Source organism: Bactrocera tryoni, unplaced genomic scaffold (assembly GCF_016617805.1).
Source record: "Bactrocera tryoni isolate S06 unplaced genomic scaffold, CSIRO_BtryS06_freeze2 scaffold_7, whole genome shotgun sequence".
NCBI classification, from domain to species: Eukaryota; Metazoa; Arthropoda; class Insecta; order Diptera; family Tephritidae; genus Bactrocera; species Bactrocera tryoni.
In genome coordinates, this window is record NW_024396366.1 from 11,747,295 (window position 1) to 11,819,383 (window position 72,089).

Genomic DNA, 72,089 nt, shown 5'->3' on the forward strand with positions numbered 1-72,089 from the left:
AATGTGTTCACAAAAGAATGGTGAGGGGAAAATGATAAAACCTTGAGGGAAATTTCTTTATGCTGCGGATAAAATGAGCTTTCTAAGTTCCTCCAGAAATCGGTAATATCCTTTTTATCATTGAATGACATTTCACTTCTAAGAATTATTAATTCTGACTGGATTTTTAATTCATATTTGTTTACATCACATTTAAACGGGTTTACAAATATATCGATAAAAGGTTGAATTTTTCGGAAGTCCTCAAATCTGTCCTCAAAGTTAAAAAACAGAGTCTCTAATAACTGAATGTGCGCACGTTTTACACTTAAGACATCAGTACTGTTCATGAGGGAGTAGCCTTGTGGAAAACTTGAATAATCTCCGTCTTTGATCTCAGAAAGCAATAAAAATAAAATAGTTTGAAAATGAGTGACCTCTTTGAATAAAAGGGGCAAGGTTTTTTCTTTTCCTTGTAATTGCAAATTAAGTTCATTCAAACGGTTACACAAATCATAAAGAAAAGCCAAATTAAAAATAAATTGGCTATCTTCTAATGCCTGTATTAATTCATTTGCCCCAGCTAAACTCTCCAATTTTAAAAACTTTAGCACTTCATTCCTTAAGGCAAATAATCTCTTCAGGCAATCACCCCGGCTTAACCACCGTACATCGGTGAACATCTTTGGGTCACTGTATTCACTATTTGAAGTTTTTATGAACTCCTTAAATTTCCGGTGCGTAAGTGAATGATGACCTCCTCTTATTTTGTTAATTATTTTCTCTGCAGTTTTCATATATGGAAGCGCGCTCAGGAATTTGGAGGCAAGAGACAGCTGGTGTACTATGCAATGAAAAGAATAAACCTTAATATTATGCTTTTCCAACTGCCCAACGAAGCCTTCCAGTTTACCAATCATTACGTTGGCCCCATCCGTACAAACCCCAGCAAATTTCCTTAAGTCCACTTCAGAAAGTAATTTTTGGTGAATGGTTTCGAAAATTAACTTACCTGTTACATTTCCGTGGAAGCTTTCTAACGAGAGCATTGATTCAAAAACTTCAAAGTTTGAATCTACGCATCGAACACAAATGACCATTTCACATATGTCATTTATATCAGTGCTTTCATCCAAGCATATGGAGAACAAGTAAGGAAGGGCTAAATTCGGGTGTCACCGAATATTTTATACTCTCGCATGGTAAAGTGATAATCGAGATTTCATTATCCGTCATTTAAATATTTTTCAAATACCGTATTTTTGTAAAGTTTTATTCCGCTATCATCATTGGTTCCTAATGTTTATACTCGTATTATACAGAGAAGGCATCAGATGGAATTCAAAATAGCTTTATATTGGAAGAAGGCGTGGTTGTGAACCGATTTCACCCATATTTCGTACATGTCATCAGGGTGTTAAGAAAACGTTATATACCGAATTTCATTGAAATCGGTCTAGTAGTTCCTGAGATATGGTTCTTGGTCCATAAGTGGGCGGCGCCACGCCCATTTTCAATTTTTAAAAAAAGCCTGGGTGCAGCCTTCTTCTACCACTTCTTCCGTAAAATTTAGTGTTCCTGACGTTTTTTGTTAGTCGGTTAACGCACTTTTAGTGATTTTGAACATAACCTTTGTATGGGAGGTGGGCGTGGTTATAATCCGATTTCTTCCATTTTTGAACTGTATATGGAAATGCCTGAAAAAAACGGCTCTGTAGAGTTTGGTTGACATAGCTATAGTAGTTTCCGAGATATGTACAAAAAACTTAGTAGGGGGCGGGGCCACGCCCACTTTTCCAAAAAAATTACTTCCAAATATGTCCCTCCCTAATGCAATCCTTTGTGCCAAATTTCACTTTAATATCTTTATTTATGGCTTAGTTATGACACTTTATAGGTTTTCGGTTTCCGCCATTTTGTGGGCGTGGCAGTGGGTCGATTTGGCCCATCTTCGAACTTAACCTTCTTATGGAGCCAAGGAATACGTGTACCAAGTTTCATCATGATACGGACGGACGGACAGACGGACGGACGGACAGACAGACATCCGGATTTCGACTCTACTCGTCGCCCTGATCACTTTGGTATATATAACCCTATATCTGACTCTTTTAGTTTTAGGACTTACAAACAACCGTTATGTGAACAAAACTATAATACTCTCGTTAGCAACATTGTTGCGAGAGTATAAAAATTGGCAGTCATCAATTCTTTTTTTAATAGCTTTTTCAACAAACGTCCCTTTTCCGTCCACATTTCGTGTTATAGTTCTACGTGATAGAAGAACTTTTTCAAAAAAAGCTGCTAATGGGCTGCTGAGTATTTGTAAAACTTTTACAACCACTTCTTTCATAAAAGTACCGTCTGAAAAAGGACTTCCATGCATAGCAATGCTTGAACTAATTATGCTCGAGATATCTTTTTTTAGTGTGGTTTCCGTACCTGAATAATTTTTTTGACCATCGTTTTCAACTTGGAAAACCCAATCCTTATACTTCTGCAAAAGGGTATTTTTTTCAAAAAACATATTATCTCTCTCAATACCCTCATATTTCTCAAAGTATTTATGGAAGGCATTATAGTGCCTCCTAAAATTATATGCCCGGGTCCCCTTTACACACATATTACACAATAGACATTGCATATTACCAAAGGCATCGGAAATCATAAAGCAATATTTGTCATTCATTTTGAACAAACACATATACATAGGTACGCGCATAAATAATATCATAAAACAATCAAGCGGCGCACGATATTGCTTCGCTATTGTTTGTTAATCAACTGACTACAAATGTTCTTTGTCCCATGGTAGCCACTTTACGCTCGCGGTTACCAATGCATCCATACATTTCATTTGCCCATCTCTGCTCTAAAAGTACTGTACAAAGGATAAAGAGTGATAGTAAGCTAAAGACATATAGAGTTCAGTGCCAGATCGTTCCGATGAAAAGCAATTGGTTGCTCAAAAACGAGCTCGAAATTTGTATGAAGGATACCTAACAAAATTTGCTGTTGCGTGATGGACGACGAAACCTACGTTAAGGCAGATTTCAAACAGTTACCGGGGCATGAATATTATACCTGTATGAAGAAGGGGCAAGTACAGAGAAAATTTAAGGAAAAGAAAATTACCAAATTTCCCAAGCAGTATATGGTTTGGCAAGCGATATGTACTTGCGGTTTGAGAAGCAATTTTTTGGTAACACAGGGCACAATCAATTCAAAAATTTATATTAGCGAGTGCCTTCAAAAACGTCTTTTGCCATTTATTCGCGAACATGAGGGTACTGTAATGTTCTGGCCTGATTTAGCAACCTCTCACTATTCTACCGCTACCATGGAGTGGTATGAAAGCAATAATGTCAATATTGTTCCAAGAAAAGCGAATCCACCTAATTGCATAGAGCTTCGACCTATTGAGAGATATTGGGCTCTAATGAAATCGAATCTCCGGAATAGTAAAGGTACTGCAAAAAATTTACAAGATTTTAGAAATAAGTGGCGAAGGTCGTATGGTACTATCGATGGAAACACTGTACAAAACATAATGAAGGAAAAAGTAAGAAATTTTTACAGAAAATAAAAATTTGTTAAATGTTATTTATAATTTGTAATCTATATAGTACTCATTATTAAGAAATAAAACAAGACTTAGAAAAAATTCTTTGGTTTTCTTGCTATTAATGAAAAACGAAGGGCCAATTTTTTTCGGGATAGTCCTTACATACTTATTGTCTTAATATTTGGTTGAAATTGTTACTAAATAAGAAATGGCTTTACGACATGTTGTCATGGCGGAAAAGTTAAACTTCAAGAATTACGTGTACCTGAGTTTTTGAAAGCTGTGTTAGAAAATGATTTGAGCTCTTGGCGGGGACACTATTTGGAGAATATTCTGCAGCTAAATAGTTCGTTTGCTTTTGCATCATTCGAAGCGAAAATTGCGGAGCCTACAGGATACAGAATACATGGATCAATATATCATAGGGTAGGTCCATTGCATGCAGATCATCCTTCAGAATCCTCCTACGCCCAGCTGTTTATTCTTGACACGGATCAAGCAACTGATATAAGGGCACAACATAATTCAAACTGCGATAGGTATTTGCTGAGAGAAGTCCACGAAATGCTTTCAAATATTAACCCCTTGGCAAATGAGGAGAAGCATATGGCGCAGGTTGAACGCGAAGAGGAACAGAGGGCCAGAGAAGAAAATCGCAATGCTCGCCGAATTAGCATGCTACTTTTGCTTAGATCGATTATTACGTGATATTCACCAAAATGAAATACCTTTTGGTGGAATGGTTATTTTATTAGGTGGTGATTTCAGGCAAGTTCTTCCTGTGATGCCCAATAGCTCACGCGCCGCTATAGTTGGTAATTGTTTGAAACGGTGCTCACTTTGGAAATTTTTTAGGTGTCTCAAACTCTCAACGAATATGCGTTCTAAAGAATCCTTATACAACAGTTTTCTTGGTGTTGTTGGAGAAGGTCGAGAGCTCTCTCCAGAGTCGAAAATCAATATACCAGAAGAGATAATTTTTCTAGATGAAAATTTAGTGGATTGGGTATTTCAGCCTCAGTCTGGTGTTATTAGTCAAAACCATTTGAACGATCGGGCAATTTTGTGTCCAAAAAATGATCACTGTATGACAATAAATAGCGAAATAGTAACTATGTTGCCCGGTGAAGAAAGGGTATTTTATAGCGTGGATACTGTCGTTTCTGAAGATCCTCAAGAGCATGTCGGATTCCCTACAGAATTTCTAAACTCCCTTAATTTCAGTGGAGTAGCGCCTCATGAGTTAAGGCTTAAGGTTGGAACAGTTGTGATGTTAATCCGCAATCTTAATACATATGAAGGGTTGGTCAATGGGACTCGCTTGATAGTAAAGCACTACACTGTAATTGTTTGGAGGTCGAAATTTTAACCGGTGAATCACAAGGGAATCAAATTTTATAGCCCCGTATAAATTTAAAGCCCAGCGAATCAACACTTCCTTTTATTTTAAAGCGTCGCCAATTTCCAATAATTGTAGCATTCGCAATAACAATAAACAAATCTCAAGGGCAGACTCTAGCAAGAGTTGGTGTTTTCCTCAAGGAGGATTGTTTTACGCATGGCCAGCTGTATGTCGCATTGAGTCGAGTACGATCTTCTCAAGATATCAAAGTTAAGACTTACGACCAAAATAAAACCACTACGAATGTAGTTTTCCATGAAGTACTTGAATAAATTGAGTTTTTATAAAAATTTTTTTTTTTACTTTTTTCATTTTAAATAACGGAGTCCCCCGATTATCGGGGGTTATTACTAGTAGCTGTTAAATTATGATTACGATTAGTAATCGGTTAGATTATTTTCTAAAAAGAATCGTAATGATTATTTAATTGTGCGTTTGAAATATTGGGATTACGTAATGATTACGATTATAAAGAATCAAAAAATAATAAGGATTATTATAAATTAATGAAAATAATCAAAAATAATCAAAATAAATAATTGATTCTTTTCAGCGATTCTTTTTGATTATTTTTGATTACTTTCAATCCAAAATACCAAACAACTTTTCTCTTTAAATTTTAAGAAATTCTTTTATTAAAATTTTTTAAATTGTTTTTTGTATACTCTGAGCCTCAGATTCTGAGATATATGCATTTAAATGTATATATGTATATATATTATATTATTATAAATATTATATTATAAATGATGATTTTTTGCTATTACTAATAGCAATTCAGCCATTCAATTTAATCAGCCCCATCGCGAAATTTCCCAGTTCTGATCATCAGAATAAGCTTCAATGAGCGTAGCTGATATTTACACCTGTATGAAAAACAACAATGCTGAAGGGAGTAGTGTTAGAATTCAAGAACGGTTGTTAACTTGTTGGTACGCTTACGTTAACAAGTCAAACAAGAGCTTATAAAGTGCAATCATATAACCTATACTTCATACTTCACGTGTCAGTCAGTTGTTATTAAATTGTGTTTTGTGTGCAAAAACGCTCCATTTGAAGATAACATGTCACAAACTGATCAATTGGTTTTGGAGAAAGCGACTTCTCAAATGATGATGAAATTTTGGACAAGAATTACGTGCCAAGTCCCCGCACGAGGAGAAGGGTCTTCAAAAAAAATTCTGGAAGCTCTATAAAAAACCAGTCTTTTGAGGTGTCTGGAAAAACTATTTTCAACGCGAGATTTTATACGGATATTGTAAAAGTTAGTTTTTATGTGCATGTGGTTCAAATTAGTTAGGGTTGTTTTAGTATGGTTTGTTTTAAAATTTAAATTGTTGTGTCTGGTGTTGTTGTAAGTGTTTAATGAATTGAACTTTGAAAATTATATTCATATACATATGAATTCACAGATTTCTGATCAGAATAAGATGTCGACAACTGCAAAATGTGTCGGATGTGATCGGAAAATAAGAGCTACTGGTGACGTGACCTCCAATTTTGTGAAGCATTTACGGGTCAAACATAGCGAATTGTATGCGGAATACAAAAGTTTGAAGTAGGGCAGCCCTTTTGACAATTGTGCGCAAGCTGCCTTCGATAGAAAGCTTTTGCATGCTATTGTTGATGGAGCACTGCCTGTCTCAATTTTAGAAAGAAGGTCTTTCATAGACCTCTTGCAGACCAGTGGCATGAAGATAATGAGCAGGCAAGCAGCTGTAAAAAAATTGAAGGAGCATTATGGTGAAGTGGTACACAAAATCAAGTCGGAAATGGCCTCCGTAAAACACTTCTGTACAACCGGGGATATTTGGTCTGGGAACCACCGGAGCTTTTTGGGGTATACTTGCCATTGGCTCACAGAGAACCTGGAACGCAAGTCGGCTGCTCTTGCTTGCAGGAGAATATTCGGCGTGCACTCAGCTGAAAAAATTGCGCAAATCATTGCCGAAATTAATGCCGGCTTTGGTCTGAGCCCGTAGAATGTTATTATGACGGTGACAGACAATGGATCCAATTTTGTTAAGGCTTTCAAGGAGTACGGGTGTACGGAAACTGAAACTTCTCATGAAGATGAAAGCGAAAACGATTTGCCAGTTTTCCAAAACGAGCTGCTGCTGCCAAAGCATCTTCGATGATGCAGCCACACGCTGAATTTACCTGCTTCCGCCGATTACGTGAAGATTTTGAGAAGTGAGCAGGCTTTGTATATCTAACATTCGATGGTAACTGAAAATTGTTAACGATTTTGTTGAACTATAATGTACTAAAGAGAATATCTTCCAGACATTCGAAAAATGCAACACCTTGTGGAGGAAGTGCAAATGGCCGAAGTCGTCGGAAATTATTGTGGAATGCTTGGGATCGACATTGCTTGGGCCCGTTGTAACTCGGTGGAATTCACTCTTCGACGCAGTAACGAAGTTACTTAGGGCCAAGGACAAGTTGAATCCTTTGTGCGAAAGACTCAGCTTGTCACAGTTTTCTCCGAGCGGTTTGCAGTATCTGGAGATGTACCAGTTGTTGATGGGGCCTATTACTCGTGCCTTGGACTACCTTCAAGGAGAAAATAACGTGAATTACGGTAAAATGTATTAGTATTTTTTTATCGGTTTCACATTAAGTAAGTGTATATTCTATGCAGGCTGCTTAATTCCGACTCTGATGACCCTCAGCAATAGATTAAATAAGCTGCAAAACAAGCCAGAAATGCAGCAAGTTTCCTCTGTGGTTGCTAAGTTGGAGCAGCGTTTGAGAGATCGGTTTGACGCATTTTTTACTTTAAAACCGGAGGCCAATATAGCACTAGCGGCAACTGTACTAACTCCAGATATTAAAATGAGCTGGGTCAAGGTGTTGTAAAGGATAAAACTGGAGGTGACAGCAGCGGACATAAGTACCTGGGTTTTAAACACAATTTGCGATTTCTATGCAAAAGATAATCGTGCTTTCAATGCACAAATATTGAAAAGTAATGAATTATTTGCAAATAATAGGCATTTTGATTTTGACCTCAACGGTAGGATTGCTTGAATATTCTTAGATTATTTTTATTAAATTCATTTATCTTTATACAGACACAGATAACGAAGAAGGAACAAATGCTACTCCTGAGCCAAGTGCTAGTGATCGTCCGGCTTTTTTGACCCATCACTTTTTCTGTTACTTAAATGACAATTCAAGAACAGACGACACTTGAGTAAAACATTGCTGTCTAAAAGAAGCTTTTGTTGCCTTTAGTACTCCCCTGACATCCTCAGCACCAGTAGAGAGGCTATTTTCCTTTGCGGGGATAGTGAACAGTCCAAGGCGCCAGTCAATGTCGGACTTATCATTTGAGAAATTGGTGTTATTGAAAGCAAATTCTAAATGGAGTTAATGTATATTTTTCTTGTTATTTTGTTGTAAATGAATTTTGTTATTTTTTTGGTGTTACATTTAGTTATTATGTCTTGATTCAAGACTCTTGAATATCTTTATTTGTTGTACAAAATTGAATAAAAAAATTTATTAAAAATTAAAAAAAGCAAAAAGACCAAAGTTGTGTGGGGTTTTGGATTGAAAAGAATGAAAAATAATCAAAAAGAATCGCTGAAAAGAATCAATTATTTATTTTGATTATTTTTGATTCTTTTCATTAATCCAGAGTAATCCTGATTATTTTTTGATTACTTGTAATCTTAATCATTACGTAATCTACTTGGGACCAAGATAATCGTAATGTAATCAATTATTTCTCAAATACAAAGTAATCAGATTACTAATAATTACGATTAGTAATCAAAACTTAACAGGTATGAACTGAAGTTAGTAAGATTTTTAGACCTTAATCGAAACCTTAATGTCTTCATACAACAATTCCAGATCCGATTTGCGGGGATATAAAATGTTCCGTTAAACCCGAACTTAGCAGCTCTAGAATGGAAATCATGTTTTGTATTGAGAAAGTTGTAAAAGTTATTAGAAAACACGTGTATAAATTTAACAGCTCTAATTTTTTCTATTGCGACCTTATTAGTTTTTATTTACTGTCACAGACACTAACGTTCACATGTTCGTTATATGGGGGCTTAAAAATTCAGATTTCGATTTTTAAATGGGAACGATAACGTATGTACTAATTGTAAGAAGATATGTACGTTTCATTACCCCGATTAACTACTGCATTCGGGTACAACCGAACATTTTATATTTTTGCAACCGTGAACTAGAGTATCGGAATACAAGCAATTACATATAAAGTTGAACTTCCCTAACCCGATTCGCCATGATCCAAAAAAAATTTCGAGTAGGAGAGACTTCGAGAGAGGAAAAGATATGTGATTTTACCTAAAAGTAGGCGGTACAACGCCCACTGTCCAATTCTCATTCCGGCTCCTTTAGAGCCCTCTAATACCATTTCGGGGGTTAAATTTAATATCTCTACCGTTTTAGTTATTGATTTATCGCGCTTTAAGTAGTTTTTAACAGTACCGTTATAAGGAAAGGGAGGGAGTGTAGGTAATATTTCTTATGAGAATTGTCCTAAGCGAATTTGGCTGTTGTAGCTGGAGTGGTCTAGAAGATATGTACATTAAACCTATTAGAGGCCCACAGGTGGCTCTTGCTACTGCAATCCTCTGTGCCAAATTACAGTTTTATATCTTGTTTTAGTGCTTGGTTATGGCACTTTAGGTTTCTTTCAATGGCGTTTTGTGGGCGTGGCAGTAATCCGACAATGCCCATTTACGAACTCGTAACGGGCAGACGGACAGACAGACAGTCTCCCGTATTTGAACTTTTCTCGTCATCCTGATCATAACCGTATATCTACTTATCTCGATAATTTTTGGTGATAGGTGCAACTGTGAACAGATATTTTATACTTTGTATCATAATATAAAAATTACGAATTCGCTTTGCTGTGGAAATTACTTAATGCTAGCGTGTTTTAAATGGGTAAAATAAAAGTTATAACGCCGTCGTAGAAAAGTTTGAACAGTTTAAATACGATTTCTGACATGTTTTTAGAAGTAGAGAGGTATTAATAAATTTTAGTACTAAACAAATGCATGCCAATTCTTTTAACTCATGTATTCAACTACAATTTTCGTTTAGATTTCCAGATTATCTGCAAATACCGAGGAAAGCTTTTTTCTGCCAAACAATCTCATTCACCATTTGATGTTGTAGCTTGGCATGGAAATTATGTCCCTTTCAAATATGATTTGTCAAAATTTATGGTCATAAATTCTGCCAGCTTCGACCATTGCGACCCTAGCATCTTTACGGTTCTCACTTGCCCAAGCTTTCGTCCAGGCACTGCTATTGCGGACTTTGTAATATTTCCACCAAGATGGGCTGTACAAGAGCATACTTTCCGGCCGCCATATTATCACAGTAAGTTAGTGACAGTATGTAAAAGTAATTAAATGAAAATGGAGATATTCAGGGTTGTGGTGGAATCCAAGACAGATTTGCTTAGTTGTGAGAATTGCAAACCAATTCTTGCTTTCAATGGTCTGATTGGGATTGCATTCTCTTTGAACATACGCAAAATCGATATTCGAATCAGCTTTTTACTAATGTGACAAAACTAGAAAATGAATAAATTTTGAAGTATGTAATTCTGTTAAAGTTTATGGGTTTTACCAAAAATCATAATTTTGGAACCGTTTTTTTCGAATTAATCAAGAAGATATGCATTCTGATTCAAAGGAAGTTTGGTGTTTCTCAAGGTAGTGTGTTAGGAAACATCATTTACCTAACCTTTACGTGCGTTCTGCCACACGATGACAATAGTATTACAGCAAAACTGCAATTTGTCTGTCAGCAAACACAGACTGCATCAATTGCAAGATTTAAACAAAATATTGGAATAGACAGCTAAATGGCTATAAAATGAAATGAAACTAAATCAGTACATATTGATTTCACTTACAACAATATTACAAGTAGATACATACATATATGCCACAGTTTATAAGTGGTGGCAGAAACTTTGCACTATCTACATATAACGAAATTCTTGTTTGTTGTGAAAAAGGTAACGTTCAAGGTGTACGGACGTGTTTTTTAATTCGCTCCGTTTAATCAGATTGTACAAAAAGTAACCAATCAATAATAATAAAATCAAAACAAATAATCAAATAAAAATCAGTGGTCACAAATTACTTTGTGTTATTTTTTTTTTTTACGTTATAATAGTTTAGGGGTGAATACTGTTATAATTGCTGGTTGAAAACAAATAGTGCACGAAATAAATAGATATAAACATCCATTCCTTAAAAGCCTACTTCAGCAACAACGCCTTGCAAAAAAAATTTAACGGCGATCAGCTGAAATGGAAATTAAGGAGGCGTAGTCAGCAGAAGCTGTAGTATACAACAATCGGGCAGCAACAAATGCGCCGACAGCAAGAACTTTGCAGGTACCAAGCACCCGAACAGCCAAGGAAAACAAAAAGCAAAGTGAGGTGTACCAAGAAAAAAAAAGGCCATCTGTTCAGAATGGTATTGATCGAATTAAATCAGTCGTCAATACCAAAAAATTTCAACCAGGCACGCTAAATGGTAAAAAGCCAGAAATTCTTAATGGAAACAGATTTTCTTTGCTGAGCACGGATCCTAACGATGATGCAAAGGGTACTACCAGAGTCGTGAATGCCAACCCCCTCCAATCTATTTGCGTGAGCGTAGCTCCAATGCGCTTGTTTCCAAAATAAACACTTTAATAGGCACAAACAATTTTCACATTGTGCACTTGGAAAAAGGTAACATAGATGAAACAAAAATTCAAACATACACCGAAAAAAGTTTCATGGATGTTGTCAAACATTAACAAGAATTACTACTCTTACCATCTGAAGAGCTCAAAAGGCCTAGTTGTTATCATAAGAGGTAGGCTCTAACGATGTTAGGGCAACACTGAAAGAAGGTGGTTTTAGTATTAAATCAGTAGTAAATATTTTTAACATTCCATCGCAGAATCACATGGGGAACCACATAAGGGCATGGTCCAGTACAATGTACAAACTGCCAAGAATATGGACACACGAAAGCATATTGCACCCTACGCAGCAAATCAAAATGTACTCTTAAATAGAGATTTAAATAAAAATGTAGTAATTGTGGGGGAAATCATACTGCAAACTTTAGATGTTGCCTTGTATATAATATAAAGACTTAAAAACGAAATTGTCTGTCGGAATTTAAATGGAAAATCAAAAACGTTTTATCTTACGAATTACATAAATCTTTGGAGTCACATTTAAGAAACAGGAAATTTACAGTTAAAGTAACAGACAAATCAGAAGAACGAGCAATAAGGTCTGGTGTACTTCAAGGTAGCGTGCTAGGCACAACTTCGTACATAAATATACATCAGACATTCTAACAGCTACTAACGTATTGATATCCTCTTTCGCGGATAACACAGCCGTAACAAATGTTCCATCAGAGCATCAAGAGTATTAGAGCAGTACTTAACATTTCAACAACTGGCGTATAAATATTAATGAGCAAAAATGCACGCATGTTACATTCTCGCTAAGACTAGAAACGTGTCGGACAGTTAAAATAAACAATTTCCTAGTACTCCAAGCGAATGAAGTAACTTATCTTGGGATTCACCTGGATCGAAGGCTCACGTGACAAAACCATATAGCTAGTAAAATAACTTGCATGAAGTTAAGAGCAGCAAATTTTAACTGGCTTTTAAACAAAAATTCTAACTTAGCCTAGACAACAAAGTCCTGTATCATAAAACCGATTTGGATGTATGGCATTCAACCGTGAGGTACGACCTGTGAAACCAACATTGATATAATTCAAAGGTTCCAATCTAAAATGCTTAGAACAATTACGGGTGCACCACGGTACATGCGTAATGAAAACATTTACATATAAAGATCTTGATATTCCTATGGTAAAGAAGGAGATAAAGAACAGCAGAATGAGATATATTTCTAAACTTGGCGGAAAATAAGTAAAAAAGGGGAAAGTTCGGGTGCAACCGAATATTTTATACTATTACAACTTGCAGAAATCAAAGCCAGGGACTTCCCATATAGCACAATTTTAAATTCCACTTGATTCGTTCCAGTACACAAATCAAGAAGCAATTAATATAACGGATAAAACTTTGCACGAATAATGTCTTTAGTGTGTGCCACTTTATGACCAAAAATTATTGAAATCCAATCAAAACTGTTCAAGGCCCCCTTACCGAATATTTAGACTCGGGTACCTATATCTGACTTTTGATTGAAAATGAATGAAATTTAGGGATAATCCTTCTCTTATAATGGAATACCTGAATGTCAAAAATGGGTTGAATCTGACCAATACTTACCTTAGCCCCCATATACTCAATATAAAGATTTTCCTTCCTGGTGACTTGTAGCGCATATATCGGCCAATGAAAATAAAAGAGCGTGTTTTACTCATAACAGTGTGTCTTTGTGCCTAAATTGGTAAATTTGAGCGAAAACTTGGCCTAACCCCAATATAACTAATATCAGGATTTTCGAACATCCGGCTGACTTTACTCTATATGATTGGTTTTTAGTAAGAGATATGTTAATAGTATTTGGTATTAGGAAAAATAGATAAAATCTGGTAAATTCAACTTACATATACTACATAAAATGGTGTTCGTTTTTCTAACAAATCTTATAATCAAATGTGTCTGTCAGTATAGAGGTTATGCATATACATACTTATAATATAAGTATGTATGTATATATAAAATTTCTTGGATTTCGATCTTCAGGTAGAGGTTTACACCATAAAAAATTTTCTTGGCTTTGATTTTTGCAAGTTGCAAGAGTATAAGATGTTCGGTTGCACCCGAACTTAGCTCTTCCATACTTGTTTGAATTTTATTTTACCATAGCTTTACAAAATCAAAGAGCGCCAGCATGTTAAAAGTTTTCCAGGAATAGTAATTTTTAGGATCATTTTAAAAATAATAAACTCCACATTGTTATTTGTTTGAGAGCAACTCCCCCACATTATCAAGATTCTACTTTAATACCAAGATGGGTAAAGAAGGTATCTTCGGCACAACAGTTGGGAAATTTAGCCACAACGGAACATTTTTAAATGGGTTGAGGCTGATCGATTTTGCCGAGGTCTAAAATATGGTCGTCTGAGTACTACTGCCTCCGGATTGAAAAGCTCAAACAGCTGGTACAGCGAGAATTGTTTCGGTGCAGTGGAGCGTAAACTCAATGCTACCTCGCAAAGTTGCCAGCGACCATAACATCTAGAGTTGAAGACGGGAGCGATACACTTATGAAGGTAATAAAAGAAAAGCAACCTAATTGCGTGTGTATCAAGTGTTCCTTATCATTGTGGCTTTAGACCTGGAAACTCTACAATTGACTGGATATTCACTATGTCTCTTGAAAAATACCTGTGAAGAAAGTTTTATCCAATCGACAGCATGGTAAGGATCTGCCTCTATGACACTATATCTGATTTTCACATTTACATCAAACTAACACGGCAACAACCACTTCTACTTCCCATATAACAAAACATTTAATACTATCAGATTATTTCAAATTACAATATCTAATTAAAAACAAAAAATCTCGCAACTTTTGCGCAAATGTCTTCAAGGTGTAGCATTTCTCACATTAACTAAAGGTAACTTTCCAAGACCCCCAGGTACTTAATAAAGGAGGCAAGTGAGTCATTGACCTACATTATAAGTAAATACCAAATATAATTTTAATTAATTCAAAATTTCATTTAATGATATTAATATATTTTTTTACCATTGAATTGCGATATTACAATTTAAAATTTCTTCACTTTATAAGAATTGAAGTTAAAGCGTATTCAGTTATTATAGTTTTTTGAATATACAATTTTATTTATACTTGTAGGAAACTGTATGTCAGAGTTTATGGGATTAATCTTTGGTAAATATGAAGCAAAAAATAACGGGTTTTTACCTGGAGGCGCTACTCTTCATTCTATTATGACACCACACGGTCCAGATTATCAATGCTTCGAGAATGCATCTCGTGCAGAGTTAATACCTGAAAGGGTCGCTGACAATACACAGGTAATATGATAGTAAATGACAACATGTTTAAGTTATTTTTCGCTCCTGATGAAACACTGATAAGGGCGGCCAATAAACTTCGAATTTTGTATAAAATTGTGATTGCAGGAAGCATATATAAAAAGTAGCGCCTGTAATTTTTCCAAAATATAATTCGACTTGTTACTAGTTTTATTCACCTAAAGGGTCTTTGTTTCAAGCGCTGAACACATAGAGAGCGACAGACTGCAAACTACATCTGTCAAATATTAAAATACACACGTTCTTATGGGCAGTGTTATTTTCACAGCTGCACGACTACACGACTGCAGGCCGACAGTTGTCGTTCTCGCTAACTTCAATATCCTCCTGTTTTTGCCAACGACAGTAGCCAAATCAGAACATAAAACAAAGAGAAGGTGCAAATTGAATTCTTTATGATGTTCGATTGGACGGCTAACAGAACTTATAAGATTGAAGTACGGAATTCACCATTCTCGCTGCTATTTAGCAGATATGAGCACTTTCAATGGCAGAAATATATGTAAAACGACTGAAAGTGTAAACACAATGACTGCGACAGACTGCAGCAGCACGACAGTGAACTGAAAACGTCGTTGTTCATCTTACTGCATGTACATTTTGAGAAGCAACAACAACACAATGGCCGGCATGTACACAAAACAACGCAGTTGTCCATTTTGTATGTACACAATTTCGCTGTGGCCATACTAATTCCTTTCACTTCATTGAAATTTAAATATTTTGTTCAAAGTGAAATTTTTTATGCAAAAAATAAGTAAATAGGTCAATATTTTTACTTTAAATTATCAATTGTTATTACAAATGATATAATAGAGCTATAATATAGCTATTTTATGCTTTTATTTGTAAAATAACTTCAAGTTTGTTAGAGCTGTGAATAATTTTACATTTTACATATTAGTGGCATCACCCTCTACCTCCTCTTTCTATCTTCCATTCTACTGTCAACTCTACTGTCGTCCTACTGTCGTCCTACTGTCGTTGGCAAATATAGGAGGATATTGAAGTTAGCGAGAACGACAACTGTCGGCCTGCAGTCGTGTAGTCGTGCAGCTGTCAAAATAACACTGCCCTTAAGAACGTGTGTATTTTAATATTTGACAGATGTAGTTTGCAGTCTGTCGCCCTCTATGAGTCTGTGTTCACCATATGAGAATAAAGCAATTCTCTTGCTTTGTAGAAAAATATACAAAATATACAGTCACACAGAGAATGTAAAAAAGCATTCTCTGAGTGACATATGAATGCTTATATTGAATTATATGAACCATTGTCACATATGCGTGACTACTTTGTGTTATAAGAACCATTGTTTTCCGAAAAATGGTAAAAATTTTATGTGATAAAATTAAATAAAATCTAATTTTAAATAAATTATTATTTCCAAATTATATTAATTTCGACTATTATAAAATGAACTTAAATGTGCTCATATAAACACTTCCACTCATTCCTTTCATTTCTTCAAAAAAATTAATGACCTTCATGAAATATGCATATTCGTATTATTTCGTTATCATTTCCATATTTGTACCAAATAGAATTTCTATGACACATGCATATGTACATATATTATTTCTTTGGCACATTTGTCTGTATGTTTACGAAAGCAAATGCGAGCCACATACATACATATGTACATACCTTCATAATAACGAGTATCGCACGCATCTTTCGCATCTTCGTTGTCACGGTCAACTGGCGTTTTGTCAAAGCGTCAAGTGCTGAACACATTAAGCGCGAAGACACACGTTCTTATGGACACAGTTATATAGTTCTTAGGGACACAGTTATTGAGGCAGCTTCACAACTACATAACTGTGTCCCTAAGAACGTGTGTATTCTAATATTTGACAAATGTCGCTTGTGTGATGATAGAAAATCCAAGCTGTGCCGAAAAAAATAAACAATTGTCACCGCTTCCCTTGCCGCTGTACAGCTCCGCCTACAAACCAGCGTAAATATGTATGAAGTTGTATGAGCGTGCATACATATCGACGCAGATTTTTGCGAGTCACGGAAAAATATTTAGACAAATATTGTAAATCGACAACGGCTATGTTGCCACTTTTGTCACTTCTTTCTGTGAAGAAGCATCAGAAAGTTGTTCAATTTATGATTTTTAGCTTTTGCCATCGTCGCGAAAAGACGCTTGTGGGCAAAGGCATGCTCGGGGAGATGTTACGGCGTCTGTTTTTATGAATGAAGCGAGGTCGCTTGTAGAATTTGCGCCTGCGTTTATGAATGAAATCGTTTTTGTTGTAAAATTGACTACATTTGAGCTTCGCCAATTTGGCTGCCATATTGACTTGTGACGCTTCTGCTATTTAGACAATTGTTGTTTTTGTAGAACAATGCTTAAATTTTTTGCTGGTGACATATTCACATGTGTACGCATATGTATGTTTTGTATGCTTATGCATTAGTTGTTCGGATGTGTATACAAATATATGTATGTATGTACATATAAATATATATGAATGATGAACATGCAAATTAATGCGCGCGCATGTAATATACATATATGCATATGTATTGATAAGTGATAAAATCATGATTTGAATTTCTGAACGCGCTCATGCGAATACAGACATACATTCATATGAGCAAATAATAAGATTAATATGATAGACGATGTATTTATATATTGTTGTGATAAATTCAAAAGAAATGTATTATAATACAAAAATATTTATTAGTACAGTATATTATGCAAAAATCAAAGAAAATTATTAAATATGCAAGTCCAAATTGACTATAAATATTACAATGCATGCATTCATACAAAATTATACTCATATCATAATTATGTTTACATGTCAATATTGAATTGCCGACGGCAAAACGCAAAAGCATACATATGTACATATTTGCATACATTGCGATTCCCAAGTTGAAAGAAAAATTGAAGCATGAAAATACAGTAGAGGCCCGCTAATCCGGACATGGCCTAATCCGGATTCCACTGTAATCCGGACAGGGTTAAAAAACTCAAAATTTCTATTATGTCCCTTGTAATCCGGACCGACATTCTCTATCCGTATTCTCTAATCCGGATCACATGTTTATTATTCACTACATTCGCTTTTATGCTTTATTGGTTTAAGTTTTTTTTGTTTTATTGGAACATGTGTATTATTTGTTATAATAAACAAACAGAAATTTATAAATATTTTTTCATAATACATAGTTCTGATAAGTCTTTGGTAATCCGGATTTCCTTATATTCCGGATAGGGGCCGGTTTTAATTGATCCGGATTAGCGGGCCTCTACTGTATCACAATGCTGTTGTTGGGAGCATCATAAGGAGCATGCACACATACATATATTTATGTCTCTTCATATTCTTGGGCATTTGAGACAAGAACATAAAAAAATTTGTTTATGTTCTCTGTGTGAGAGGTGTGTTTTGTACACATTTTTCGCTGTTCAAAATGAAATAAAATATAAACGAAAAGCAAAACGAAATTCTTCGTTGGGAGAAGTTCAGTTTATTTTATTTACACCATTAGTACATACATACATACATACGTAATGTTGATAAGTATTTAAAAATATAGTGAAAATCAATTGTAGATATACAGTACAAAACTAAGCAAAATTAGATAGCGTGTCTTTGCAATCTTCTTTCTTTTGCAAGAACTGATTCGTTTTCTTCCTTTTATACTCTCGCAACAATGTTGCTAAGGAGAGTATTATAGTTTTGTTCACATAACGGTTGTTTGTAAGTCCTAAAACTAAAAGAGTCAGATATAGGGTTATATATACCAAAGTGATCAGGGTGACGAGTAGAGTCGAAATCCGGATGTCTGTCTGTCCGTCCGTCCGTCCGTCTGTCCGTGCAAGCTGTAACTTGAGTAAAAATTGAGATATCATGTTGAAACTTGGTACACGTATTCCTTGGCTCCATAAGAAGGTTAAGTTCGAAGATGGGCAAAATCGGCCAACTGCCACGCCCACAAAATGGCGGAAATCTAAAACCTATAAAGTGTCATAACTAAGCCATAAATAAAGATATTAAAGTGAAATTTATCACAAAGGATCGCATTAGGGAGGGGCATATTTGGACGTAATTTTTTTGGAAAAGTGGGCGTGACCCCGCCAACTACTAAGTTTTTTGTACGTATCTCGGAAACTACTACAGCTATGTCAACCAAACTCTATAGAGTCGTTTCCTTCAGGCATTTCCATATACAGTTCAAAAATGGAAGAAATCGGATAATAACCACGCCCACCTCCCATACAAAGGTTATGTTAAAATCACTAAAAGTGCGTTAACGGACTAACAAAAAACGTCAGAAACACAAAATTTTACGGAAGAAATTGCAGAAGGAAGCTGCACCCAGGCTTTTTTTAAAAATTGAAAATGGGCGTGGCGCCGCCCACTTATGAACCAAAAACCATATATCAGGAACTACTCTACCGATTTCAATGAAATTCGGTATATAATATTTTCTTAACACCCTGATGACATGTACGAAATATAGGTGAAATCGGTTCACAACCACGCCTTCTTCCAATATAACGCTATTTTGAATTCCATCTGATGCCTTCTCTGTACATTATATACATACATTAGGAACCAATGATAATAGCGGAATAAAACTTTACAAAAATACGGTATTTGAAAAATATGTAAATGACGTATAATGAAATCTCGATTATCACTTTATCATGCGAGAGTATAAAATGTTCGGTGACACCCGAACTTAGCCCTTCCTTACTTGTTTCATTTTATTTCGATGCACACCAAGCGAGACAAAAAGACAAAATGTTGCATTGTGCTTCGCTTGGTTTGAGTTCGAACACAAGATGTTTTTGTGTTTTATTAGTCAAAGACGTTTTTGACTGATCCGGTGTGGGCTCAGCCTTACTTCAAGTCTAACAAATGTTTGATATCGAAAGTGCACCTTCTCTATGTTTTAAGTTCTCTGGCCAAATAATCGATGCCCAAATTTGTAGAAAAACACACAACAACAATATTTTCATTCATGAACGCAAGCGCACTTTCAACATGCAAACTTGCTTCATTCATAAAAACAAACACCATTACATCTCTCCGAGCGTATGGTTTTTGCAAATTTGTTTACATGCACAAATAATTACATACAAGTATGTATTTATGTACGAGAATATGCGCTACCGTTTGGTGTTTTAATATGTTGTCAAACATATAATGCCCAGCAAATAAATATATAAATATATAACTTATTAAACCCATATTAATTAAATATACATATATACATGCATGACTTTATTATATATTTCAAAAGAATTTAAGAAATTCATCATAAAATTGTTCACATACATATATAAATTATATGCAGAGTCGTTTGGACATTGCAAATATATGAATCTGTATGCGTACATTTCTAAACATTGAAATTAGCATAATTTTTCTAATTTACCACTCAAAATGCTCAATTCTGCTTTTTTTGCGCCCCTGATGTTAAATGCGGTGAAACACGCTAATAATTTTCTGTGGTGTGGTGAAAAACGCTCATCCATAACAGTACCCCTTCGAAAAATGAAACATCATAAAATTGGCAACTCCGTGGACCTTCTCTATGATATAAATACGTTCTCTGGCCGGCATGTACACAAAACAACACAGTTGTCCATTTTGTATGGACACAATTTCATTGTTGCCATACTAATACCTTTCACTTCAATGAAATTTTAATATTTTGTACAAAGTGAAATGTTTTATGCAAAAAATAAGTAAATAGTTAATATTTTTGTTTTAAATTATCAGTTGTTATCACAAATGATATAATAGAGCTATTTGTTGCTTTTATTTGTAAAATAACGTCAAGTTTGTTACATCACTCTTCTCTACTGTCAACTCTACTGTCCTCTCTACTGTCGTCGGCAAACTTAAAAATATTTTCAAGTTAGCGAGAGCGACAACTGAGAGCCTGCAGTCGTATAGTCGTGCAGCTGTCTAAATATATCTAAATAATGCCCATAAGAAAGTGTGTATTTTAATACTTGACAGATGTCGCTTGCTGTCGCGCTCTACTATATGTGTTCAGCACATTACTTGGTAACAGTAATCAGCTGTTTTATGCTTTGTTTTTAGTCAGTTGTGTTGTAAATAATTGATTGAAAGTAAGTATTTACTGCACTAATTTAATTTTTCTTATTTTTTTTATTAACAAGACCTTTTGTTTTAAGTGGAAAATATTAAGAAGAAGCGTGTGGTCACAAAAACACAAAAAAGTGGGCAGAAGAAGAAAACAACTCTTTAATGAATTTTCTTTTGGAAAACGTTGATATTGAGGTATGGATGTGAATAATTAAAGCACAGCCAGTGAAAAACGTAGAATCGTGGCTCGTGTCAGCTGCCACGACCTATCTTATGGGCGCGCAATGTAACTGCACAGTGAAAAACGCTACTCCCTTCTCTCTTTGACGTGGGATGACGTGAAAATTAACGACATTTGGATTTTTGCCGTGGAAACGTGTCAGCTGATTGTCCTCTAACAACGCAGGTTTGCTAATATCGATATACTATAGTAATTATCAACTTTTATAATTCAATCTGTTCAATATGTTTCAATATGTTTGAAATTTTCATAAAATAACTCAAAATCGGTTTTGATATTTTATATTGTAAAAAATTATAATTGAAAACAAAGATGTGCTCAAAACTATATATGCGTATTGGGCAATGGCAACATTGTTCAAATGTAAACAAATCAAAGATGGCTGATTTCTGCGTTTTTACCACGTTTTTCACTGTGCACACATTTTGCCAATGAGGAAGGAAAAGGAAGGAAGGGAGTAGCGTTTTTCACTGGCTGTGCTTTTATTGTCAATTTATTTGCCTATGGAATTATATTTTTCGCTCATCTGTAATTTAAGAAGCCAACCAGTGTAATTTATTACAATAAATGTTAAAAAAAAAACTACGTTAGAGGCAAATGCTTAAATGTTGAGGTGTATAGTTCGGAATCGGAAAGAAATCAACAGGCGCAGGACTTGATATTGGAGACGCATGTTTCATAGTAAAATTTAATAAGGTGAATTATTTTAGAAACCGCAAATGTGTCCACATTATGACAGACTCGTGGAGCTTTATTTTAATAAACAGAACTCAAATATCGTCGTTGAATCATCATCATTGAACGTGGATGTTGAATTTGAGCAATATATGCACTATATTGATACAATTAAAGATTTACCTTCAACAGCATTAACACTACTTCCTATACCAGTTCATTTTACCTCATCTGAGCCAGTACGACCTCCAGACATCGACTCGATGGAAGCCGAGTTAATATGTGAGCCAGCACTTTCACAGTCAAAAGTATCAACTCCTCGCTCTCAACGATCTCTTGGAAAAAAATTTAAAACTCGTACGTTAAAAGCAGTCTAAGCGAACTTTGCTAACATCCAATAAAAAAGAGATTCTTATTATGAAATGCACGAGAGCATAGAACAACAAAAAGTTGATAATGAAATAACCCGGTTAAAGCTAGAAAAACAAAAGTTGGCTCTGGCTCAAGAACAAAAAGAACGACTTGCTGTCTTATAGCTTAAATAAAAATATATTGGTTTGTCAAAAAAGTCTTGCGGAATTTTTATTGAATTTGTTTTTTTATTGAAATTGAAATGAATTTTTGATGACTCATGCCCAGCTCTTGACCGATGCTACGGCTGCTACTATGCCGGTCTCTTTCGACCAATTCAGCGATTTTATCGCAATTTTCGACGACAGGCCTTCCGGAGCGACCACCTCTACACCAGAACGAAAACGTTGAAACCATCTTTGTGTGGTGGAAATGGAAACTGTATCGGGTCCATAAACTGCACAAATTTTATTGGCGGTTTGAGATGCATTTTTGCCTTTATCGTAGTAGTACTGTAAAATATGCCGTATTTTCTCTTTATTTTGCTCCATGTTTGCGACGTTATAACTCACGAACGACTTAAAAGAAACGACAATCAATCAAACACGTGTTAGCGCGTGAAATGAGCTTTCCAAACGTTGTAGAGCATCTGCCTTTTCATTTCAAAAGTAGTTATATCTAACCCTTCAAATTCGTCTGCAGTTTCAGGTACAATCAAAGGGGTTTCCACAAATTACTCAATGTGTATGATTAATTAAAATATTATGAAGGATGCTCGACTCTAACATGGTACTTGCTGTGCAATAAACTGTATTATTTCTTTTTTGTTGGATCAAAATATTAAGCATTAGTTCTGTACGAAGTTATTATAATATTATTGAGTGGATATGCATAATCACCTGCAAGCCATCCTGTCCCGAAAAAAACTTAGTGTAGTCCAGTCATTTAAACTTAAATTATGTAAGAATCTCCTACACTAGGTTTTTTTCGGGACAGGAATGCCTATAAATGGGTATATCGAATTCCGAGGTGAACTTACTATAATGATTGGACTAGTGCGGTTTTTAAAAAATTAACAATTTTTTAATATTTTTGAATCGTGAGTTGAACCGCAGTAGCCAACAACGACATCGCGATTCTTCAGATGGTAGTCACTCACTACTTGTGCTTTAAGAGAATACATATACTTATATGACATCGGGAAAAGTAATTTGCATGATTTTTATCAGGAGCTTCCGCTAATTCAATTTTTCGTGCCATCAACGTACCCAATGCATAACGTTATTTTATTGAAAGTTGTTCGCACTATTTCAGAGGGTTCTGTAGAATATGGCCAGCATATATGAATGTAAGTTAAAAACGTAATTATTTAATTTCCAATTATTTATTTCTGATGCTAATAGCTTCACGTTGATTTGTGGCTCCCTTTACAAAAAGTAAAATATCGTCGTTGCTAAGCGATCTTGCTCTTCAGGTGATCTTGCTGTGAGCAGCTTTATGATTGCTGTTTGATTCGTGTCAGCAAACATTGAACTCAAAAAAGATTTTGTCAATCCTTGCCACTGGTGGGGGGAAATGAAAACTCTTTTCTTGAGTGAGAATATATTCATTCTAATTTTTATTTGGTATTTTCATTGCTTATATATGTACAATTTTTAAAACTATCTTAAATAACTAAATATATGTGTATGTGTGTATGTTTGTATGTATTGCAGCATATTGTTTATTGCTGCTTGACATAGGGTTGTTTTCAAGTGTATAATTTAATACATGTATGTGTGTGTGTTATCTCAACTGTAAATTTATGACTTGTGTCCCCATGCATTTTATTTTTATCTAATGATAAAGAATATTGACAAGCAATTAAATGAACGTTACAAGCCTTCCAGCATGAAGAGCCCAGCATGAAGGTGCGCAGCATTGGAAAGAGTTTATGTTTTGTTAGCTGACCAATTCATCTTCTTGTTAGCTGTTGTCTTAACTAAAGTTATATGTACCCCTCTTAACTCTCGAAGCGTCTTCGATACGACGAAATACGACATTTTGTACATTGGATCTTTTCTGAGCATACATATTGCAAATTTTGATAAAAGAATAAATTCCCGGCACTCACCTTTAATGCGATTGAATTCGATAACGATGGAAAAAAAAGTTAAAATTGGTTGGTTGCAGATACGCGCACGGATCGATAGAGAAAGAGGCTCGGCTCGCCAGTCCCTTTTGTTAATTGTGTTCGGTATCCTCGTGTGTGTGGTGTATGGTGTATATGATGCAAGTGTGTTGAGTATAATGGGTGGATGATGTATATGGTGTAGGTGAGTTGAGTATGATATGTGGATGCTGTATATGGTGTAGTTGTGTTATATTATGAGGGAGCCAGAAGCTCATTTAGCCATCCCGGCCCCCTAAGCGACTGTTTAGCCTAGAAGGCGCTGCAGCTGTTGCTTATATATGTAGAATTTGGAAGTCGGGATACGCGGCCGCGAGGGTTGGGTGGCCGGTACACTTCGCGTGACGAGCTGCGATGTAGCAGCGTGTGATGCGGCCGGTGACATATTTCGCGCAGCCCCCGTGACTCACACTCTGGAGTCGCATGAGTGTGCGACAGGCAGTTGAGGCAATGCCCGTGTACCTGGGCAACTTGCTGCCATTGCAAAGGACGCATACGCCTAAATATTCCACAATAGTGCAGACGATGTGGGCGTCGACAGATGGAGCCCCTTATCCGAAGGGTCTCCGCAGTCCTTGATGTGACCGGTGGTGATCGGGTGCCGCCACGCGGTTGCCGGTACAGGTGCCGGCGTTGTTGCCAGCGCAGCGGCCGATGGTGTTGCATCTACCGTTCGGGGCGCTGGTGTAGGCCCGTTCCGTGGCACATTGGTTGCCGCCCGAGCGGTTGGCGTATTTGCGACTGGCGTATCTACATCCATGGTAATATGTATAGAGAATATTGTTGATTATAAATTTCTACCAGATAAGCAGACATGGTGATTGTGCCACGATATGTGGCATGAACGTGTCGTCGTATTGCTCAACAATTTTTTGTTAATATTCTTGGTTATTTGATACGCCGTGTTAATTCGAATAGTTGTTATGGGCGTATTTCTCGTTTTATTGTTAAATTTAATGATTTTGTTATATCGTGGTTTGGTCTTTTCGGTTTTCGGATTCGCGATCGTCGGTGGTTGGTAGAAAGCACAGCTTCACGAGTGGTCTGGTTAGTTTTCCGTTTTGCGTACGGAGATCCACGACTCGTATGTGACCGTCGGAGCCATAATATAGCATCTCTATGCGGCCTAGTCGCCAGTCGGTAGGGGGTAGACAATCATCATGGATGAGGACACAGTCTCCAAGTTTAAGCGGTTGTTCAGGAGTCTTCCAACGGTATCTTTTGTGGGGATCCTTTATGTACTCGTCTTTCCATCGGCGGCTGATTTTGCCGAAAGCATGGTGCTTCTTGACAGTTTTCAAAATTTGTTGTTACAACTAAACCTGTTACTCTTTTTACGTTTGCGCTGTTTGAGGGTGAGCTGGAGTAATTTGTTATATGTAACATTGAGTGATGTCTTTTATGCAGTAAACGCATTAAATTTGCTTTCGCAATCTTTAAGCGTATGCGTATGTGACAAGCAGTTGGTACATAACTTTTTCGTTCTTACGAAATTGTTTCGATAGCTTATATTAATTTTTTTGAATTTTTCGCACGATTTGAGCTTGTGACCTCCTCTACAAAGTTCGCATGACGTTTGTTTATATTGTTCGGATGTGAACGATTGATTCTTAAAAAAGCTTCTATTTAAATTGTTGTGGCTACTTGCTTGGGGTCTATTGAAGCTTCTATTGAGGTCGTTTTGAACGTTTTTCGTTGTGACTAGGTTTTTATCTACCCTTTCTGCAATTCCATATTGGGTAGTAAGAAATTCTTTCATTTGCTGCCACGTTGGGCACTTTCTTCGCGATGAGAGCGATTGCTCCCATAAAAGTAACGATTTTTCTGGTAATGCAGCTGTGCATATACATCGTATATAAAAGTTGAATAGAAGAAGTATGTAAAAATTTCAAAAAAAGCGACCCGAATTTTGGTCTGAATCGTAAATTTAAGTTTTAGATTTTAAACCATACATATATGAATGTAATATATAAAACCGCCAGGGGCTTTTGGGGATAATATGAGTGTATGTGTACGTGCATGTGCTTGGGCCAGCACTTGTGCCTGCGCTTGTGCCTGCGCTTGTGCCTGCGCTTGTGCCTCCAATCCTTGTGCTGGTGGTTGTTGTTGTGATTTCTTTGTGGCTTCTTTTCCGTTTGTGAGGTATTTTTCACGGTACTTCACTGCACTGACTATGCCTTTATTGAATATGTTATGTGCTTCTATTTTCACTGCACAATTTTTTCACCTCACTTATGCACAATTAAGCTTATTTGTTTTTGTTTTGTTATGTTTTCGGTCACTTCAGCCACTCCATTATCACTTTTCACTTTACATATACAAGTTAATCTTTTGGTTAATTGAAAACCAAAAAATATAATTTTTCACGGAGCTGCATTCGGGCAGCGCTACCGCGTATCTTTATTGAGTTTTACAAACTGAAGTTAGCTTAACCGAATTACAATATTTATGCTTAATTCTAACTTTAATAATTATAAGTGGCGTGATTCGCTTCCACGAATCTTATGCTGCACAACAAGTAGTGCTGACGCTGACCATGCACTTTCTGGTGCATTTCGGTCACACGTGCCGGAAGTTGTAAGTCGATACTTGAGTAACAAGTGTTGTGTTAACTCTTCCCCTCTTAAATCGATTGTCCCCAATCGGTGTTGATCGTAGGGTGTGCCGTTGTTATTTGCAAAAAAGGACCTTTCCGCATGTTTAGTACGTCCTCTGCACTAGATTCAGGTGACAAATATACTTTTTGACGATTTTTATATAAAAATGCTATAACGATTATAATTATTACAATTATTATTATATCAGAACTTAAGCTAATTATTGAGGAACTGTCGCTTTTATTTATCAAAAATTCAATATTGTTTTCATGCTGGAGTTGCTTCACATACAATGTTTCCAGTCTTAATTCTTTATTAGTAAAATTTGTATTTTCTTTAATTTTAGTTATAACATTTGGTAATACTGAAGGATTCATATACTTCCTTCCTTACATTAGTATATGATCTGTTAAATACATTTATTTCACAATTTTTAAATTTTATTAAAAAAGTTCCTCTTTGTTTTAAATTTTGTTTATTACAATTTTGTGTGATTTTTGAGTGGAAATTTTTAAATATTAGTATGCCTGGTAGCACTTCGTTTACAGATTGCTCATTACAAATTCTGAGCTTACAGTCTGCTTCTTCAAATTTTAGTATATTTGCTAAACATTAATCCTTCTCTTTAATTAAATTTTTCTCCAAATTATCCTTAATTTCTACATTGTACATATTATTATCTTCATCTACTATTACATCGTATTTGTCTAAAACTAATGATTTATTGTTTATATTGGGAAGGGGTTCAATTTTGATTTGGGATAGGATGCTGTTGGAATATTGAGGTATGAGGTAAATTTGTAGGTTCTCCATTTCAAGGTTTTTTCACCTGGAAGTAAATTTTTTTCTTAAGATTGTTTTATGTTGTTTTTGTGAACAATCCTGCCTGTTTTAGTTTTAACCGTGGTATTATAATTCTGCGCGACAATTTCCTTCCTAAATCTAGGTGATAACTTGGTTCCTAATCTCTTATTTATCTTAACAAAAATTTCATCTCCTTCAAAATATTGTTTGGGGGCGTTCGGTTTTTATTGTGGTAAGAAAGATCTGCCAATTGCTTTTCCTGAAGCCTTTTCTTCGTTTCTTCTCTTTCTTCTTCTATTAGCCTGTGGTCGCTACTGACCCGTCTTCCGAAGAAGATTGCAATTGGTTTCTTTCCCGTTGTTGAATGGATAGTATAGTTATATTCTTTGATTGATTGTTCCAAAAGTTCTTGGAACGATCGATGGGTTTTCTCTGTTTGCAGACAACGCATAATCTCCTGTAGAGTAGAATGGAAGCGCTCAACCTGACCGTTCGAGCAGCTTGTGAAAGGGGGGTGCGATATATTTTGGTGCCAAATTCGTTCTCTATCATAAAGTTAATGGACTCTGAGTTAAATGATCTTTCATTATCTATTACTAATGCTTCCGGTACGAGAAAGAAAAGAATGTCCCTTAAAGGTTGTCTGATATCCTCTGTTGCCTTTGATTTAATGGGTTTTGCGATGGCGTATTTTGAAAATTTGTCCATTGCAGTCAGAACTAGATTTTTGCCTATCAATAGTATATCTACGTGGATTATCTGTCCAGGGTAATTAGGTATGGGTGTGGCTTGTAATTGCGGCTTTAATGGGTGGCGATCGTACTTGTTCTCCTTACAAGTGACGCATTTTTTATTATCTCGTTTATTTTATTCGCCATACTTGGAAAATAGAATTTTTCTAAAATTTGTATCTTATTCTCCTGCAATTTCTATGCGCTCTCTTATGTTCTTTTATAATAATATTTTCTTGCTCTTCTTCGTTTGTTATGTCTTCCACTTGGAACTGCGAAAACCTAATTTTATATTTGTCAAAATGTAAGGGGTAAATTTCTTGAATCTTGCCCATAATGTGCTCCTCCGTTTTGATGCAGTTTATTACGGACGGATTTAAATATCTTTTTAAAATAAAAATCAAATTTTGTTCGCAGTAATCATGTTCGGTTACTATGTATATGATGATGGTAGGTAGGAAATATGATTTTAAATTGATATGTCGATGTTACATCCTTATTTAAAAATATTTGGTTTTTAAACGCGTTAATTGGTGCTTCTATGCAGTATATTAAATTGTGGGATGAGTTGTCATCCGAATTTGTCGCTATTGATAGCGTATGCAAATCTGATTCTTGGTGTGGAATTCTTGACAGTGCGTCGGCCACGACGTTTGTTCTACCTGGTTTATAGTGCATTTCATAACTGTATTCCTCTAGTATTGCTTTCCAGCGTTTCATTTTGCTATTAGAATTTTGTTGCTTAACGCATAAGTTAATGGTTGGTGATCGGTGAATATTTTTACTCTGGCCGATCCATACAGATAATTACGAAATGAATTTAATGCCCAAATGATGGCTTACATTTCTTTTTCGTTTGCGGCATAGTGCTCTTCCGCTTTGCTTAATGTCCTAGATAAAAATGCTATTGGTCTATCTGACTGGGACAATACTGCGCCTATGGCGAAGTTGGACGCATCCGTGGTCAGCTCAAATTCTTTGCTGTAATCCGGATATGAGAGGATGATATCCTCTGAGGTGAGGGAATTTTTTATTTTCATGAAAGCTTCTATCGCTTCCTTATTCAAATTTATTTTTATGTGAGTAGATTTATTCTTTGACGTACGACCGTCTTCCCTCTTAAAAGAGATGTTAGGGTTTTGCAAGTTTAGCGTAATCTCTAATAAAACGCCGGTAGTACCCTGACATGCCGAGGAAGCTGCGAAGTTGTTTTAAATTTTGTGGTGGTGGAAAGTTTGAAATGGCTTCAACTTTTTTTGGGTTGGTTCTTATGCCAACCGGTGTGATTACATATCCTAAGAATTCTACTTCTTTTTTGAAAAATTTACATTTTCCTAACTGCACTTTCATATTAGCGTTTTCTAATGTTTCAAACACTTTATATATATGTTTGAAGTGTTCCTCCTCTGTTTTGCTAAAAATAATTATATCGTCGATATACACGTAGCAACATTTCCCTATGTGTTCTCTTAATATATCATCTAATGCGCGTTGAAAAATAGATGGCGCATTTTTTAGGCCAAATGGTAGTCGAGTAAATTCGTACTTCCCATTGTTGATAGAGAAAGCAGTTTTTTCTATATCAGATTTTTTTAGTGGAATCTGGTGAAAACCACTTTTTAGGTCGAGAACGGAGAAGAAATTGCTATTACCTAGTTGAGAGATTACTTCTGTAATTTCCGGAATGGGGTATCTGTCCGCGATCGATACTTTGTTTAATTTCCCATAATCGATGACCATACGGTGTTGTTTATTTCCTGCCTCGTCTGGCTTCTTTGGTACAATCCACACTGGGGAGTTGTACGGTGATCTAGATGGTCTAATTATACCATCGCTTAAAAGCTTTTCTACTTGAGATTCCACTTCCTGTTTCAATGCTGCAGGATATGGATAGAATTTTGTATAAACAGGAGAATCGGATGTTGTACGAATTTGTCCGACAACTTTTGTTGTATAGGTTAGCTTTTCGTCAGGTTCGGAAAAAAGCTTTGGGTATTTATTTACGATGTTTTCCATCGTGTGCATTAGATTTTCTGAGAGGTTTCCCTCATCTACATTAATTGCGTTCACTCGCTGTGAGGGAAGCTGTTTGAGGTGAACCTTAAAGCCGTTACTTAAAGTCATGTAATTTTCTCCAGTGTATATAATGGCTTTAAATTCCAGAAGGGTATCATTCCCTAGAATACCGTCAAATGTTTTGAGAAGTGGCATTAGATAGAATTTAATTTTATCTTTAAAGTTAAAAAGTTGAACATAAGTATGTTCTCTGATTTCTAAATTTCCCGCAATAGATTTTGCAAAAAAGGGGTTGTCGTTTCGGATTATTTTCTTTGCCAGCTCTGGCTTAACATAATTTTTACTGGAACCTGTGTCCACTAAAAATTTTAAAATTCTACCGCTCTCCGCCTTTTCTTCGAAGTAGGGGAGCGAAGAGCTAATTATTCTAAAAATGGATATCGCTTGGTTCACCAAATTGCCCGTCTTCCTGTGACGTTGTGTTAATGTGAAATGTTCGTTGCTCCTTCCTTCGCTGTTGATTCGGAAATTGTTGTGGCCTCTTGCCAAAGTGCTCGCTTCCCTGGGGTCTGTTTATGTAGTTAACGCGACGAGAGTGTATGCTCGGGTCGACGTCCATGGGCTCTGGACGTGGCTGCGGTTTCGGAGGTCTTGAGGGGTTGTTATCGTAATGAAAATTATTATGTTGTTGTTGCCTTGGTTGCTAAGTTGTCCGCTATGGTTGGGGTAAATACGCTAGCTGGGGGTAAAATTGATGCCTTTGTGGCTGATGAAAATTCCTTCATGGAGGTAAGGGTGGAGGCTGTACTAGTCTTCCATTGTACGCATGATTCATACGAAAGTTTTGGTTCTGTGGTTTTAAACAGAGATGAAGAGCCTGCGGCAGGTCTGCCGGTTGTCGTATTCCTAATAGTCTAGGTAAATCCTCGTTAAGCCCTCTTATAAAAGTATCTAATGCCTTTTCTCTATATGCTTGTGTCAGCATGCGAAGAGATTCGTTGCCCATATCAAGACAACCTAATTTATTTAGTATCAATGAAAGGTGGCTATACATCTATTTCCTTGGACCAATGTGGTCATTTGAAATTCTAATGTTGACAAATTGCGCTTGTCACCGTAGTGCATAATTAGACATTTAGAAATTGATTGCCAATCAAGTGGCGTATTGTATGCTTCCAACGCCGCATCGGCATTGCCTATTATTTTGTTCCGTATTACGCTTAAAATTCCATAATACTTCGGTGTCCCCTTTTGAGGTTCATATATCGCTAAAACTCGATCTACGCTTTTTTTCCATGAGTTGAATTCTCCTGGATTGCCAGAGAATTCTTTTAGACATTTTACGATGTCAGGTATCTTATCCAATTCGCCTAAGTTATTCCTATGTTCTATGTCTATAGTTTGGTCCGTAATGTCGATTGCAATTGCATTTGGGCGGTCCCTGTGTCTTTACTATATCTGAAGCTATACTAGCTATGAGCCTGGACAAGTCGTCCATACTCAATTGTGTATTTTGGGATGTCTGAGGGATATTAGGTGACGAATTGGGGGGAAGGATTGGAGGGCGGATTAAATTATTGGGGTTCGCCATTTGTGTACTTTTAATATTCTTAGTAATATAATGATATATTGATATTCTTAATATAATATCTAAATAGTTATTATAGGCTGCTTCCACTTACAGGATTGTTGAAGATTCTGTTGTCGCTGCTACCACCGATAGTATTATTCCTATTAGCTGCTGTGCCGGATATCTCCACTTGCTGAGCTGCAATTCGCTTGTTAAATATCTGCCTTGATTTTTTCCCTTGCCTGCAATATGCGTTGATTTTTGCTTCCACGAAATTTTGTTGCAATAAATTTAATTTACACTTTGGCGTATTTCGTTGCACGCACACACGTATATTTTCATCAATATTTAATTCACGCACACCGCTAACTGCCTTTTTCAGCCGTGATTAATTGGTCGCTTTTTATTTTTATTTTTATTGTATTTTATTAATTTGTGTTTTGTATTGTTTTTGTAGTTTGTTAATAAATTTTTTTTTATTATTTTTTATTAAAGATGAAATAATTTGTATCCCTGAACTTGCGTGTATTTTACGCTTAGCAAGTTGCAAGTCACCACACTCTTCAATTTGTAATTCTAAGTTTTTTTCCTAACTCTTTGCAGATTTAGTTTCTTAAGCGGTCTTTCGATATTTTTTAGTTTTCACACATCATTAGGTTTGTATTATTGCTTTGTTCGTTCTTTCACTTGTGCACGCATTTCTTCAGTTGTTTGGTATTTGTTACACGTGTGGTTTTTAGTTTTGATTTAAATTTTATTAATAATGTCTCCGCGTTTTTATGCACATTGTAATAGATTTCTTAATTAACAGATAACACTTTGTGTGTCTTTTGTTTTTCACTTATTTAAACACTCGCGAATAGAGTTGGCTAGCAACTATTGCTTCCCGTTTGCTTTACGCTACTAGGGGGCCTTTATTCCTCTATTATTTATAACTTTTTAGCTCGGGCGCCAGTTAATCTTTTGGTTAATTGAAAACCAAAAAAATATAATTTTTCACGGAGCTGCATTCAGGCTGAAGTTAGCTTAACCGAATTACAATATTTATGCTTAATTCTAACTTTAATAATTATAAGTGGCGTGATTCGCTTCCACGAATCTTATGCTGCACAACAGGTAGTGCAAACGCTGACCATGCACTTTCTGGTGCATTTCGGTCACACGTGCCGGAAGTTGTAAGTCGATACTTGAGTAACAAGTGTTGTGTTAACTTACATATGTATATGTGTGTACAGTATGTGTATATCATTAATTTTTTTTTTTTCACCGCACTTTTCTCCTTTTGTTTTTTGCACCTTTGTTCACTGTTTTATTTGTTAGGCATATGTACATGCATTTTGATATATATATTTTTTCGTTTTTCTCAACTTTTGTCACCATCGGGGTTTGTTTTCTTTTTATTTTTTTCCACAGTTTTTTTTTTAATTTGGTTACCACCATCAATTATTACGTCGGAAGGATGGTCGGGAGACACTCATACGTATGTGATGGTCAAAATGCATTCAGTTACAAGTTGCATTTACTTGGCCCCACCTCTGTTAGTCTGATAACCCCCCTTGTACATTGTTCGTCGCCAACCCTCCCCGTCACGCCAAAGTTAGTGTGTTTGGGTCGTGGTTGTTCGTTACATTTAACAGCTCTCTTCTCCGCCGCTGTTCGCTAGCACGTTGGGATTTCGTAACCCTGGCTGCCACTTCGTAAGCAGCTTTCCACTTCTCAACTGATTCGACCATTTGGTTAACCAAGTTATCAGGAGTTGGGTCTATACCGAACGCATTTTTTAAGTGTTGCCTCTCAAGATTATATTTGGGGCAATAGAAGAATGTGTGTTCTACTTTTTGACGGTATCGCCTCCGCAATAATCGCATATGTCGTTGTTTTCGTGTCCGAATCTTTTCAAATAAGCTTTAAAGCAGCCATGTCCTGTGAGGATTTGAGTTAGGTGGAAATCTACCTCACCGTGCGGTCTGTCTAGCCATGATTCAACGTTGGGGATCAGTCGGAATGTCCACCGTCCATTTTCGCTTTCCTCCCAGCGTTTTTGCCAGTGATTCACCGTCTCTGCCCTTGCAATTTCTTTTATTGTATTATGTGGTAACCTGTCATTTGTAAGACATTGAATTTCTTTGGCCAAGAGGTCTAAAGTCCGCAGATCCGCAGAGCATACTTTCAGCGCGCAAGTGGCATATATAGAAAAAAGGCCACGGCGATAGGATTTTATTTCTAGGGCTTTTCCCCATATCTGGGCGCCGTACAGCGCGACTGACTTTAATACACCAGCTAATAGTCGTCTTCTATTTTGCTTTGGACCGCGGGTATTTAGCATTAACCGGCTCAAGGCTCTGCACACTTTTGTCGCTTTGTCGCATGTGTACGCTAAGTGTTCCTTAAAGGACATCCTTGCATCAAGAATAATTCCCAAGTATTTGATTGCAGGTTTTGTATTGATGCTTACCCCCTTTGTACTGAACGTGGCAACTTCCCGAACTTTTCTGCCAGTAATGAGTACCGCCTCGGTCTTGCTCTCCGCAAGGTTCAGTCCGTTATTTTCGAGCCAATTGCTTATTAACGCTATTGTCCTGTTGGTAATCGTAAGTATATCGTGAATGTGCTTTGCTATAACCACAACTGCGATATCGTCTGCGAACCCAATGATGTGTACGTTTTTAGGTACCTTCAATCGCAGTACTCCATCGTACATGATGTTCCCGAGTAGCGGCCCGAGTACAGATCCTTGGGGTACTCCACCGGTGACTTTATATTTTTTGGAGCCTTCGTTTGTCTTGTAGCTCAATGTTCTATTCTCGAAATAGCTTGCTATGATGTTGTAAAGGTATAGAGGCACTGAGAAGCTTTTTAGTGCACTCAATATACTATGCCAGGATGCCGAGTTAAAGGCATTCTTTACATCCAGCGTTACAACCATACAGTATTGTATTGTGCCTCCTTTCCATCTTTTCCCACTTATAGCTCGTTCAGCCAGGGTCTTTACTAAGGTTACCGCTGCAGTTGTGGATCTTGCCTTCCTGAATCCGAATTGGTTTGGGGATAGTCCACCGGCATCTTCAATTGCCTTATTTAGCCGTTTCTATATGATCCGCTCCAGAACCTTTCCAGCGGAGTCTAACATGCAGATGGGCCGGAAGTGGGACGGATCTGACATTGATTTATTAGGTTTCGTCAGTAATATCAGGTATTGCCTTTTCCAAATGGTGGGAAAGCGGCCTTCTTGGATGCATATATTACAAATGGTTCGAAAGGGGCCTATGTTTCTAGCAATCGCCGTTTTTAGCGCTACATTCCGAATTCCGTCTGGTCCCGGGGCTTTAGATGGGTTTAATCGGTTGCAGGCTTCTCGGACTTCTTCATTCGAAACAGCTGGTATATCCTGGATTTGTGGAACTCTCACAATCTCGTGATGGAGTGGGGATCGGGTAGGGAAGAGTACCGTAACTATTCTCTCAATTATTGAGGGGGAGGTTGGCATTTGTCCGCCAGTGCGGAGTTTTCACATTACCTTTTTATAAGCGAGTCCCCAAGCGTTGTTTTCAACATCGTCGCACAGTTTAAGGAAACATTCCTGCTTACTTTTTTAATTGCCTGTTTTAGCAATTTTCTTTTGTCCTTGACGCGTTTTTGGAGGGTGGTGAATTCGAGTGTACCACGTGACCTTTGGTACAAGCGTCTTGCTTGCTGGCATTCCTTACGTAATTTTGCGATTGTCTCTCTCCTCCAATATACTGGGGGCGGTGTTTGCGTCGAGATAGCTTGAACATTGAAGCGTCGCATGCGCTCTTAATACTACTCATAATCGAGTGAGCAGCTTTGTTAGCCGACAACAGGTTGTCGGGAAGGGTAGTTGGTCGGAAGGCTTCTTCAAAGAGGTCTGGGTCGAATGTTTTGAGTCGCCAGTTCCTTTTTTTTTGGGTCGATAAACCCTGTCGGGCGTATGTAGCATTTATCTCGAATATAATTGCGTAGTGATCGCTAAAAGTGTAATGGTCACTGATTTTCCAGTGAGATCTGCGAACTAAGCTCGAGTGAACAAATGTTAAATCAATCACCGATTGCCGACCACCTTTGTTAAATGTGCATTGATTGTTAACATTTAAAACCTCCAGATCGAGAGAAGAAAAGGCTTCTAGTAAGGTTTTTCCTCTGCTGTTGGTTCGTTTGCATCCCCATTCGATAGCCCAGGCATTAAAATCACCAGCTATTATCACTTTGGGTTTGCATCTGGCATCGACCACTAGGTTGTCGATAATACGCTTGTATTTTTCTTCGCTAAGGCTAGGAGGTAAGTAGCAGCTGTATATATTAATATTATTGATAGTTGTACGAACAAAACCATCTGAAGAGAAAGGCGATTCCAGCTGCGAAAAATTAGGATTACATTTCCATATAGTCGCTTTCTTTCGAGTGTCACTTATCCAGGTTACACCTTGTCCGATTTTGTATGGTTCCCTTAGCAGAACCACATCAATTTGCTTTTCGACAACTGACTGTTTTAATAAGTCGTGTGCCGCTTGGCAATGGTTTGCGTTCAGTTGTAAGAACCTCATGTGACCTGTTGAGCTGCTTTCTTTTATATTGGGCACCTGACGCTTCCTGTAAAGAGCTCAATTTCTTTTGTACCTGCTTTTAAGCAGTGCAAGCATTTTGGTTTGTTATTGCGGCCCTTTGCCTGGTGCTCCCCTTCGCCACATCTCCTGCAGAGTCTGGACCTGTCCTCATTGGTACAGGTTTTTGCAGTGTGTCCGTAGTCGATACATTTAAAGCATCGAGGTTGCCTATATTCTCGTATACGGCAGCTTACCCATCCAACTTTCAGCTTTCTAGTCACTAGAAGCTGTCTAGCTGCTTCAACCGGGAGTTTAATAAGTGCTGTTTGGGTGTCTCCATAAGACTTTCTTAAGCTCTTGATTGACGAGATCGTCAGTTCCGGGTTTCCTAATTCTCTCTGTAGAGCATAATAGACTTCTTCCTTGTTTGTGACTTCATCAAGGTCTTTGCACTCCAGTAGAATCTCCTGGGTCAGAAGTTTAACGTGGGTTTGATCCCCAAGACATTTTTTCATGGTCTCCTTAGAGTCGGTTGGAATCACTGCTCCGCTCAATTGTAGCAACATTTCACCATCTTTGTCACGATATTTGCGAATCCGCTGAGCGTTGAGTCGGACTTGATTTTCCGTAGCATCTCCGCATAGGAAAGGTCCCCATTTTTTGATATTAAAATCGCCTGGGGTTTTGCTTTTGGCAATTTTGCTGTCTTCTGGTTGCCTATCTTAGCTGCTATATTCCTCTGTCCCTCCATTGGTTTTATTGTTGTTGCTTTATTAATGGACCCTTTCGTTGGTTGCGTGCCTAATTGTTTTATTGCTGGCGACTTTGCAGTGGCTTCAAACATTTGCGTAGTATTTGTTATTTCTGATTGTTTGAACTGACCAATTAGGCTTGCTCTTGCTCGGGTTATTGGCGAATTGACACAAGATCGTTTGCTTTGTTGTTGAGTCTGCTCCTCTGCCATTGGTTCTTCGCTGAGTGTAATGCGACGTCTTTTTGTCTGGGCGGTCGTGTGGATTGCCGACTCTCTAGCCTCTGCTACTGCTTGTTTTTGCAATTGCGAAATTTTGTCAATTATGTTTCGCATATGGTGATTTACATGCCTTTGTTTTTGGCCATGGGTGAGCGCGATTAACTCTTCAATTAGTATGCCTAGACCCGCAAGCGCGCACTCTCCTTCGCTCGCATTTTGCATTTTCGTTTCTAGTGGTGCCTTGTGTTGGCAGGTCGGCTGCGCTGGCTTTATTAGTTGCCATTGAGATGTCATTTGATGGAGTCACATCGTGCGAGGCCGTATTTGATGGGGTCACCTCTTGTAAAGTTGGTGTAGCAACTTTAAGTGTCTGGACGCTTTGTCGATCAGGCGATCGGGCGGTCTTGTTACTCCTTGTAAACGGGCTACAATCCTCCTTGTTGCCAGAGATGGCATGTGCTGCTTTAGGTTTAGCTGACATTTCTCAGCTTTTCCTATAGCAGTCCGCTAGTGTAGCTGTTGCTCGAGAATTCCTCAGCGTGAAATGCCCAGGATTTTCTCTTTGCGTGGTTTGTGGATTGTGGGATCTAAACAGGTATCAAAAGGGAGAGCTAAGAAAATGCGCTCTTCGCGATTTCCCTTTTGTACGAACCTTCTCCCAAATAAATAAGTATTTATTAAGTGTTTTAACACTCACCGCTAATGTAGCTTTATTATGCTCAGTTTTTTGATTATCTTGAGCTGATGTGGACACTGTGTGTGTTTCCACGCGCTTAGGAACTACTTTAGGATTATTTCCTATCGTACCTGATCCTGATCACGTCACTAACTCTGGATACACCAAGTTCGTGCAGGTGTGTTGAGTATGATGTGTGGATGATGTAAGTATATGGTGTAGTTGTGTTATATTGTGAGGGGGGTCAGAAGCTCATTTAGGCACATATGTTGAAGAGGTGACAAATTGTTTAGTTGTTTGATTGCTTGGCTTAAGCTTTACAAAACTTTCAACGGTTTTTTACTATATGCAATTAATAGTTAATGTAATATGAGTTTCCCAAAAAACAAAAAAAACAAAAAAAAACAAATTCAAATTGATGTAAACAATAATTAATTAGAGCTGTGGTGCCAGGATCTTTTTCGACTATCTTTTCAATAAACTTATCAAATCTATTTCCAAGGCTTTTGTTTCGGCGTATGAAAACCTTTCACCACAGACATACGTTCAGTAGTTTTCCCTTGATTGTCTCTTTGCAGAGCGTTTTCTTGAGTTTCAGATAATATTTCATTCATGAACTTTAATTTTTCTTCTTCACAGTTGTGAAAGAGGTCGGTTAGTCTAGCATTGATAACGGAATGAAAACTGCAATTGTATTTGTGAGTTGATAAAATAACAAAGTACATTTTTTGCTGTTCTTTCATACAGCGCGCGATTGCCAACATCGCGGACTGCAACCTTTCTACCTGGCCATTACTTTCGTTGTGAAGACTAGGAATGAAGAACTGGTCCATAGAAAAGGTATCTTTATGCATAACTTGAATTGCATTAGATTGAAGAGCTTTTTCGTTGTCAGAGACAATGACTTTAGTGTTATTAAACACTAATAAGGCTTCTTATAGGGCGTATTCAGTGGCGGATTTGCAATCCTAGCCGCTCTAGGCCCCAGGCCATGTGCCGCGCCTTTCTCAGCACCCATCATTATAGACTAAAGTCATAATCCATGTTTTACTTTATTCCTACTTTTAATTGATTCAGAAAATTGTTTAACTAAACACTAGCAGATAAAGCTAGTTTATAATATTTTCCGACATTTCAGGGATGATTGGACATTTAAATACGAGTAAAACATTTAAAAATGGTTTTAGGTTTTGTTTTTAATAAAATTGTTTTACTCGTACAATGTGTTACAAAACTCATCTGCACTTAATTTGCTTAAAAAATCAGCTTCTATGTTAAGCAAAGCAAGATCCTTTAACCTCTGCTCCGTCATTGTTGTGCGTAAATAGTTTTTCACTCTCCGCAAACAAGAAAACGATCTTTCTCCAGTATAGTTACTGGCAGGTGTACACACACACACGAAGAGCAATATCTACGTTTGGATAAATGGTTTGAAGACCTTCGGTTCGTAACCATTTCATCAAACTGACTGCACTCTTTCGCTCCTCATTTTTTATGCTGCAGTGAGAACGAAAATGAAGACATTCTTCTGTAAAATTATCTTCTAAGTAAGTAGAATAAACCATTTGCAATGCCTTGGCCTTATCTTCGACTTCTGAGATGTTTATATTCGTCAGGCTGGTAATAAAGTAAAATTTATTGCAGAGTAATTTATAAGCATCCCGACGTCTTTTCAGTTCTTCTGACAATGTATCAATTACTACTAAAAAAGTATTTATTCTAAAATTTTAACCGCCATTTTTTTGTTGCATATCTTCTCTTGTATTTGTCTCGCCAGGAAGCAGCTTACGCTTTCGATTGCGTCGGAAATCTTTTTCGTATTCCTGTACAAAGGACAGTTTTTTCGCTTTTTTTTCGAAATCATCGAAATTCTCTCTTGTTTCGCCAACAAAATGTATTAAAGCCTCGTACAGTTCTATGACAATGGTAATGTCAATTTCCACACTCTGAAGTTTTTTACTTGTGGCGTTAATGCGATCTAGTAAATCTCCCCAAAAAACAGCCACGAGGCTTAATTTTTTGTTTTTGATGTTCGCAAAACGCCTGACTATCGTTTTTATAATTTATTGACAATGTTTTGACAAAATTTATGTGAAAACAAATGGGGAAAAATTAAAAAAAAAATAAAACATTCATTACTTTTTTATTTATAAACATTTTTTCATGATTCTAGTGGGGACGATAACCACTCACGTACTTTTTAAGATTGAATTGGGTTTTTGTGTTCCAGATGATCCAAACATGAGAAATCACGTCCGCTAGTGAAAAAACGTATTGCATTCCTCCGACAGATGTCATCAAAAAATGCCGAAAAAATTTATTCATACACACCACGAAGTATATATGATATGCGAAAAAAGTTCTATTGTACATAGAATAAAAATTTCTATGAAAAAAAAATTCAAAAAAACAGGCGAAATAACCCTACTGACTCCTTAAAATGAAAACTTGGCGCAAGTTTTTCAATGAACGCTTGCCATCTTTTCATTTTTGCATTTGGGTTTTTTTCAGACATTGCGAATATGAGCGGCTGATGGTGGGTAAAAATGTTTATATTTTTCATTCCATGCAAATAATGACGAAGCCTTTTCAATGCCCATACAATCGCAAGTAGCTCTCGTTCGTTCGTAGCATAATTTTGTGCGGTAGCTGAGAGTGTTCGTGAAATCATGGTAATTTGACGACCTTTTTGAGACAAAACTGCACCTAAAGCAGTAGAAGAGGCATCTGTTGTAAGCTTGAAAGGTTGATCATAATTTGTTTATTGAACTAAAACATCCTCTGAAGCTAATATTATTGTTTTTATTCGTTCAAAAGCTAAAGTCAACTTTCACATTTCTTGAATAACATGAAAGTATTTGTCCGTTTTCTCCGCGAAGGTAAGCTGTCAAAGGCTTGACTATGAAAAATAGTTCTTTGTATAAACTAACAATAATAATTAAGGAAAAATTCCTGCATTACTGTGAAAATATATGAAAAATATGTCACAAGGCACCCCACGCTTTTCTCACAATGCAGGAATTTTTCCTTCATTATTATTGTTAGTTTATACAAAGAACTACTATACCCCAAATTTGTTAAAATATGAACTATGACATGTAGTATTGGTTAAGTAAATCGATAATTAGGCAGCATTTAATATCTACTCGTAACCTTTCATTGACTAATTGTTATATTATTTGCGACCAAGTTCTATTGATGACTTTACGTATTATTACTTCTTAATCGAATCATTTCTTCTAAAGCTTCACTGTTACTAGTATCTGAATTTTTTTTTACTACAAAAATTCTATTATAAGTATTAATTTTTTTATTAGTTAAAAGTCACATGTTCTGCATTATTTGATATTATTTCTTCTGGTGCGCGGTTATATATACATTAATCTATATAAAGTATACTTTCTTTAAGGATATGCATATATTTCAGTACTTACATATGCTATTCAAATGTCACCAAAACTAGTTTTATATAGATGTTTTGTACTTTTAAGCGCATCTTTTTGGTGAGCTGCTTAAATTTTCTATCGACTTCCTACAGTGTCTTCAAATATTCTAGGTTTCAGTACCACTAAAAAAGTTACAAACAAACATACATACATACAAGTGAAGCTAATAAAAGCGTATTAAAAAGTTCGATTTTTCAGGCGAGACTCTCATTTCTGCGTTCTCCAGAGTTTGAAGTATGTGGTTGATGTGCTTTAAATGTGATGGTTCATATGAACAATAGATAATTGTATAGTCGACGTAAGCGTGACAATATTTCATTTTTTAACCCCAAGGGTAATCTGCAGAATTGTTGTAATTCATTTTCAAAATTGATATTCTGACTGAAATTTTCTTAAACGTTTTGAAAGGGTTCTAATTTTTCTGTCATAAAATTTACCTTCTGCAGTTTGTGAAAGGGTGCACGATCATAAATGAACTGTTCGCGATTTCGTTTATAGGTTGTTTACATATTCTGATTCGGATGATTTGGTTTAGGAATGTGCTTGGGTGTAGGTTGAGTCTGCTCAGTGGATAGTTTCGGAATACTATTAGGCTCTCGGTAATAACTTGTACTTCTACCGAATTCCATTGGGGTTGGTTTTATAGGATTTGAATTGAAGCTAATACCTCATGCGGTCCATTATTGTAATCTATCTGTTTAAATTGAGACGTTACCGGCTTCTTCCATGATTCAGCTCCTAAGCCACTGCAAGAGCAGTTAGAATGTTTTTGGGTTAGGAGGAAAAAAGAATATTGTATAATGGACGTCGAAGTCTTGATATGAAGACGCGTAAGGCACTTCCTCTAGCGCGCTCATTTAAAGTGGAAGTAATATCTTTATTTCTGTTATACATTATGATTTGTTTAAGGATACTTAGTTCGTTCTCCAAAAGATAAAGAGGCTTTTTATCGGCATATTCCTGATCTACTTGTAGTTTACCTAAAATAGTCTTGAAATTAAGCACTGTATTAAAAGACGCAAGTGTGGTATTTGCGGAACCAATAATTTTGTTTCGGAAAATACCAGCAATGTAATATTTTTCCTAACCTTCAGCTGCAGTTCGCCAAGCGGGATAAGAAACAGAATCTCCGCTAAAGTAAGGCAGGTGAATAAACCCCTCAGTTTGTTAGGGTATTCCAACTCTTTCCACCCACGATCAAAAATGCAAAACAAAAATGTCCGGGTAATTTCGCTAACAATTTGCTTTAATGGTTGATATATTTAAAATATAATGAAATGTTTAAATATATCTAAATAAATTCGGAAGGTGTAATTGATGCTGGCAGGAACTGGTTGGAAAAACGAAGTTTATTTGTAGCGCGTGAGAACTCTGCGGTCGAATGGTATTGAGATCTGGCGGATTTGTAGGTCGACGCGGCGCAGTGTAAAAGCGAATAAAGATGTGCGAAGTGTATCTGACGAATTGCGTAAACGAATGTGTCAGCTTCCCCATTGTCCATTCCTTTTGTTGGTTGGGTTGGTATAGGTGTGGTGAGTTATTGGTTTTGCGTTGCAGTAGCATTCTGTGGTGAGTTTCGCTGTTTTTTTAGGATGCGCCAGTTTTATCGGGTAGAGTGGGTGGATGCTTAACTCATTTAAACAGCAGGGATTTTATTAGATCTAAACTTGCGTTGTTTTTTGCTACTAATGGATTAAATGAAATGGGTAAATGCTCTTCAACGCCGCGTGATTAAATTTTCATTGGCTTTATTAAAATTTCTTCTATTTGCTCTCTATTCAAAGACGTTATGTCTATCTATAAATTATTCCAAAAGGCCTGGTAAAGAAAATTTAGTAAGTTTCGTTTCTAATTCTTGAAATTATTTAAGGGAACTATAAGTACGAAGTCGAAGATCTTGTTTTTGTTATTTTTAATAATTTGTATTTAATTATTAATATACTATTTTTGTCAGTTTTATGATTGGCACTAAATTAATTCAAATATCAAAAATGATATTCCTTATGTAACACTATATTTAACACATGTTCTTTTTTAAGGTTATTTCATTGAACGCCAACCTTTTTTCCGAACAAAAATTTTAATTACACAAGGGAATTTTACGGAAAGCTTTGATTTATTTCAATTGGAAGTTAGATCCTTTAGAATTCCTAATTTCTTTCGCAGGTCCTTGGTACTTCAGAATTCCTATGTTCTTTTTGCAAGTCCTTGGCCCCACGTTGGGCGCCAGTTAAAAACGTATTTATTTAATTTACAATTATTCATTTCTGGTGTTAATACCTTCACGTTAACATTACATCTACCCTAACTAAGCTAAAGCATACTTGTATATATTGCTGCTTATTGTATGTTTCGCTGCTTTTCCAAGTTGGTGCAGCAACAACTTATTTGTTGAATAAAGTGCATTTCCTTTTACAAAAGGTAAAATATCGTTGTTGGTATACGACCTTACTTTTCAGTGTTTTACGCATCACCTTCCGAATGTCACCCATCAAAGAGTTATGCTGTTGTTGTGCGCTCTTGTTGGTGATAATAATAACACACACAAAGGTTGTGGCAAATAACCGGGAATGACTGTACTTTGGTTGTATCGATTAGTCGTTGTCAAGACAGTAACCGAATCACTTTGTACTATATATGTACATTCCTGTGGCTAATGAAAATATGCCCTGCATTTTGTGTCATAGGTTATTTAAGGAATATTTTAAGACCAAACATATTTTTTTAATAGTAATCATATACATATATATAAAAAAAAGAAGCGCGAACTTGTTTAAGGAAATAATGAATTAAACTAGACAAGTGGTTTTAAGCTCGGGTGTAACTGAAGATTTTATACTATCGAAATTTGCATAGATCAATGGCGGCTTGATTATAACATTTTTTAAGTTTTCGATTCACAGCGTCTTGTGTGCGCGACAATGGTCCGATTTTACTCATCTACAATTCCGAGCTTCTTCTGGTCCTTTTGTCAACACTCTCTATCTATCTCGATTATTTCTAGGAGATACAAAAAGCCGTTAAGTGAACTGAACTATACAAGTTGTTAAAATATTAGTGTTTAAAGATAAGGAAAACTTTCGTGCTCCCTTACAAAGTCACAGTTCCTCAGTTCCTTCACAGTAGTAAATTTTGGCGAGCCTTGTACCTTACGATATATGTATACCTTCAGAGCTATTAAAGAATGGTTTCAATTTTAATAACACTAATCTTCATTACGTCGGCGATTTCTATAAAAATATAAATATGGCGATGACTACGAGTATTATATTATATTATATATACAATACTAAGTATTATAATGTGTATACGAAAGTAATACTGGTCTACAGCGGTTTTGTTGCGCTAGGTATAAGACCGGTTATATTTATGCATGAAACTATCAATGTTTTTTAAGATGTACTTTCGTTTATGACTAAATCTTTATTTTAATTGTACTTTAAAAAATCATAAAACATTAAACGAAATAACTAAAATTTGTGTAATGCAAGTTCCTATATACCGAGTTATTGACGAGTACTCTCAAGAAGCAGGGGTGCAATTCGAGTAGAAAATCGTTCCGCTGTTTGTTGTTACTGCAGCTTATTGACATCGAACCTTCCTTGTGTTTGTTGAAGTGCGTTTTTTGCTGCACAGAGGCAGGTGCCTCAACCCATTTGAGAATGTTTCCTCATGGAGGCTAAATTTCCCGACCGTTGTGCCAAAGACACCTTCTTTGCCCACCCTGGCGTTTAAGTCGCCAAGCACGATTTGGACAATGTGGACGGAGCAGCTGGCATAGGTGCGCTGCAAGCGCCCTTAGAACCAAAGATGCATTCTCATTCTCGCATATTTGTGCCCCCGCTCCGAAGGAAGAGATGGACGTCTAGCCACAATCCGCATCAAAGCAAAGTTCTTCAACATATCGCATATTTGTGCCCACGCTCCGAAGGAAGAGATGGACGTCTAGCCTTCTCCTTCTCTTCCTTTGGAGCGTGGGCACATATATGCGATATGTTGAAGAACTTTGCTTTGATGCGGATTGTGGCTAGACGTTCATCCACTTGGGTGAATTCCAGGACTCGGCGACGGAGTCTCTCTCCCACAACGAATCCCACACCAATTTTGCGCTTCTTTTTTAGGCTAATGTAGTAAATGCTACAAAGATATACTCATCTCAGTAGTTGTTCCGTTCATCGCACACATTGTACGCCGGTGATGCCAGCCTCCATTTCCACGAGAACATCAACCAGTTGGGCACTAGCATCTTCCCGATAAGGGATCGGACATTCCGGGTACATGCCCTCAAATTTTAATCTTTAAGGTAGTAGTCTGGTAACTTGGGCCAAAAAATCGAAAATTTCTTTTTTGCTTAACTTGAAAGTACAATATCTTGAGAATAGACTGTGAAAATTTCAGATAGAAATTCGAAATATTTCCGGAGTTATAACGAGTTTCCTAGAGCGCCTCGGAGTCCTCTCTTTCGGAGTTGTTGAACTTTAAACGTGTTTTTCTCAAAACATTGTTTTTCTGGTCGGCCCGGGTCCTAACTTTTTTTCTACAAAACCGATTGCTTTCAAATTTTAACAGGCCATTCTGCACACTTATAGTTCTCGTTGATACTAACGAGAGCTTTTTTCACCCCTAACTTTTTTATTTTACAACCCTTTCTTTGCAAAAATAAAATGACTTTTTTTTCGAAATCCACCATTTTGTTATTTACTCTTGAATTTTAACTTCAGTAGTTCCAACCAGAATCACATGTCTATAGATTAAGAATAATCAAGAATATTTGATTTCAGATAACATCAAGAGTCAAATTCGCCGGGCCACCCACGTGTACATTTATGAGGTTCCAACTTCGAGTGACAATATTAATAGTAATAAAGTATTAAATTTTTTCAAATAATTTTTTTTTTATATTTTCAATATGTAAATAAAAACACTCCAAATATTCGAAAAAATTCATTTTTATTTTTCTATAAAAAACCACTCTCCAAAGAAGTCATGAAAATAAGAATTTTTTTATTTTGCGGGTGAGGGGGTGGAAAATGCCTTCCGCATCATCGGTGCTATCGTCACAGCAGCGGTATGTGCCACTTGCAGGTCTCTAAAAACCCCTCCTCTAAGGAACCGTCGCCCACCCTGGGACCGCTTTTGCATTACTTCAGGGATGAAAATATGCATAAGTTACCAGAATACTACCTTAATGCGTTTGCCATGGTCGTCATCAAGAGGGGGGTCTCTCATCCAAAGCTGTTAACTGTTGCGTTATTGTTTTTTTTAAGGGTGTTTTTTACGTGGCGATGGATGGTTCGCCTTCTCACTTTAGCTTGCTTTTAAGCGGATGTTTTTAGCTAACCCGAGGTTACTTGGTATAAGACCGGAAGTCGTAAGCTGCTTGAGCTATGTATATGTAAAAGAATCATTTCTGGCCACTCCCAAGTGATTGGCGATCAGAGAATTTTCCTCACTTGGGTGAAATTCGGCACATGACTCCATTCTTCATCCTGTTCCTTATTATAAAATTTCTCCAGATTATTACGGAAATAGTTTTACTTGACAGACAAATTTGTTTCTAGAGATAGCTCCATTTTGTCAGCAGATTTTGGTACTTAAAGGTTTCCTAGGAAATTTTAGACTGTCAACACAAAAGTTTCCTAAGCTTCAATTTCCGGAAAAGTTGTAACTCTGATATAATATGTATGTTTCATTCAACTTTGTCATACGAAATTCGGAAATAAAATAATATAATTCCAAGACCAACGCTTTGACAAATTGCTTTATCATTTCTAAACTGATCTCGTATAAAAACACCGAGCTTATTTTGAGAAAACATAACAGCTATGGATGTTTCACCCTCTGATTCACATCAAAGGTAGACTGTATTGATATCCGGATATTTGGTGATCATTCTTTTTGATACGGAAGCGAGATTTTCATTAAGTAAACAGGACTATTTGTAGACTGTAATTCTTGATTTGATTCCAATAAAACCTTCAAACTTTTTGCATAATTTTTCGGTAAGAAATCTGAGAGTGGGAATCATGTCGTGACTGTATGCACGAAAATGGTAACCCTAAACATAACTGGAAAACTAAATGTGTACTAGTAACAACAATATCTATCAAAATATTAGATATTAGCTATATAATCATTACTTCAAAAAATACGAAAAACTGTTGTCTTAATATTCTTATATTAAAATTTCAGTGTTACCTTACATGTCATTATTATCTTTTTTTGTTTTACAGGCTTTTATGTTCGAATCATCGCTGAACCTAAGAATAACTAAGTGGGCAGAAAAAACATGTCAAAAATTGGATGAACAGTATTTTGAATGCTGGAAAGGGCTGAAGAAAAATTTTAATATTTAATTTAGTTAATATTTGTAAGTGAACTTTAAATAATAGAAAGCATTAAAATCAGAATTATAGTACTTTAATTTAAAAGGACAATTCTCGAAATAAAATAGATGTGTAAGTATAGTAGATAGCTTACGTTATAAACATGAAAAATTGGATTTAAACCAGGTGTATTTCTATATATTATATATTTCTATGCAGCTAAATTTTAGATTCCCTATTTCTCAGCTCGATGCTTTCTTATAAGAGCGTACGTCAACTCTAACCTCGGCCTCGTAATTGAGACAAAGTTGTGCCATTTAAAGCCACTCCTTCCCGGGAAGTGGAGAAGCGACCTCAGCAAATCTGGTCAGTCTTTTGGGTGGGACACCATTACCTAGGTTAACGAAATCTTCCTCCAAAAAGGGTGGCTTAGAAATCTACATAGAGCAGTAGTAAAGTAATCTTTATTTAGCTCATGGGAGGCACTCGTGAGGAAGGATATGACGGCGGATAAATAGTTGAAGTCAGGCCTTCTGTTGACAGAAAAGACTTAGAACAGTAGAACAGCACATTCTCTTCTTCTTTACTGGCGTAGAAACTGCGTACGCGATTATAATCAAGTTAACAGTAGCGCGCCAGTCGTTTTTTTCTTTTCGCAAGGTGGTAACGTCGACTCATCAGATGTTGTCATCGTCCATGCCTCTGCACCATATGGCAGGACGGGAATAATGAGTGACTTATAGAGTTTGGTTTTTGTTCGTCGAGAGAGGACTTTACTTCTCAATTGCGTGCCAAAGTAGCATCTGTTGGAAAGAGATATCCGGTGTTAGATTTCAAGGCTGGCATAGTTGTTGGGTTTGATGCTGGTTCCAAGACAGACGAAATTATCTACGACTTCAAAGTTATGACTGTCAACAATGACGTGGCAGCCTAGTGACGAGTGCGACGACGTTTGTTTGATGACACCGCTAGACCCATTTGCTTCGCTGTCTTATCCATTCTGGACAAAGCAGAAGTAACAGCGCGGGTGTTGAGGCCAATGATATCAATATCATCGGCGTACGACAGCAGCTGTACACCCCTATAGCTCTGTAGCTCGAATTATTTTCCCCCGAAGTAGGTTGAAAAAGTCATATGAAAGGGATTCGCCCTGTCTGAAACCTCGTTTGGTAACGAACGGCTCAAAGAGGTCCATCCCGATTCTGACGGAGCTTTTAGTGTTGCTCAACGTCAGTTTACATAGCCGTAATAGTCTTGAGGGGATATCAAATTCAGACATCGCGGCATAAAGGCAGTCCCTCTTCGTGCTGTCAAAAGTAGCTTTGAAATCGACGAAGAGGTGGTGTGTACCGATTATCTTTTAACGAGTCTTTTCCAAGACTTGGCGCATGGTGAATATCTGGTGAGTTGTTGATTTGACAGGCCAAAAGCCACACTGAAAAGGTCCAATCAGATTGTTGACGGTGGTCTTTAATCTTTCACACAATACGCTCGATAGAACCTTATACGCGATGTTAAAGAGACTTATCGCAACGTAGTTGGCGCAGATTGTGGGGTCTCCCTTTTTTTGGATTGGGCAGAACACACTAAAATTCCAATCGTTGAGCATGATTCCGTCCGACCATATTTTATAAAGTAACTGATGTATGCTTCTTATGAGTTCTTCGCCGCCGTGTTTGAATAGCTCGGCCGGCTAACAGCACATTAGGGCGGCGAAAAAGATAGAAAAGTGCGGTTAATCGAGCAACAACCCTTGATGAAGCACCAGAGGTCGCAATAGGTAGAATAGGAGAATAGCTAAACTTGCCAATTCAGTATAGCTTGGGGTGTACGGTCGAAGTAGGGAAGGCGAAGCTATCTCCGGCGAAGAAGTGAGGGTCCGCCGTTTTTTTGGAGATTGTCAGGGTGATACTCTTAAACAGAGAGTCCCTCGCATCTTTAAGTGTCGTAAAGGGGACCAAAAGCAACGTCTTCATGATGGTGGTTCCCGAGGATACCAGATCGGATGCCTCCAATGGGAGAGAAGGAAGAGGAGCACTAATCAAAATTGGATATCGACTTTATCTCCTCGATCGCGGTAGCCCCGAGAAGCAGATTGGCAGTTGCTTAATCCGTAATAATCTGCAAGGCGACCTCCTTCGCTCTCTTGCTTCGTCTAGAAATGGACAAAGCCGACGTTGCCCTAATCCAGCAATAGCTATATAGCAGCGGCATCGTTGGATTAAAGACAAGGAGCCACAGGCTCCTTGATCATTGCTTTATTAGTTTCAGCCTAGACTCTATATTTAATAGAAATGTCGGGATTACAAATTGGTTCCTGCTTTGCAGTGTTTAAATGAGTTAAGCATCCACCACCTCTACCCGGTAAAACTGGCGCATCCTAATACAACAACGCAATTAACAACAGCTGATGACACTACAGCAAACCTCAACACATCTGTACACCAACCCACTCAACAAAAAGGATTGGCAACGGGAAAGCAGACACAATTCGTTCTAAACCATTCTTTCGCTTATACGCTGCGCCGCGATAACACCTCACACTCCTCTACGGTTATCCAATTCACCAATCCTAAGCACGTTAATTCGAGTCGTCCACGTTACTTCAAGTCATCGATTAATCAGCAGCCACCGGCCTACATTCGTTATATACATATACATACATACATTAGTTTTGTGACACCATCTCAATCCTGCGCGATGCAGGTAGCACCGTTCAACTCGATCGCCAACACCGGCAAACCATCTTCGCCGTTGGAGTCTCGCCGATATTTAGTTTAATAACTTTATCAAATATTTAATCACTGTATAAAATATCAATTTATTGTTCTAAATAAAATTGTTATGAAAACAAAGTGTATACAGACATCTTCTTTTTAACTAAAGCATGGTTTGTGATCTAAATAAAATGTGTATCATTTAATCATGGTCCTTCGAGCCTTACAGAAAGGCACTATTGGAAAAACTAAAATCAAAATAAACATAAAAGTGGTGACAAAAAGTGAGGTACAAAATTCAAAATAAACATACATACATATGTACGTATATACTAAAACATCAACTAAAGTGCAGTGCGAAACATAATAACTAACAACAGAAAAAAAAGAGGTTCAATTGGATAAAAAAGAACTGAGGCAAATATACATAAAACAAAACAAGAAAAAACGTTAACTTCGGTTGCACCGAAGCTAAATACCCTTCATATGTGCATTTCTGTTAGTAACTATGTGTTCAGTTTGTATGGAAGCTATATGCTACAGTAATCCGTTCTAAACAAGTTTTTTAGAGATTACATTGTTGCCTTAAAAAATAACATATACCAAATTTCGTGAATATATCTTGTCAAATGTGAAAGTTGTCCATACAAGAACTTGATTCCGATCGTTCAGTTTGTATGGCAGCTATATGCTATAGTTATCCGATCTGAACAATTTCTTCGGAGATTACATTGCTGCCTTAAAAAATAACATATACCAAATTTCCTGAATATATCTTGTCAAATGTGAAAGTTGTCCATACAAGAACTTCATTCCGATCGTTCAGTTTGTATGGCAGCTATATGCTATAGTTAACATCGGCAACAATGTAATCTCCGAAGAAATTGTTCAGATCGCTGAACAATTTCTTCGGAGATTACATTGTTGCATTAGGAAAACACATATACCAAATTTCGTGAATATATCTTGTCAAATGTGAAAGTTTTCTATACAAGCATTTGATTCTGATCGTTCAGTTTGTATGGCAGCTATATGTTATAGTGGCCCGATATCGGCCGTTCCGACAAATGAGCAGCTTCTTGAAGAGAAAATGACGTTTGCAAAATTTCAAAAAGATATCTTAAAAACTGAGAGACTAGTTCGTATATATACAGACAGACGGTCCGACAGACAGACAGACGGACATGGCTAAATCGACTCAGCTCGACATTCTGATCATTTGTATATTTACTTTATTGGGTCTCCGACGATTCCTTCTGGGCGTTACAAACTTCGTGACAAACTTAATATACCCTGTTCAGGGTATAAAAATATATGCAAAGTGCATATTGGGAGAACACCTGCACAACCCTGGTGCGAAGTGGAGAAAAATAAAGTGTGAAAGAAATAAATTCAATAATTTTAAATATTTACAATAATTAAAATAAACAACTTGTTTGTATACGAAAGTGCTTTTCACGGAGATCGACTGGAAGTTGAAGTGCGGTGAGGAGATTGAGTGGATAGGCTGTTGCACCTGCTAAAAGTTTCTCAGGAGATATAAGGCAACCTATTACCATTTTTTCTTTCTTTTCTTATTGGACTTTGACCAGCAAAAAGGAATTTGGAAAAGTCACTACCATAGTATAAGCTTTATTGTTATCCAATACTAGAACCAACTTTTACTTGCGTTCTTTAAGTTAAGCTTTTTACCTGTACTAGGCTAGCCTAAAAGTATACACCGAAATTAGTGAACGTTTCATCTGGTAGTTGCCACATATATATTTATTTATTTATTTTTACTAACCATTGGCTAACTAACTCACCATTACCTAAGAATAATCCCTTATACAATAGACATATAGTATATAGCTGGATTATGCTTCGAACCCCGCTCCTGGAGGGGGTCAGGAAATACCAACAAATCAACCGAAAAAATTAGTTTCCGAAATAGATGAATTGAAACAAAAATTAAGAGAATTAGAACAATTATGCGAACAATTAAAAATTGAAAATCAAAAGCTTAAAGAACAAAATAATCGCCCACTTGTGCCTAATTATAGTCAATCTCAATACGAAACTGATGAAGAAGAACTAGCTCTGGAAACAGACTGGATTTTAAGGAAAAATGAAAGGCCTAGCAAAAAGCGTAAGGCCGTAGCTTCACCAGAAGTGATTTTAAAAGAAAATACTTTTTCTTCGAACGGTGAAAACCACACAGTTAAAAATGAAAAACCAAAATATGAACCGCGACCTCCACCTATTATGATTTCGAATATATCTAATTATAAAGAACTAAATAACCTATTTAAAGATAATACTAAAAGTTCCTTTGTATTTAAACTATTAAATAACGACATCCATAAAATAAGCGTTACATCAAGTGATAACTACAGATCAGTTACAAAAATGTTGTCTGCGTCGGGAGCTTCATGGTATTCCTTTGAAGACAAACAAACACGTCCAATAAAGGTTATGATTAAAAATCTCCACCATTCGTGCAGCATTAGTGATATTATCGCTGATTTAAAAGAACAAGGTTTACATGTCATGAACGTCGTAAATAAACTCAAGTGGAAAACACGAGAACCTTTAAACATGTTTTTAGCTACTTTTGATTCGAATGAAGACATCAAGAAAATTTGTGAAATCAAACACATTCTTCACACCGTTGTTCTCATCGAGCCTATTAGGAATTCTAAACTTATTCGACAATGTAAAAATTGCCAGGCATTTAGACACACAAAGAACTTCTGTGGCAAAATGTCAAAGTGCGTTAAATGCGGTGGTAAGCACAAAACCATCGAGTGCCAAAAACCAAACACTGAAAAACCAAAATGCTGTAACTGCCATCCGGCAAACTACAGAGGATGTATTGTTGCCAAGGAGCTTCAAAGCATTCGTAACAAAGCCTTGAAGAAACAAAAAGTTACCACAAATTTGCCCAGTACATCAACTAATCCACCCATTGGTAATAAAAGTACTGTTACCAAGCAGAATCGTGTACAGACGAGTAAGCTCACTTTTCCTGAAGTACTGAAAGGCAAATCAAACGTGGTGAACGAAAAAAAACACAAAGATGACCGAAGACCTACTAACTCAAATACTTGAGATGTTAAATAAACAAGAAAAATTCAATAACGATCTGTGCAGCCGCTTAGATAACCTCGAAAAAAATAAAAATAAAGCAAAATTGAAGGCATGAATGGTGCTCTCCGAGTTATGACATGGAATGCAAATGGACTATTAAAGCACCAAGAAGAGCTTCTACTTATTTTACAAAAAGAAAAAATAGATGTATGTCTTATTTCCGAAACTCATTGTACGAGACACAGCCATATAACTTTCAAAAACTACGATATCTATCATACAATCCACCCTAGTAATTGTGCGAGGGGAGGCACTGCTGTTATTGTTAAAAACAGCATTATACATTATGAGGATAGAAAAATCAGTACGCACAATATTCAAACCACAATTATTACATTAAAAGCAATGAACCAACCCTTGTCAATTACTGCAATATATTGTCCGCCGAGATACAAAATCCTCGTTGAAGAATATAAAGAACTTCTCAATATGTACAAACACAAATTTATTATGGGAGGCGACTTTAACGCTAAGCATGTTTACTGGGGATCGCGCCTAACGACAGCTAAAGGGCGAGACTTATTCCAGGCAGCTCAAGAAACGGGGTGTGAGTTTGTATCGACCGGAACACCAACTTATTGGCCAACAGACACCAATAAAATACCAGATGTAATAGACTTCTTTATAACCAGAAAGATATCTCGAAATTTCATAGAAATAGAAGGTGGATTAGATCTAAGCTCTGATCACTACCCATTATATTTAACAGTAAGTGAAACAGTCATTAAAAGAGATCTTAGTCTGAAGCTATACAACAAAAATACGGACTGGACTTCGTTCAAACAAATACTTCAGACTAAAATAAAGTGTCCGAAAATCACAACAATTGAACAACTAGAGTTAGAAGTTAACACATTTACGAACGAAATTCAACAAGCAGCTTGGGATAATACTCCGGAGTTAAAGCGGAAAAATGTAGGTTCAAATTATCCCAAAGAAATAAAAATCCTTCTAATTAAGAAAAGAAAGTTACGACGGAAATGGCAACAAACCCGCTCACCACTCGACAAAACCAACCTTAATAAGGCAACAGCAGAATTAAAACGAGAAATTGCTCATATTAAGAATGAGTCAATTAATAAATATTTATCCCAACTATCCGCTGACAAAAAAGATGATTACTCACTCTGGAAAAGTACTAAGTATCTGAAACGTCCAACAAGTCACGTTGCACCACTAAAAGTTGCTTCCAATACATGGGCTAGAAGTGATTGTGATAAAGCTAATGCATTTGCAAAACACCTAGCTGAAACCTTTCGTCCAAACGAGGATAGTGAAATCGCGTTCCTCAGTAGCATTCAACAGGATCATGCAACAATCCCAGCAATCACCATTTGTGAACTTAAAAGTGAAATTAAAAAGCTTAAAGTTCAGAAAGAAGCTGGCTTCGATTTAATTACAGCTGAAGTGTTAAAGCAGTTACCATACAAATGTTTACGGAAGCTCGCCTATCTTTTCAATACAGCAATCCGTCTGACATATTTTCCAAGCCTTTGGAAAGTTGCCGAAGTTGTTATGGTTCCCAAGCCAGGAAAGGATCCTCACGTAGTCTCGTCATATAGACCAATTTCGCTACTTCCACAAATCTCAAAACTTTTTGAAAAATTAATTTATCTAAGATTAAAATCTATAATCGACGAAAAGCAGTTAATCCCATCGCATCAGTTCGGTTTTAGAAATAAGCATTCAACAATAGAACAAATTCACAGAAAAAGCTGCGATAAACCTGCAACATGCAATCAACTCTGTAGTAAGCTGGACCAAAAAATGGAGAATAAAACTAAACGGTGGGAAATCGGTTCATGTAAATTTTACAAACAAAAGAATCAATTATCAACCTATAAGTATTCTAGATGTCTGCATACCATACGCAAATACAGCTAAATATCTTGGCATCACGCTCGATGCTAGACTACGTTGGAAGGAGCATATCAAAATAAAAAGGATTGAACTTAATCTCAAATTGTCGAAAATGAAATGGCTAATTGGGCGAAGGTCAAACCTGTCCATACACAACAAATTACTTATTTATAAACAAATAATCAAGCCGATATGGTTATATGGTGCGGAACTGTGGGGATGTGCCAATGATGGCAGTATTAATATTATACAACGTTTTCAAAACAAGGTGCTAAGAGGCATTGTAAATGCTCCTTGGTACTGCAGAAATGCTGATATTCATCGAGACCTAAGGATGAATATAGTCGCCGAAGAAATAAGGAGTCAGGCAGATGCCCACTACAAAAGGCTTAATGCACATGTGAACGAGGAGGCGAGAAATCTTCTTTTAGACACATGCCTCTCTAATCGATTATGTCGTCGCAAAAAACCACACAGCTTAGTTGGAAGCTAAAATATAAAGAAATTAATTATACTATATACCGTATATGTATGAATATTACTATTAATTTCTATGTAATTTGTTTTTAAGTTATTCAAATCAAACTGCTCGTTAGTTTTTGAAACTAGTAGTAGTAATATCAAACATTGTTAAAGTTTTAAAAATGTTTGTAATAAAAAAAAAAAACAACAAAACGGAACATTCTTCATTTCGCCTTCGCACTCTCTTCGCAGTGCGGACATACATATAGACGGCAAACAATCACCCTGTGCCATTATACCCTACACTGGGTACTACTCGTAGTACACAAATAAAAAACAAAAAAAAAGAAACAAAATACGTAGTCTTAAAGCCAAAAATGGCCGTTTTAAAATTGACTTACAACGGCGGTATAGTGGGTATAGTGGGAAAAATTTCCCTCATTTTATCTTTTTTGTGTTAAAAACAGAATCAAATCGCAATTAAACAAAATCTACATAATTTGTGAACACTGTTACAAACACAAGTGACATATCCTAATGTTTCATTGGAGACTTTTGCCAGCAAAAGCATTGAATGCAACATTGCCAACGTGCTTCAATTCAGCATTTTCGCCATTGAAAGCGGTCCCGCACATTAAGCGGCACCATTTGTAAAATCGCGTTTGTCACGTCACACTCTCATTTCATCATCCGACTCGAGAAGTCATAATTGTTGGTCTTCACTCAAAGTATTGTTTAATGTAATTTAAAGCTATTCTAATAAAACCTATTTTTGTTAATAAAAAATATTACTTACATATGTGTATAAAACAAATAGTTTTAACCTTTATACTTATCTACATTTATAGGCAACGGCAATAATGAATGGCGAAAAAGAAAGGCAGAAGGAAAAGGGAAAGGTATTGTAATTTTAATTTTAAAAATTAAACCATTTACTTATTTATGCAATTAGACAATGTGATTAATTTGACAAAGCCTGAGTTTTTCTAATTAGTTCCTTATTTTTGAATAAATACTATTTATTTTTTATATAGTTTATAAGTTATGATGAATTATGAATTAAAATCAATAAAATGTGATATGAATTAAACTAGAACAATGTTTTTATTCATCAAAAAATGTTGGGCATTTATATTTATAATATAAAAATTAGTTGCATGAATTACATTAAATGGCGGTTTTCTCTGTTTCCGTACAATATTTTTTACAGGAAATTGCAGAATTTTCCTCTTGGTGCAACGGCACAGCAACAAACACACGCAGAAAATTATTTGCAATGGCTATAAATATGTCAGACCAAAACCACGTCATATATCACTAGATTCTGCAATGGGTGCTCTCTTGGCCTTGCATATTTTGGTATAGGATTTTTGCATTTTGTGTCATTGCGCAATCTTGCAAGAGCAAGAGAATGCCGCTATTGATAGTTGTCAGTGAAAACTCATCGAAAACACACATTGTCGATCCGAGCGACTTAGATTCCACAACATCCAAATGTGTTTTCATAATGTTTTCAATGTCGGTCCGAACATAGTATTAGACAGCTGATAGTGAAATTTGTTTATTTATTAAAAAAAAACAGTGAAATAAAAATGAATAAGATAAATTATTAATAGAAATTTTGGTATTTTTGGAAAATCAATATAAATTTTACGTAAAAATTCGCTTATTATTAACTACGTTAAAAGATAATAGAAAAGCAATATAAAACTGCTTACCTCTGATGCTGCAAACGCAAAGGAGGCGGCAGACTTCAAGCGACATCTGTCAAAAAATAGCAAAAATCGGCCATTTTTGAGCAGTGTTGCCTACTCAAATTTGGTAAATTCAGCTAAATGCAGTGATGATGAAAATAGTGTAAACATTCGTAGTGAGCGCTGAAATTTGAGGAATATTTCAAAAGACGTGTTGGAAATGGATGACCTTAAGTGAGTTGAACTATTTAGGCTAAAAAAAACAACATTTTATTTGTACGTACATATGCAGTTTCATCAAAAATTTTCGGATCAACAAAAGGGCATTTATTTACATTTTGGGGGAATGCGAAAATTAATTTGGAAATGACAAAAGACAAGGTTATCAACATTGTATTGGAAAGGTCTTCAATATAAATATGGCCCAATCGACGTTTTGTGTTGTATTAGATGAAGTACTCAACATTCTTGAGTACAGGCTATGTTCAAGATGGATTTCCATTGATTTGATCGCCAGCGAGGAAGAAAAAAACATATTTTTTTGGAAAATCAAAAATTCCTGGTGTGGAAATGGCAGTTTATGGAACTCACGTAAAGATAATGGCACCGTCAAGAGATAAACATCTGTATTTTAACCGCAAAGGATTCTCAAGTCTGAATGTTATGGTGGTTAGGCTTTTTCAAAATTAACTTTTCACTCAGTATTCTATATATACATATCTGTTTTTCGTATGTAGGTGTGCGACCACAAGATGCAAATACGATACGTTTGTGCTAAGTATTCCGGCAGTAGTCATGATTCTCACATATGGGATATGAGTGATTTGAATTTGTTGGTTGATTTTCGTTGGTGTATTTTTGTTTCTTCTCTCTAAATTACACATTTAAAACATAATTTAATGCGTTCTCAAGTATTTTTTTACATAAATATGCAATACAAATGCTCCATTTTTGCCAATTTACGCAGTTCACTGATAAACGAATGGATTTCGACAAATATTTTCGATTTTGCGGTTTCAATTATTTCAAAATTAGCGCCATCTGTTAGCCACGGAATGTATTTTATCAAGTAGTAAGTTCAACTGCATCGAAAACTTAATTTTCGATACGGTAATAATTTTCGATCGAATTGTCAAGTATATCGATCGAAACGGATTCAATAATTAGACCCAATAAATACAAAAAAAGTAACATATACAACAAAAAGACAAAACACAAAAAAGTGCTTTGGAGCAAAACAAAAAAATGGGGGTGTTTGGGCAAAAATATATGAATATACATATATAATAACCAAAACTGCAGTGACAAAACAAAATATACAAATTTTACGAACACAAAAAACATAAATCGGTCGCGAAAAGTAAAAACACCTAAACAATAAAACAAACACCAATCGAAACAAACGGCCGCGATCACTAAGTCTGTTATTACACGCGTCAACTCTTGTTGCTAATTCTCGGGCGATTCTCTTTTGCTGTCGCCCATTACGTTCACTCGAGCAATTTGTGTTGCGCAACTCTGTTCGAGTTTTTTTCTCATTCTCTTTCATATCATTTTCTCAAATTTTTGTGCTGTACGGCTGCGCTACACTTAATGCCTGTTGCGTTGTTATTTGAGTATTGAAGCGTGAGGATGTTCATTTACAGTGTTTATGAAATTTTTAAAAGTGGTGAGAATAAATTAATTTTTAAATTTTCTGTTTATTAATATTCGATTATTTTAAATAAATATGGCGAAAAAAGTAAAGTGGACAAAAGCACTAATTGAAAAATTAATATATTTGGTAGAAGCACAGGAGTAATTATAGCATAAAGTCACCGTTATATTTGGACCGGAATGTAAAAGCTGAAGCTTTTAACAAAATCTGTGAAGAGCTAAACGTGCCAAACATAAACGTGTGTGAAATAAAAAAAAAGGAAAACATAAGAACATAATATTTACGAGAAATTCGTGAAGTGCGCAATTCACGAAAAAGCGGAGCTGGTATAAACGATTTGTATTCTCTAAAGTTCTGGTGCTTCTCGCTGCTGCAATTTTTGGAGCAGCATACCCAAATTAGGAGTGGGGAATCTAACTACGAGGAAATACTTTATTTTATCTTATTAAATTTTATTACATCAATTCAAACAAATATTATACTATAGGATCCAAACGGGTCAGGAAGTCGGGAGTGTGAAAATAATATATCTCCAACAACAACCCAACCAATTGTGGCTGAAGAGACTGTTAATATAGTAAATCATTCATATACATATATGTACATATGTCACTATTCTAATGTTTCATTGGAGACTTTTGCCAGCAAAAGCATCGAATGCAACATTGCCAACATGCTTCAATTCAGCATTTTCGCCATTGAAAGCGGTCCCGCACATTAAGCGGCACCATTTGTAAAATCGCGTTTGTCACGTCACACTCTCATTTCATCATCCGACTCGAGAAGTCATAATTGTTGGTCTTCACTCAAAGTATTGTTTAATTTAATTTAAAGCTATTCTAATAAAACCTATTTTTGTTAATAAAAAATATTACTGGCGCAGTCGGTAGGATCTGCGCAAAAGATCCTAAATAAAAGAACCTATTCGTCTAAAATACCTTTTTTTTTGTTTTTAAAATACACACAACCGTGTAATAAAAAATAATCTAAAATAAAAAAAAATAAATAAATAACTAATTTTGATACATTTTAAATAAAATAGCTTTTGAAGCTAGTAAAAAAAACAATATATGTAGTGAAAAAAAAAAATTAAAAAAAAAAAAACTCGTGAAGGAAAAGTTTACATGCTATGGAACAGGAAGATCGGATTTAATGAAAAAAACAGTTTTTGGTTCATCGTACAAGGCAAAAAGATTAAAACCTTAACATCGTGCATTCGGTGACTCGGAACAACGTGTTAGTGAAAGCACGTGGAAGTGGAAAAGTGAATAATATCGTTTAACATCGTGGAAAAGAATTTATATCGTACAAAAAAAAAAACAAAAAAAAACAATTTCATTAAAACTTAAACATCGTAAAATTAACATTTGATAATCCTAAACATCGTGGGAGTGGAAAAGTGAAAGAGAACGTTTAAATCGTGAGAAAAATTTTTTATCGCATAAAATAAAAAGATCAAAACTTTAACATCGTAAATTAAACATTCGGTAACTCTAAAACAGCGTGCAGTTAAGGAACGTCGAAGCGAAGAAAAAGAAAAAATATCGTAAAGAACAAATTATCGTAACAAATAAAACTAAATTGTTTAACATAGAGAGTGTATAGCTAACGTAAAAGAAAGACGTGAAAAGTGAAGGAAAAATATCGTAAAGAACACATTATCGTAACAAATAGAACTAAATTGTTTAACATAGAGAGTGTATAGCCAACGTAAAAGAAAAACGTGAAAGGTGAAGAAAAAATATCGTAAAGAACAAATGATTGTAACAAATAAAACTAAATTGTTTAACATAGAGAGTGTATAGCCAACGTAAAAGAAAGACGTGAAACGTGAAGGAAAAATATCGTAAAGAACAAATTATCGTAACAAATAAAACTAAATTGTTTAACATAGAGAGTGTATAGCCAACGTAAAAGAAAGACGTGAAAAGTGAAGAAAAAATATCGGAAAGAACAAAACGAATTGTTTAACAACGAGAACGTAAAAGTGTAACGTCGAAGCGAAGAAAACGAAAAAATCATCGTAACAAACAAAACGAACTAAGTTACGATCGAACAGTGGAACAAAAATATCACAATACGTTAAAAATAAAAATAAAATAGAACACATAAAAAAAAAGAATAAAACAAAAAACGGAATAAAATAAAATCAAAATAATTAATATACGATAAATAATTCAACAAAAACTCTATTCCACAACCGAATGGGGAATGTCGTAAGTGCGACTACCTACTTGGTGAAACAAAATCAAAAGTCCAAAGGCAACATTACGAACGAAGGCAAACAACAAAATGGAGCGCGAAACCAGAGAAATGGCGATTCAAAACATCAAACTCATTCAACCATTTGATGGTGATCGAAACTACTTAGCACTCTTTATTCAAGGGGTCGACGCGATCATGCCACAGTCTCCTGTTATATCGGAAGAGACGAAAGTATTCTATCTACACTGTGTCATAAAAATACTCAGAGGCGCTGCATTGGACTCGGTTAGGCGAGAGCAACCACCAGATTGGATGATGCTGAGGCAGTTACTTATAGATGAATTCGGAGAACACACGGCAGTTTCAACACTAATTTTAGAAATAAGCAATATTAAATTTAAAAACAATGTTAAGCTACTATGCGAAGAGATTAATTTAGAAGTTTGTAAAGTAAAGGATGTTATCAAACTAAAAAATGAAATTTGTTCAACTAAAATATTTTTGTATAATGAATTAGATAAGATAAGTTTGAAAACATTAAAAAGAGAATTGCCAAACTATTTAACTGCGTTAATAAACGCAAATCTTGCAACCGACCTTAAGTCGGCAATCAAAATATTAAAAGAAAACGATGTTTATGAAAATAATAAACAATTCTCTAAACAGAAAACAATTCAAAGAACTAACGCAAATTCGAAACAACCTAATTATATGAATAACAATATTAATAGTGATATAGAATATTTTGCAACCAATACGAATCAATTTCCAGTTCGTTCCAATTACAACACTTTTTCAAAAAATTTTTATAAAAATAAACCATTTTTCAATGAACATAGCAATCAACAATATACTTTACAGAATAATCATTTCTCACAAGTTAGGCATACACCTTTCAATTCTGCAAACATTTATACTAATAGAAACTTAAATAATTTAAAACAAGATAAAATTCATGGGTCAAACCAATCTCGATTAAGACGCTTTGGCTATCCTGAACCAATGGAACAAGATGAGGTAAATTTTCGCTTAACAGCCTCGGAAGGCCCCCCACAATTGAATTGAAATTTAATAAAAAATATTATAAATTTTTAGTCGACACAGGTTCATCAGTTAGTTTAATAAAGCCTGGAATATCCAACGAAAAGATTATTTATGTTCAGCCAATAACATTAACAACAGCAATAGGAAAAATTTGTCTAAATGAAACCCAAGAATTGTTTAGCGATGAACATATGAAAAAACTGAAATTTTTCGTTTATAATTTTTCGAATAACTACGACGGTTTACTTGGTTATAATATACTTAAGCTACTTAAAGCTAAAATCGATCTGGAAAAAAATACGATACATATGAATGGTGTTCGGTATAACTTTTTCAAGAATAAATCAAATTCTGTAAAATTTGATAATTGCCTACAAGAATTAAATATGAACGAAAATCATAACACTAAAGATAGTAAACTTAGACTTGAACATTTAAATTCAGAAGAGTTAAATAAATTAAAAGAACTCTTAAATAAATTTTAAAATATATTTTATAAAGAAGGGGACAAACTCACCTTTACTCATAAAATAAAACATAGAATTTAAACGGTTCATGAAGATCCAATATATGTAAAGTCGTATAGATATCCTGAAATTCATAAATCAGAAGTAAACAAACAAATAAAAGAAATGCTCGAAAATCAAATCATTTCTCATAGTAATTCCCCATATTCAGCACCAATCTGGGTGGTACCAAAGAAGTCAGATGCTTCAGGTAAAAAGAAGTGGAGGATTGTTATCGATTTTCGTAAGCTCAATAGTATTACTATCGATGATAGGTATCCCATCCCAAACATGGATGAAATTCTCGAAAAACTAGGTAGGTGTATGTATTTTTCAACAATAGACTTAGCGCAAGGCTTCCATCAAATAGAAATGGATCCGGCAGATAGGAAAAAACAGCTTTCTCTACTCAGAGCGGACATTTTGAATTTTTAAGAATGCCATTTGGGCTTAAAAATGCTCCAGCCACCTTCCAGAGACTGATGAATACGGTTTTAGATGGTTTAATAGGGAAAGATTGTATGGTTTACTTAGACGACATTGTAGTATTCAGTACGTCATTACAGGAACACATAGAATCTCTAGACAGAGTTTTTCGTAAATTAAACGAAGCAAATCTGAAAATTCAGATGGATAAAAACGAGTTTTTCAAAAGAGAAACCGAATTTCATGATCATATCATAACGCCAGAAGGTATTAAGCCTAACCCTAATAAAATTAAAGCAATTTTAAATTATCCCGTTCTTAAAACGGAAAAAGAAATAAAACAATTTCTTGGTTTGCCGGGATTTTATCGTACATTTATTCAAAACTTTTCTGAAATAACTAAACCTTTGACTAACTGTCTTAAAAAAGACAATAAAATAAATAGCTCAGATGAGAAATTCGTGGAAGCTATAAACACTATAAAAATCTTAATTACTAATGATCCAATTCTGGCATATCCAAATTATGAGAAAATATTTACATTGACGACTGATGCGTCAAATGTGGCATTAGCGGCAGTGTTAAGTCAACAGGGACATCCAATTTGTTTTGCTAGTCGCACACTCAATGAACACGAGCTACACTACTCAACTACTGAGAAAGAACTTTTAGCCATGGTTTGGGCTACTAAATATTTTAGACCATATTTATACGGCAGGAAATTTTTAATAAATAGTGATCATTGACCATTTCAATGGCTCCACAACTTAAGGGAACCAAATTCCAAGTTACAAAGATGGAGGATTCGGCTTAATGAGCATGACTTTGACGTAAAATACTTATCAGGTAAAAAAAATCGTGTAGAAGACGCTCTTTCTCGTACTAAAATCACGGAATGCTTTTTGAAGTGAAACTTCTTTGTATATATATGTACATACATATATATATATGAATGCAAGAACATGCAGATCAATGCGCGCGCATGTAATACATTATGTATATTGATAAGTTATAAAATCATGATTTAAATTTCTGAATGCGCACATGCGTATACATAATAAGATTATGATATGAGCATGTGCAGAGACATAAGATATATATGATAGAAGATGTACATACATGCATAAAAAATTTGTTTATGTTCTCTGTGCGAGAGGTGTGTTTTGTACACATTTTTCGCTGTTCAAAATGAAATAAATCTAAACGAAATTCTTCGTTGGGAGTGTATTTCTGTCTCTGCCTATTCTCTGCTTCGGCATATATGCCATGTCATCATATGCCGTAAATACATATATTTCTGTCTCTTCATATTCTCGGTTAGAATATGTGAGAGAATTGTAAAAAATGTTAAAATTGCGAGGCGAATTCCGACCTACAATAAGGGTATTCCATCAAACTCATAAATGCCTTGTATATATTGTTGTGATCAATTTAATTTCTATTAGTAGGAAATATAATATAACACAAAAATATTTATTAGTATAGTATATTATGTAAAAATTATATTAAGTATATTAAAGAAAAATTGAAGCATGAAAATATCACAATGCTGTTGTTGGGAGCATCATAAGGAGCATGCATACATATACATATTTATGTCTCTTCATATTCTTGGGCATGTGAGACAAGAACATAAAAAATTTGTTTATGATCTCTGTGCGAGAGGTATGTTTTGTAAAATAAATTTAAATATTTGTAGGAAATTAATATATGTATATGTGCATACATGTATATTTTGTACACACACATTCATATATATATACATATAGATATAGCGAAAGAAGTTTTACTTCAGTCGTGCGGTCATAAGCACACTCACTTTTTTTAATGAAGCATCTGAATCTAACGTAGACACTGTTCATTCTGCCGATGAATATTCCGAAAGTTTTATTAAGATAACAGAGCGACCATTAAATGTATTCAAAAATCGAATTAAATTAATAAGAGATGGTAAAGACTCAACCACAATAACGAAAGTTTTTTTTTAATAACTTAATTGTAATTACATACAAAGAATTAACTACAGATTATATTAAAGATATAATTAAAACCCATTTATTAAAAAATAATAAAACAATTTTTATGCCCAATGATACGATTCGGTTCGACGTCGAGAAGCTGCAATCACAACAGTCAGCCGAACGATTTTCTACTCGGCTTGCACTCCTGCTATCTGAGAGCACTCGTCAACAACTCGGTATAAGGGAACTGTGGGACGGCATTTCAAACTTTTTACGTACAGCTGCAACCGAAGCCATTGGTTTTCGGAAAATGCAAAAAAACAGCTGGTACGACGAGGAGTGCCGTGTCGCAGCGGAGAGAAAACAGGCTGCCTACCTTGCAACGTTACGATCGACCACAACACGTGCGGGATGGGATAGATACCGAGAGTTGAAGAGGGAAGCGAAACGCATTTGTAGACAGAAGAAGAAAGAGGCCGAAATGCGTGAGTACGAAGAGCTTGATAAGCTGGCCGACAGGAGTAATGCTCGAAAATTCTACGAAAAAATGCGGCCGCTTACACAAGGTTTCAAGACCGGAGCACAATCTGCGCCAACTACCGTGGGATAAGCAGCCTCAACATCGCGTATAAGGTTCTATCGACCGTATTGTGTGAAAGATTAAAGCTCACCGTCAACACACTAATTGGATTTTATCAGTGTGGCTTTAGACCTGGCAAATCAACAACCGACCAGATATTCACCATACGCCAAATCTTCGTCGATTTCAAAGCTGCTTTCGACAGCACGAAAAGGAGCTGCCTTTATGCCGCGATGTCAGAATTTGGTATCCCCGCAAAACTGATACGGCTGGTAAACTGACGTTGAGCAACACCAAAAGCTCCGTAGAATCGGGAAGGACCTCTCCGAGCCGCTCGATACCAAACGAGATTTCAGACCAAGCGATTCCCTATAGTGTGACTTTTTCAACCTGCTTCTAGAGAAAATAGTTCGAGCTGCAGAACTTAATAGAGAAGGTACCATCTTTTATAAGAGTGTAGAGCTGCTGGCGTATGCCGATGATATTGATATCATCGGCCTTAACACCCGCGCCTTTAGTTCTGCTTTCTCCAGACTGGACAAGGAAGCACAGAAAATGGGTTTGGCAGTGAACGAGGGCAAGACGAAATATCTCCTGTCATCAAACAAACAGTCATCGCACTCGTGACTTGGCACTCACGTCACTGTTGACAGCCATAACTTTGAAGTCGTAGATAATTTCGTCTATGCGTAAACACCACCAACAATGTCAGCCTAGAAATCCAACACAGGATAACTATTGCCAACAGGTCATGTTGTCCGGATAGATGAAAACACTCCAGCTCTAAAAGTATTCGACGCAGTACCCGCCGGGGGAAGCAGAGGAAGAGGAAGACCTCCACTCCGTTGGAAGGACCAAGTGGAGAAGGACCTGACTTCGCTTGGAATATCCAATTGGCGCCACGTAGCGAAAAGAAGAAACGACTGGCGCCCGGTTGTTCACTCGGCTATAATCGCTTAAGCGGTGTCTACGTCAATTAAGAAGAAGATACTGATTTTATACAATTCCAAAACGTTTATACTCGTAAGACACTAATAACAACAAGTCGCAACAAGATTTATCGGTGTACAAAAGAATTAGAAAACATTACAGATTTTGCAATTTTTAAAAGTAAAGTACTTGAAATCCATTTAAGTGGACTTCATCAAGGTATAGAGAAGGTTGCAAAATGTTTTAAATTACAGTATTATTACCCCAATTATCTTAAAGAAGTCACCAAAATAATAAATGAATGTGAACTGTGTAATCATTGTAAGAACGATCATATTTCTAACAAAATGCCGTTCAAAATTACACCACCAATTTACAAAATAAGAGAAAAATATGTTGTAGATTTTTGGAAATTTTTGAATATTATTTAACATGTATCGATTTATACTCTAAGTTTGCTATGATAGAAAAAGTTAAAGGCATTGAACTGGCTTGAATCCAAAAAAGCTTTGCTAAAATTTTTAATTGTATGGGTCCTCCAAAAAGTTTAAAAATCGGCCAAGACCAAGGTTTAAATAATATAAACAATGGTGTAATTCATTAAATATAAAAGTAGAAGTAACCACCGGTAAAACTGGTATAAGTGAAATTGAAAGACTACATAAAACGTTGAATGAAAAACTTAGAATAATCAACACTTCAGGTGATAAAGAGCTAAAATATTTAGAAATTGAACAAACGCTTTTCACTTATAACCAAATAATTGTTCACTCTACTACCAATGAAGTTCCATATATAATCTTTTTTAATAAAGAGTCACCAAAACAAGATCCTCAAATTACTAAAGAAAAAAGAATAAATAATGTAAATAAAAACCGTCAAGAAAAAGATATTGACAAAAACTTTGTAAACGCTGAAGTTTCGAGGAAGAGATTAGACAAACTTAGTAATCCAAACAAAAAAGTTAGTCTTATTAAAACTGAAGAAGATGGCGAACATCATATTGTAAAGTTTAAAAGTCAAAATGTAAGAAAATATAAAAACCCATTTAAAAGAAAAAAGAAAAACAAGTAGAACTAAATATAAGAATTGAAAATTGTATCTTATCAATCTTATCATTCCTTTTTACGTATTCATTATTGCTTAATCATTTTTATATGGTAAAAATATCTTTAAATATTATAATAATTCTATTTAAAAACTTTAACTTGTAAACAAAGAAAAATTGCAATGAGGACATTGCATTATTTTAAGATGGGAGGAGTATATCCTAATGTTTCATTGGAGACTTTTGCCAGCAAAAGCATCGAATGCAACATTGCCCACGTGCTTCAATTCAGCATTTTCGCCATTGAAAGCGGTCCCGCACATTAAGCGGCACCATTTGTTAAATCGCCTTTGTCACGTCACTCTGATTTCATCATCCCACTCGGAAAGTCCTAATTGTTGGTATTACTCAAAGTGTTGTTTAATAAAATTGTCATTTGATACAAAGATATTCAAATAAAAAACTATTTTTGTTATAAAAATATTACTCACACATACACACATACATATATTAAAGCATATAAATCTTAAAAGTCCACATTGGCATCTATCCGGCAATACCTCTTGTTCTTTGGCAAACAAAAACAAGCAGAATTGCATACAAAGAGCGAATTGATCTCTCTAACGAGCTTTCAATTGCTTAAGAACAAAAACATAATTATAAATACATACAAACAAATACTAATGTAAAAAGCGCATTGATTTCTTCAACGAGCTCTCAATCCCACAAAACATAAGTACAAATGTATATACAAGTCCGAGTATTAGGGTGTACCTAAATACAAAATATTCGGACATCAAATATTTTAATATATAAAAAACGCGGTTGAATAGTAATTAACAATTCAAAATAAAAAATAAATAAAAATAATACCATTGCAAGTAAATACAAAACGATATTATCGGTACGTTTGTACCGATATAATCTGAAAGAACTCTTATTTATTTAAAAGAGTATACAATTTATTATACTATATCGCTTCGATTAGATACTACAAATCAGCTTACACTGAGAAAAATTTAATTCATATTGACAAATATTTTATATATAAATATATAAAATAAAAAATATAAATACTTTAATAATATTTAGCAAAAATGGTTAATAACGACACTAATCAAAATACACCTGCAGGAGCTACAGGCCCAAAACAGGTTGCTAAATTTATTTCGGAAAGTGACAGTTTAAGAAGATACTGCACTAGATTTGCCTTTTCATCGATTCAAGAAAACTCTGAATCGTTATTATAAATCAAAAATCAAAATCTTAAAAATTTTTGGACTCGCCTCTAAACGGCTCATGACGCCATAGTAGAATCTGACGATTCAGATACACAATTTCTAATCCTCGGCTGCCACAAATGCAATAATATCAAGAGGCAAGTCCAGGCATCTATCTCTAGGTGCCAGCATGTGACGCAGAAACATTTTATGGAGGTTATGAATGACCGTCCTTCCGGGACATGTTTATAGCCGTTTACATCAACCATCCGCAAATTTCAAAAGCACAAAAATTGTATCACCTCCGAAACAAAACAAAAGGTCAAGCAGGCGAAATAGTCAAACAGTTCGCATTAAATGACAATAATTTCAATTTGGCTAACGACACTATTAAACTTGCCTAAAATTATGAAAGAAACAAGTGAAGAATTTGTAAGACTACAATCAACTTTTTCTAATTATTTGTCGATTCTGTTGACACAAATGATTTCCACAAACAGCTGAGACCCAATTCTTGTAAACATCTGCACCGCAGCATTACCAGTAAAGTCGTTACATATTGTATGGTAGCAATAGCTCTCATCACGAAAAATATGTCCCACGTGGGAACAAATGAATGATTTTCTAACTACCCATTACAAAATCGCTGAAAGTGTAGGCAAAAAACCAATTAAATCGAAATATATTCAAAACGACCTGAAAAGAAGCTTAAATAGACCCCAAGTTAGCAGCAAAATCAATTTAAACAAAAGCTTTAACAAAACACAATCGTTCACATCTGAACAGAAAAAACATACGTCATGCGAACTATGCACAAGATGGCATAAGCTTAAAACTTGCGAGAAGTTTAAGTTAAATATTAACGAAAGGAACAACTTTGCAAAATCAAATTTAATTGCTTATATTGTCACAAAAGACACAATTCAATGCTTCATTACAGCAGATATTCAATCTCACTCCAAAGAAGCACTTTTACAAAGAAAACCACGGGTTTACTTGCAAAAGCAAATCCCGAAGTCCACAATTCTAAAAATCGCCAAGAGACACCATGTTGCTCAAATGCACTTAAAGTTCAAACGCTGCACAGCGAAACACAAAGTGGACTAGTTGCAGAACCAGTTTCCACCATACCAACTATAGTTGAGGGCAAATACCTTAATTCACAATTAAGGAAATTGCAAAAGTTAAGGAAACTTACAATTACAAACAAATCTATAAAATATCAGTATTGTGAGCACTTCTCTAAAGCCACAAATACTCGATCAAATAATGGCCGTTACGTCGTACGACTACCACTAGAGCCACAATTTTCCAATACTCCACAAATTGGTATAAAAAACAAAGTCAGAGTTACCTCTGACAGTCCAAATTATTAAATGCACATACAACTTTTCGGCCCCGCATTATGGCTTTCGCCAATAATGGAACAGTTCTGAACAAATCCTAGAGCGGTGGCGGGCTACTAAACGCCAAATTAGTGCAAACGCACTAAAATATTCCATATAACACAGTTGTATCGAAAAGTCGAAAAATCGACACTTTTTATAATTTTTCAAAAATAAATAAAATCTCAAAAATAAGTTAAGGGATCACCATACTACCAATGCGATAAAGTGATGCACCTACACTTACAAAAAGCAAAGATCGCTCTTATCGCATCTATCCAAGCGCTCCTCATGTGGGTGAGTTATGGAAATCAGCTATCAGCTATAAGAATTATCTACTCCACGAATCGAAGCCGTTCTCTATTCACGGCCACTCCCTCGCAAGATACCTCTATTATCACAGTCCTAACTCCAGGGCTAAGGAGTACCCATTCTAGCCATATCTGAGCCAGGCGTGGAGTTACTATCCTTCATAAGCCGAGAATAAATTAATTTGCAAGCAATTGCCGATCAAACAGAAAAAGTAACAACTGATTTACCAAACCGATAAAATAAGAAATAGTAAATAACCGTTAATAAAATGAATGCAAGCAAACAACTTTTTGCTATAATAACACAATAATTCGTGAAAACACGCAAAAGCAATTACTACCTCAAGCACCAATACTTGCACATAATACAATTTTCTATTAAAACCAAAATCGCTTCTTACAGCTAATATTCTGGGTCCTCGGCTACTCCACCAACAGTAAGGGGAATTATATGTCTCAGATTAAATATATAAAACTAGGCAAAATATTCGCCTAGGGGGCCCAGGATGTTTAAATGAGTTAAGCATCCACCCCCTCTACCCGGTAAAACTGGCACATCCTAATACAACAGCGCAATTCACAACAAGTGATGACACTACAGCAAAACTCAACACATCTGTACACCAACCCACTTAACAAAAAGCAGACACAATTCGCTCTAAACAATTCTTTCGCTTATACGCTGCGCCGCGATAACACCT

At 35.9% G+C, this 72,089-nt stretch overlaps 1 protein-coding gene across 1 annotated transcript; it reads left to right on the forward strand.

Moving 5' to 3' along the window:
* Positions 1–10,047: 10,047 nt before the first annotated feature.
* LOC120781430 (homogentisate 1,2-dioxygenase-like) lies at positions 10,048–48,337 on the forward strand. The gene is made up of 3 exons (XM_040113651.1): positions 10,048–10,325; positions 14,821–15,002; positions 48,161–48,337. The coding sequence occupies exons 1-3, from the start codon at positions 10,166–10,168 to the stop codon at positions 48,281–48,283; spliced, it is 465 nt and encodes a 154-aa protein (XP_039969585.1). The 5' UTR covers positions 10,048–10,165; the 3' UTR covers positions 48,284–48,337.
* The last annotated feature ends 23,752 nt before the right edge of the window (positions 48,338–72,089 follow it).

Bases quoted from the DNA above. Each gene is read 5' to 3' on its own strand.
- LOC120781430 (XM_040113651.1), top strand. From the start codon at position 10,166: ATGGTCATAAATTCTGCCAGCTTCGACCATTGCGACCCTAGCATCTTT. The intron at 10,326-14,820 runs GTAAGTTAGTGA...TTATACTTGTAG, and splicing joins CCGGCCGCCATATTATCACA to GAAACTGTATGTCAGAGTTT. The intron at 15,003-48,160 runs GTAATATGATAG...TTTGTTTTACAG, and splicing joins GGGTCGCTGACAATACACAG to GCTTTTATGTTCGAATCATC.